Here is a 72,089-nt window from a genome sequence, read left to right as displayed (position 1 = left end):
GTCCTAGAGCAGGTAATGCTCATAAACATCACAAACAAATCCCCAGTGGAGGAAAATATCACCCACATAAGCCAGCATACCTATCAGCAACAAGGATGTCATTAATCAATATCAGATTGTATCTGAATATATCACAATAAAATGATTGGAAAACAAGCTTATTTTCCTCCTATCTTTATTATAAACACTGTAGCTTAGGGAACCATTATCTGTCCTGGTGAAGAATAATTTAATGTTTGCATCTTTCTGTAATCTTCTTAAAACAAGAAAATGAGTTTGCAATGTCAATGCTGAGCTGCTCTGTGCTCACCTGATGTGTTCAATGCTTAATCTTTTTCTTGGTATGGCTTCAGTGAACATGGTGATTGATACACAGCTGAGGTCAGACGTAAGTAGATCTCTCCTATCCATTCAGTGGAGAATTGGTTTAACACTTTGAAATTCTCCTTTGAGAAAAACATTGCCACTTAGTCTCACACACAAATGAACTCCACAAATCCCTCACTTCTGGATTGAATTGTCATCTGGCGTGACTTAAAGCAGTTTAAACAATAGCCATTAAAGTCTCTTATATGGTCAGTAACTTCATGTGATGGATTTTCCCAAGGATCTCCTATGGCTTTATATAAATAATCCCAAAAAGTTTTATCTTAGCTCATCTCTCTTTCTCTTTAGTTGTATAGTCTCTTCATAGACTCCTGGCTCACCTTCTGCATACTCTCTCTGTCTGACTTTGTCCTCTTATGATGGGACCATTAATTAGGAGATGTTAATGGAAAAAGCACGAAGTTAAAAAAGAAAATTGGATCATGACTCTATTTCTCTTTCTCCACAGTTACCAAGAATTCCCTTTTCCACTGAATCTGTGTACCGCATGTTTGACTGATGTGTCCTCAACTGTAGCTCCATGCTGCAAAACTACATAAATTGTGGAGCAAATCCAGAATATTAAGAACCAGTGTTACTTAATATGAGCATTTAGATGAGATGGGGGGAAAGAGAGCACATTTTAGGTGACAGCGGGCTTTATACTACAACACCTGCAACTTCCTTAAAACAGAACAATACTCTCAACTCTCATAGCTCAAAATGACCACATGGTGGAAATGGAGGGTGAAATCCTTAAAAATAAAATAGAATGAATTAGCAATAATAAAACAATGAACCTTAGTAGTACTGTTATTAAAATTCTTACAGGGATGATGATCTGTCCTATGTTTCAAGATAATCATGAACTGTGTAGGTTAGAATACCAGTTTTCAACTAGGTCTCAGGACCTATTTGAACACTTAAATATTTGTGAAGAACTCAAGAAACTTTTGTTTATATCTATGAGTACTATTGTTATTAACTGCATTAGAAGTTAAAACAGAGAAACTTTTAGATGACTTACGTTAACTTATTTAATAATAAACACAACAAATTCATTTAACTGCAAATACACAGCACATTCAATTAATATAATTGTATTTTTCAAATGTACGAGAAAAGCTGCCTTGTGCTTCAATTATCAAATTTCTTCAAGGTCTGCTTTAATAGAAGAGGGCTGTGAATTCTCCTACCTGCTTCTATAATGTGATATGACCTGTCACATAGCTGCTGGAAAACTCCATATACATTTGGAAAAGACATATATCCTCTCAGTATAAAAAAGAAAACAGTTTTAGCATCATAGATTCCTTGGAGGGGAGCCCAAGGACTGCTGGGGTTGTTTGGTCTGCTGGTGACCACTCACTGTAGGAAAGCGGTTGTTTTAAATGACAGTTTTTTATTTTCCTATATAACCATAAAACCGAATGAGCCATGGTTTATAGTCACCAGGTCTCCATGTGTGTATTAAAACAAAGCCCTTTCCCTGAAAAAAGTCAAAAAAACAACCAAAATACTTAACAATAATATTAAGGAAAAAGGAGATAGGCATTTTGAAGCAATTAAGTAAGTAATAACTTCCTTCAAAATAGTAGCCTATATTAGACACATTTTAATACTTTCTTAACGTATTTTCTAAAATTCTAGGTGAAGAAAATGTAGTTTTGTGTCTCAGCAAATTAAGTAGTGGTTCTGTAATTATATATTTGAAATATATATCCGTAGAAAGATTGTAAAAAGGATATAACAATCAGAAAGGATTCACTTAGTTTACTTCTTAAAAGGAATAAAATAATTGTAAATTGCCAATGTTACACATACCAATTATGTTTATTATTGTAATTAAGCAAAATTTATAGGGCCAACCTGATATATGTGTGCCAAATTCATACTATCATGTAGAATATTAATCAAAACAGGAATTTTCTTACATGTTGATTTTTATATATATAGCTCTAATTATTACATTTGTGTTTAATAATTAATTTAAATATATTTAAACAATTTAAATAAATGTCTATTTTTTTCTCACTGATTTATTTTACCATCTATAAATGGCATTTTACCAGTGGCTTTGTGTATGTGGTAAAAACACAACATAACTATTCTTTTAACCATTTTCGTGTATAATTCAGTGTTGTCAACTGCAGGCACAGTGTTACATAGCAGCTGTCCGGAGCATGTGTCCCTAAACTATACCTGATGAGCAGTAACCCACCATTCCCCCCCCAATCCCTGGCAATCACTGTTCAACTCTCTGTTTTGATGGGTTTGATTATATTAGATACCTCATGTAAGTGGAATCATGTAGTTGATTTTTTTTTAAATTATTACATGCTGACCCATAAATTCACAGAGACTGGGGAGAGGGTGGGGCTTGCTCAGTGTCTTCACACATCCTTCCTTACTGATGTGGTGACAGACAGAATGCAGTGAAAACTAGAGAAAATCTCAGACCCTTGAGCCAGACTCATGGAGAAAGGTAAAAATATTATATTTAAAACATCTAGGTTGACCCCAAATGTCAGAGAGATATGAGAGAAAAAACTAGTGCAAAACAGGCAGGGAAGGCTACTCAGTCTGCATCTGATAGATTCCATGATTCTTCTGGAATTTTTCTTCTCCATTCCAGGAGAGTCTTGAATCTCCCTCAGGAGGTTAATAGTCAAACTGCTGCCAAGTGCTTTCATAGCCCCAAGTGAGTGTGGTTTCTGGGCAGTGAGGAGCAGGGGGCGGAGAGGGAGACGGTGACCTAACCCCTCTCTGACATCCTGCGTGGATGGCTTCAGTCTCGCGGTCGAGGTCACACAAGGGGGCTGCTGCCTTGGGTGCCTCTCTCTGTGCCTGAAGTCATGCCGTCTGCACTTACTTGCTGAAGCAGGACTCACTTCAGCACAGGTCACTGGCTTTCCTTTTATAATTAAAATTATAATGGAAAGGGTTAAAAGACAATGACTTGGCCACAGGAGCAGAGACTACATGGCTGGTAAACACTCTTAAGGACCTTACATCTCTCTTGAAAACTGGCTGAACCTATCCAGCAGAGTTACAAGAAAACTTAAGGAGAATATATGAACAAAATGCAAGCAAAAGAATGTAGAGAGAGATGTCTCAGGGAACTGTAGACAAGATCCATGTATTTCCCACCAAGTAGTGTGATTTTATTTAATACCAGTAAATACACCTGGAAAGATCCATGCCACAGTCTGGCCTCCAAGGTTGCCCTAGAATATGGCAGCTGCAGAAATTAGAATCTTTTCCCCACAACTTCATAAGCCAAAATGAAACAAAATGGCATAAAGAACAGCAAGGAGAACAAAAAAAAACACACAGAACTTAAACCTTGAGCACAATCAAGCAACAGAATACCATGAACCCCAAATTTCTTGTAACTAGAAAACTAAACACCAATTTCATTATCTCTTTCCTATTTAAAAAGGGGAGTGGAGATCCTAAGGTCATCAGGGCCCAGAAAAGTCCTACACCAAAGGCAAAACCCCTGAAACCTGGCAGATCAAAGCACTGCTATTGGAAGGGACATAGGAGTATATGGGTGCATTAAGAAATCATCTGAGTCTTGGTATCAAGGCAAAAAGATGAATTTCAATACCATAGCTGATGATAATAACATGCTAGCTGATGGGTCCTTTGAGTTTCTGAAGATATGTAACTATTTTGTACTATTTGTTATTAATTAGAATCCACATAAGTATAACTGAAATTAGAGGCTCACTTTTAGAATGCTTTCCAGATGTAAGTGAATCTATGCAATAAAAAGGCAAATAATTTCTGTTAAGTAGAAAACAAGGGTTATGGAGTTATTGTCCTGGAGGACATATAGTTAGTACTTTTGTATCAGACTATTCATCTTAGTCCAGCACTTCTTTTGTTAGTATGTTTGCCTCTCTGAAAAAAAATTAAATATAAAATGCATAAATATATATATATCATTTCTTATCTCCTATTTGAAAAGTCATTGCCATTATTATTCTATTGTCTTATTAGTTTCCTCATTAATATAGTAGCCATTGACATGGGAGTCACTGTATATTTATACCCTAATTATGACTTTAATATTTTGAAAATTATGCTTTAACAGAACGCAGATTTAGTCTTGGGAAGGCATTGCTCCTAGCAGAAAGGGTAGTAAGTAGCAAAGTGGGCAATATTTGCGATTTGGTAGCTGAAGCCATCTATTTCAAGGACCCGGCTTTGTGATTATGCAGAAACCTGGAAGGTCAGCTGGCAGGCTGGGCACTCCTGGACTGGAGCTGGTGACGCAGCCTCCATGCAGGGTTTCCTCCTCAGGGAAACTGCCGTTTCACTCTCACGGCCTTACCAGCAAAGGGAAAGGATGACTCCCAGCATCAAGGGTGAATCTCCTTTACCTGAAGCGTTAGCCACCTCTACAGGACGCTTTCACAGCAACGCCGAGACCAGCACTTGGCTGAATAACCAGGTACTGGGGTCTAGCCAGGTTGACATATAAGATTAGATATCACAGTGGTAAAGGGAAACCAGAAAGTAAAAAGGAAAGTTAAGTGTCCTGAAAAAGCAAAGAAGAACCAAAAAATGTAAAAGATATGCCCATATTCCCCAAACCCCTGAACGCAATTCTATATAAGGGATTTGTGTTGCACTCTACAGACATAAGGAAATGCTCTTGAACTGGGAATCCTGTAAGTTACCCAAAATCCTCTCCTGTCCATACAGCTGTTTTTGAGAAGCCATAATGCCGACACAAGCATCTTTCTGCATTAACACAAGGTAAAGTATATCAAGGAAACAGCTGATGAAAATTCTTTGAAAACAAAACCCACAGAAAAATTAGAAAATACTTCAGCTTGTACCATATATTCTTAAATAAGAATATTTAAGTATTTAAAAACTTTGAACTCTTGTGATTATATAATTAAATGTGGCTTCTCTCAATAGAAAGGGGGAAATAAAACAGGAAAATATGCAGTAAGATTTATCCAAATACAGAAAAGAAATTGATAAAAAGAATTTTTAAGAGTCATTGGCATTATTGTCATGTTATATATGCTAGTTTCCTCATTAATATTGTAAAATAAATAGAGGTTGGTACTTCCAAGGAAGTATAATAAAGAGTCAAGGGTAATAAATTTTATTATATTTAATGAGAGACATTGAATAAAGATTGAGGAGAATAAAAATATAATAAACAAAATAGCAAAAATACTAAAGAGAAATGATATAAAAGATAGTGAAGGAATGTTTAACATGTATATTTGGAATCACTGAATGTGAAAACCTATTGCTTATGCAAATGTCTTGGATTTTAGTCCAATTTCTCATTATTGGGTAGAAAAATCTTATTAAAAGTTAATCTAGAAGCATATTTAAAATCTAAATGTTTTTGTGCATTAAATCTAAATATTTATATAATTCCACCTCAAAATACAATACGGAAAGGGAGTCCTGAAAGAAATTAACATTTCCCTAAACCATGTGTCTGAGAGAATTACCTGCTTTAAACCTAACAACATTATGTAATTTAAACCTAACAGCACATTGGTGGGTCTAGTATTTATAATCCAAATTTTTCCACTGGGGTAAACTGAAGTTTCATAACATGCCTGACTTCCCAACTTTCTTGCTTCAAGGCCTGTGAATTTTCTAGCAAGTAGCATTACAGCAGCTGTGTGATAGGGACCATCCCATGGAAAACTAGATAAGCAGCCATAAGGAAGGACCATGCCTTTTATTCCAGAAGCAATCCTGAACCACAGACTTAGAATGTTCGGATTCATTTAGCCCACTTGTATCCTGATCCAGGACACATGTTATCTGCTGTGTACCAGCAAGGAAGGACCATCTTTTGCAAGCAAATCAAGGGGCTTGCCATGGCTTTCAAACTATCCTTTATTTAATATGTCTTGCCAATTTACCATGCAGATTTTTTTTTCTGCTGGTTGAAAGCTCAAATATTTAAATTAATTTTCATGAAATAAAACTGTCTCCAAAATGCAGGTAGGTTGATTGTCTTAAAAAAATGATTTAAAGAAGTCTAAAGTATACGGATTTATGGCTACTGACAACAGATGGTCTGACTTTAGGTGTAAAGGAGATTCTGCCCGTTTGTAGTTCAAAAAACCTTCCCAAATGATTCTGATGAACCCTGGATTTATAACTCTTGGAAATGGAGATTGTAAGGAGGGATTTTTGTTTTGTTCTTATAATTAATAAAGCATACATTCCTGTTCATAAAGAATCACTTGCATTTTTATGATTAGATGAGTCTGATTCAAGAGAAGGATACTAAATTTCTGAAAGTGTAGTAATTTGAGAAACTAGCAGAAATAAATCAATAGCTGAGCAAGCAATTACCTTAACCTGGGTCTGATAGAATCCACCTTTGTGGTGGCAAAAATAAAAAACAATAAAATGCATACTGAAGCTTTCCCACACCATTTTAGTAGAATTAATTTGTTTAAGTATGAGACACACAACCTTAGGTCACCCCCAGGTGCTCTGAAGTGGCAGCTGTGTATGAGGTGACTTAGGAAGACTGGCCATGGTGCAGGCTCCTGCTGAGAAAAATGAACAGATAAGCGAATCATTGGTCATCCCATTATTTTCCACAAGGAAACCTAAGTAGATAAGGTTTCTCCTTCCTTCATGAGCTGCCAGGGGGCCCTTTTGTTACTTTTCAAAGTTAAAAAGCCAGTGGTATTTAACTTGATTTATCCTGTGTTAAAGCACTCAAATCAATGAGGCTGAATAAGACTCTGTAGGTTACACTGGACATGAGATTATTGTAGCGAAGGCATTGAAGTCTATTGTCATATAAAGCAAGGTGATAAAATTGTATTGTTAGGAATGATTCACAAAGAGAATACACCGAATGCAGAACACCAAGGTTAGGGAGTAATTAATCAAACAGTCTCCCTGCTAAAAAGCAACTCAGAGTTGAATTGATTTTGTGGTTAAGGGTACAGATTGTATTATGATTTGATTCAAGTAAAATAAGTAAAAACAAAAATGACTAGGAAATCATGTTTATTGAGAAATAGCCTTATATTCAGAAATTTAAGAGTCAAGTAGGCATGTAGTGTGTGCAGAATACAGCACTGGGAAGTTAGGCAACACAGAAGAAATTTAAGACATGGCTCATGATTGTATTGACATAATCTACTTGAAGATTGACTAGCAAATATAATTTTTAAAATTTATTGCTTAAAAAGCCAGAAAACTTCATATATGTTATTTGAGGTATTTGAAATAATCTCCTCGCTGTAACATAACCCTTCGTAGACATGCACTATTACCATGGGCAATCACCAGACCTTCTTTATTTTCCCATTGCTGCTAAATAGACTTCATACCAATTGCTCTGCCACTTATATTTGATTTAAAAAGGCTAAAACACAACCCAATATGCTATTATTATTAAATGGAAAGTTGAAGAGGGAAAACAAGATATTTTGATGTCAAAAGAAACAAAACAACCTATAGTTTTGCTTAAATGATCCAGACTCACTGCCAGTGTGGACCGGACTCACCAAGATGGAGCATCTGTACTTGAACCTCCCATTGGTGATGGATGTGCAGCCACACAGCAGGAATGTGGGGAGAGGAACACAGGTGTGAGAATACTCAGAACCTCCTGGGGTGTACAAGGCTGTGTGTGTGCATGTAAATGCTGACCTGGTCTGTTCCTCTGCAGAGTTGTTAGATTTAAGTAATACAGATCACAACAGTAAGTATTTGCTGTACACTAGAATTTAAACATAAATGCCTTTGGTTTTACTCACATTAAAGACTTATTTGGATATGAATCTCACAGCTTTGAATCTGGCAATTACACTTTTAGAATATCTAATAAGGATTTGGGGGTTCTTTTTTTTAATACCATTGAATAAGAAATTTCTGCTATTATATGTATCTAATATCCTCAGGCACCATACAAAAGATATAACTCATAATTGCCTGCATGTTTTTCTTAAGTCTTAGATACTTTCAACAAAATAAACTGTAGGCAGGATAATGGTGATTTTATATAAAACCTTATTAAACTACATCCATTCTGAAAGTGAATTGAATGATATAACACATAGTTTCATTTGATTAAAATTACCTCCTACAACTTCCTTTCATTGACTCCTTTATTTAGTCCAAGACTCCTCGGTAGGGAACATCAAAATCAATGATCAAACGTAGTATCAGCCATGAGAACTTAGAGCAGGGCGCCACCCATGGTGACATGCCCAGGCTCGGCATAGAAAGAGGAGGCAAAATGCCCATCTCCCAGTTTCTCCGCGGAGGAGGTCTGACTATGTACTTCCCTAGTGGCTGCCTGAGGACACAGCTTCTAACCGTCCTGCAGCTTGGCACTAGTGATGACCACCTTCCTTGCGACTCTGGCGGGTTTTAGCCCACCTTCAACAGGTAGGAGCCTCTAGGTAGAAAGACGGTGGCTTGGACAATTGCAAAGCTTTGAGAGACAGCCAAGAGCTTGGGCCGGGCTAGTTGATGAGCTTTACCTCTCAGATGAGACCAGGCTATCAAAACTGGGAGAGAAAGCAACACAAAGAGGCAAGGAAAGTAAAGAAACAAGGAAATATGTTCCAAACAGAATAATAAGGTAAGTCTTCACAAACAGATCCTTGGAAGAATGGAGATAAGTAAGTTACCTGAAGAAGAGTTTGAAGCAATGGTCATAAAGCTACACACTAAGATCAGGAGACCAACGCATGATGGAGTGAGAATTTCAATAAAGAAACAGAAAATTTAATCAAGTACCAAGTGGAAGTCATAGAGCTGGAGAATACAATAATTGAAATGAAAGATTCAGTAGAAAGATTCATCAGCCAACTAGATGAAGCAGAAGAAAGGATCCATGAACTTAAGACAGGGCAGTGGAACTCATCTAATCATAAAACCAGAAATAAAAAAGAATCAAGACACCGTAAGGAACTAACAGAACACCATCAAATAGATCAGTATACATTTTAAAGAAATCCCAGAAGGAGAAGACTGGAGGCTGAATAATTTCAGAAGAAGATGGAAATAAAGAGATCTATACCAAGACATAGTATAATCAAATTGTTAAAAGCTTAAAAAAGAGAGAGAGCAGCTTAAAAGCAGCACGAATAAAGTAACTTGTTACAAAAGAGGAAACCATACTGAAAATCGTTGGAATTTTCAGAAGAGACTTTGCCCTTTGACAGGCCTAAAGGGAGTTCATTTCATTCTTCTAAATGAAAAAAAAAATTGCCAAATAAGAATACTCCACTGGTAAAGTTGTCCTTCAGAATTGAAGGGGATATAGAGAGTTTCCCCAAGAAACAAGACTTAAAGAATTCATCCCACAAGACCTGCCTTACAAAAATGTTAAAGGGACTTGTTTAAGCTGGAATGAAAGGACACAATTAGTAACATGAAAATCTAAACTCATTGGTAAAGGTAAATATGTAACTAAATTCTAGATATTCTAATGTTGTAATGGTGGTAGTAAATAATGTAATTCTACCGTGAAGGTTGAAAGACAATATTATTATAAACAACTGCAATCATAATAATTTGGTAACGCATATGCAATAGAAGAAGTTGAAAATAATGACATCAAAAACACAAAATGTTGGGGGGAGTATAAATGCAGCAATTTAGGATACATTCAAAGTTAAGGTGTTATTAACTGAAAACAACTGTCATAACTCTAAGGTATTTTATGTAAGCCTTATAGTAGCCACAAAGCAAAAACCTACAGTAGATGCACATGTCTGTAATTAATTACTTTAAATGCAGTAGATATCCATACCTCTCATTAATTACTTTAAATGCAAATGGGCCAGATTCTAGAATCAAAAGATATAGAGTGAACAGATTAAAAATACAAAAGAGGACACAACTATATGCTGCCTATAGGAGAATCACTTACCTTTAAGAATGCACATAGACACATAGAAAATGAATGTATAGGGGAAAAAAATCCCATACAAATGAAAACCAAATAAAACCAGGAATAGCTGTGTTTATATCAGACAATATAAACTTTAAGCCAAAACCTGTAACAAGAGATGAAGAAGGTCAATATATAATGATAAAAGGGTCAATTTTTCAAGAGAATATAAAGTTTGTAAATATTTACACATCCAAAAATAGGGCATTGAAAATATATAAAGCAAATAGGAACAAACCTGAAGAATGAAATAGACAACATGATAATAATTGTAGGGGATTTCAGTGCCCCACTTTCAGCAATGGATGGAATATCCAGACAGAAATCAATAAGGAAATATTAGATTTAAAGTGCACATTAGACCAGATGAACCTTACAGGCATATACATCATATTCCACCCAGTAACAGCAGAGTACACATTCTTCTCAAGCGCACACAGAACACTCTCCAGGACAGATCGCTGTTAGACCACAAAACAAGTTTTAACAACTTTAAGATGACTTATATTTTATCAAGTACCTCTTCTGATCCAGATGTATGAAACTAGATATCAAGAACCATTAACAAAATGAAAAGGCAATATATGGAATGGGATAAAATATTTACAAACCTCATATCATATTAGGAGTTGATATCCACAATGTACAAGAACTCATACAACACATTAGCAAAAGAAAACAAAAAAAGAAAAAACAAAAAGTGAGGTGAGGGTTGCATTAACTAACTTGATAGGGGGAATCATTTCACAATGTATATGGATATCACCATCATGTTGTACACATTAAACATATCACAATTTTATTTGTCAACTGTATCTCAACAAAGCTGTAAAAACTAGGAGTGTTAGGCACCCCTTTATACTTTGTCAAATATTATTTCATCATAATTATCTCAAAGTTGCCTTTGCTACTTCATTACATGGAACTGAATCTGACAAGTTCACTTTGTTTTCACGATTAAGTCCATATTCTGAGAAAAATGAAGCAAATACAAGAGATGGAGAGAGCACATTGTAAGCACACCATTATGTGTTTTATGTTTTAAACCTCTCCCAGAATGCAATGGGAATGAATTACAGAACCAACTTTGCTCTTCATCTTAACTGTGACTGAAGCCAGGATGTCACAAGCAAATAACTGATGACCTCAAGCAGGTGAGTTTGAAGAACAGACAGCAAAGATGAGAAAGATAGCAAGCTGCCTGGGGTGTGACCGAGACCACAAGTATACTGGGTTTTCAAAGGCAGGTTGGCCGGTATAAAATTGTGGGAGATGTAGTTTTGACGTTTCTGATGATGGCCTCTGAATTGTCATGTACTAATTCCAACATACTTAATTAAATCAGCATAAGATGACTGTGTTTTGGAAGTACGTTAAACCTTAGGTTTGAGGAGGATGTGTGTACCCCAGCCCATAACCACTGGACATGATGAGTGAATAGGTTTTATCTGACAGCAAGAAGGTTGGATTGATCATGAATCATTGTTTCTTGTCTGCATCTTTTCCTATCCAACCAAACCTCAGACTGAACATTTATTTCTTAAGATGTCAGCTCTTGCCATTTGGGAATGAGGACATGTTAGTATGGATGTGATCTATATTTGCGTTGGTTCATCTCTGTTAAAATTTTGAAATTAACATTAACCAGTATAAATTTTAAGTACTGTTTTTTTGTATATGCAAATTCAGTTTTGATTCTAATACATATCTTACATGTAGAACTTTATTTTCTGATGTAATACTTATACAAGCTTCTTTAAATATTCTAGATTTTGGGGCCCATATAAGTCAAATGCAGCAAAACGTACTAGAAATAAGAATTGTGGTGACTCTAGTTCACATGTTCAGAACAACTGGCTGTTATTACATGTGAGTATCTTTGCCTACACATCCCTTCTGATAGTCAATTGATCTACAGATTTGATAACGCACTTTCTTACCTATGTTTGAAGGCTACAAAGAGAGCAAATTATTTGAGTTCCTGTAGTTGCCATTGTGAGGAAAATAAATTTTACATCACCGCAGTAATAGCCACTTTGACCTTGAACAGGAGGTCAATTTTGCATGTCAGATTATTTATTAGTAGCAGACTCACTGTTACATAACCCAATTCTCCTGCAGTTTTGCTGTAGGTAGTGCAGTGCTCCCAAATGCCCTTTCCTTCCTAAGGACAGCAGGGAAATGGGGTGCTGAGATGATACATTTTATTTCAGCAAGCAACAAAATCAATCAAGGATGTTCAATGGAAACCACAAAGAGGAGAGACTCAATGCATTATTTACAAAAAAGAAGGCTTCCTACTTCAAGTTCTGTGCCACAGGTGTGACTCTAATGAATGGCTGCCTGTGTTCTTTTGTTTGTACTCTTCTGTTCACTTAACCTATTTTTCATTACAGAGATGCCCCGAGGGTTTATTTTCGTCTCAAATGATTTTTCTAAAGCACCAGAAAGGCAGCTTCTAATTTACATTGACTTTAGGAGAAGGGTATCTGTTCATTCACAGAGTGGAAATTAAGTTTAAGAGCATAGGTTGCACGTGATATGAAGGTTTTCGGGAAGTTTTCTTCTTATTTTTAGGGTTTGAAAGTTTATTCCATGGTATGGCAACTTTAGGACTATGTGGACATTATTTTACCATTTTCAAATGCTTTAAATGAAAAAAATAAAACATGATCCTATGAGGTACATTGTTGTGTCCACAGAGCATTTGTGATGAAAGCTCACCTTATCACATCTCACATGAGAGGGTCACAAGCTGCACCTGCCTTGTTTGGCGAGCAGCTCCCTCCATCATTGTATTAAAGCTACATTTGTGGGTCATCTCATTCCACCTACACATCAATACTTTTCTTCACACTGTGTCTAGAAGCCCATTCCTTGTTTTGCTAAATTAATTTGATGAAAACCAGCAGAGCTACCACATTTGAATGACTTTTTCTCGTGTCCTGTTCAAGTACTCTGCATTACTTTAACGCATGCTAGTTTAGTAGTTAATTATTTACCTATGCGGGCTCTCTGCGATCATTTCATTCATTCATGGCATTTCTGTTTGTAACCTAACCTACATTATCCCCAGTATCAGGCAGTAATAAACACGTCACAGATCCTGTCCTCAAACAATAGAGTTTTATAACAGATTCAGAAATCTGAAATGTAAACCATTCCCATAGTATGGTGTTAAGAGTCTAAACAATGTAAAATTTGTAGTTATGGAAAATGAGGAAAAATGAACAATTCCTTGTGAGAAGGGAGTGAATAAGGGGATACTGGGGTGAGGTCTGTGAGAGTGAGTAGATCTTTAAGGACAAGCAGGCACACGGATTGAAGTAGATGGTTCATTTAAAGACTGGCAATAATTTCTCTCTGTGTATAAAAGAGGTCAATATGACCATGAAAAAGCAAGCAGGAGTCAGACTGAGTTTGGCTATATTTGTGTATCTTTTTTCATCCAGAAGAGCTTTTCTTTTAGGCATTCAAGTTTCTTGTGATTGCTTACGTCAGCTCTTTGCTGATTGTCCAAACAAATGCCATACCAAAAAAGCTTCTTAAATTATCTTTTCTCTTGGGAACTGGAGTCTAACAAGGAACACTTTATGAGTTTTTAAAGATCTAATTGTACTAAATATAACATGAAAACAATGGAGTTTTCAATTTTATGGGTGGTTTAATGGGAATAATAAAAGAGAGGTATTATAATACAATTTATATACTAAGCATGTTGTATAAGATAAAGATATAAGATATACACATGTAGAAGATGAGATATATTGATTAAGCATGTATTTATTGACTAAAATTTTATTGTGAAATTAAGTAGGATAATGTCTATAAAACAAATCCTTACCCAATAATGTATTTTATATGGGTTGTTTTGTTTCTCTGAATCATAAAATAACTAATATTGTTTATATCACTTCTTACTGCTGTATATCAAAATACCTCAAAATGTAAAAGCCTAAAACAAGAACAATTTATTATTTCTCATGATCGTGTGGGTTGACTGGATGGTCCCTCTGTATTCTGCTGGTGTCTGTGCTGGTGGTGGTGGTCAGCTTGCCTGCATTCCCTTCCACACACACCTTCGTGGCTTTAGCTCAGACTTCAAACCACAGTGGCTTAGGGCTCCAAGAATATGACAGCATGAGCACTGAGACTTCTTAAAGTCTTTGCTGGCCCTGGCACAGTGTCATCCTCCACATTCTGTTGATCAAACGAGTCCCCATGTTAACTCATTTGTGGGGAGGGAAAATAGTGACCATTACTTCACAGGAGAATCATCATGTTGTGCAAATAAGACCAGAGAACATTTTTGATGAGCAATCTACCACATTGCTAGGGTCTCTACCATTCTTGTATTGAAAATGTCATAGTTTGGAAATAATAATATACAAAATATAATTTTTAAAAAAGTGATCAGCCCAAACTTATTATTTTCAAGCCTATAATGGTGAAAGAAGTACTCTGATACCAAGGAAGGAGAAAATCTTCTTTTAAGGGATCCCATGAGTAAACTGAGTTCTTTTTGCAGATGTCATTGATTTCTAATGATCTGCCATTGTTGCTTTTTTATTCTGACATTGGGGTTGTTTCCTCCAGTTTTAGGCATGGAAGGGTAAAGCTGAAGCTCTCTTGTGGTGTTATACGCGCACTTACAGCTATGAAACAGCCCTTAAGTGCTGGGTTAGTGACAGCCCATCAGCTTCGCTATGTTGTGGTTTCATTTCTATTCCATTCACAATAATTTCTAGTATCTCTTGATTTAATTTTTAGTCTATGGTTTACTTAGAACTGTGTTATATAACTTACAGATATTTTGATTTTTGAAGACATGTTTCCTGTTTTCATTTCTAATTTAGCTCCATTGTTATAAGAGGAGACGATGTGGCTCATCAATGCATTTACATTCATTGAGACCTTTGCATTAATGTCTCACTTATGCTCCTTGGTGAATGTTCTGTGTGTACCTGAAAAGAATTCCTTTTTTGCTCTCAGTGGAGTTCCATAAATGTCACTTAGATCAAGTTGATTGACAGTGTTCTATATACTTTGTGGCTGTTTGTCCTGTCAGTTATTGAGAAAGAGGCCTTAAAATATTTGAACATTATTGTTAATTTATCTACATCTCTTACAGTTTTATCAGTTTTCACTTCATGTATTTTGAAGCCCTTGATGAAGCAATTAAACTTTTAAGGTTGGCCATGTATCATTGTGAATTGACCCATATTACCTCTGCTAACAGGTATTTTCACTGTGAAATCTACTTTTTCTAATGTTAATACAGCCTCTCCAGCTACCTTTCAATTAGTATTAATATATTATCTACTTTTCTGTTCTTTTATTATGAACATATTTTGTCTTTCTAAATAATGTGTGTTGCTTATAGGCTGCATGCAGCTGCATCTTGTTAAGTTTTATTAGATCTAATCTGGTAATCTCTGCCTTTGAGCTGTGGATCTACATTCACTGTGTTTATTTATATGGCTGGGATTAAGTCCAACAATTTTCAATTTGCTTACTTTTTTCTATTCTATCCTTTTCTTCCTCATCTTCTTCTGATGACTTCTTTTAGATTAAATAGATATTTTCATGATTTCATGTTGTCATTTTTGTTGAATCGTTAATAACTTTTGTTTTTTTAGTGGTTGCTTTAAGATTTGAAGTCTATATACCTTCAACCTGTTACAGTCTACCTACAGTGATATTTTGCCATTTTATGTATAAGACATTAAAACACTTCAGTTTATCCCCGACCATCCTTTGGTGCTACTCTTGTTGTATCTTTAACTTTATATATATATTTATATAATGTATTTTTATATAATTATATATTTTATAACACACATTTTTGTATTTTGTATACACGTAATGTATACATATGTGCATTGTTATTGAGCTTGCTTAATGAGTTCAAAAGTCTTAATTTAATTTTGCTTTTGAGAGGTATTTTCCCCAGAAAAAGAATTGTACTGGACATTTTATTTTTCTGCTAGTACTGTAAAGATGCTGTTCTAGCTTGCCTTGATTCTCCCAAGAAGTCTCTGGACCTCCTTATCTCTGTTACTCTGTATGCAGTGTGTCTTTGTTCTTTGTGTTTAAGATTTTCTTTTTATTATCGATTGAAAACAATTGGATCATGATGTTTTGTGGTATAGTTTTCCTCAAATTTCTTGTGTTCGGTTATCAAACTTCTTGGATTTGTAGAGTTCTGATTTTCATCAACTGTAATTTTTCAAAACAATTTTTTGCCTCTCCCACCTTTGAAGACTCCAGTTACTTAGGTATAAGGCTCCACATCTCACTCATGGCCTGATCTTTCCTTTCCAGTTTTTTCCTCTGTGTGTTTTATGTTGGTCTGTTTCTGTTGCTGTATCTTCAAGTTCATTAGCTTATTTTTTCTCTGATATCTAACTCATGTTTAATCCTATGTAGTACATTTTTCACCCCACATACTGTGGTATTTTTCTTTTGTAAAATTTCCTCTCTAATCATTGTACAATCCTACATGTTTCCTCAGACCGGTGAGATATTAGCTTTGTGCTCTGGATCTATTCTACACTGTCAATTGCAAATACACTGAAGGAAAAATACTGGCAGGTATGTGGAGTTCTGTGGAGCGCGTTCATCTCTCAGGGCTCACAGCTTCTAGAGCAGTGCCATGCTGGTTACTTTCCAATGCTGTCAAATGTCTGTGGTATGTATTTCATCCAACTTTTATACTTGTTTATAGAAGGAGGATTAGACTGATAGAAACCTCTCCAAAATGGCTGAATCAGATGTACAGATAGAGAATGTGGACAGAAAATATAACACTGCAAGTTAAGATATATAAGAAAATCATATAAATACTAAAATAGGATTTATAAATTAATATATTCAGGAAATGCAATCATTAAATGGTGAGACATAGACAAGCTTTGGGAAATAAAATACAAGAATTATCTCATGTCAGAATAAAAATAGACGATGTAGAAATTTTAAGCTTAGGAAGATATTTTTTACTAAATTCAGAATACCTAGCACGTGAGTATTAGGGGTTTCAAAGCGAGATAGAAGATAGGGTATAACGTTCGTGTAAATAATAAAGATCAGTAAGTTGCAGGCTTGATTGATAAGAAAGAAACACACCTTAATGTATCATTAGATAAAATTTATCTAAGGATAAAAAGAAATTATTTTAAACTTCTAAATAGACAAAAATAAAACAAGTTATCTTTTAAGTCAGCTTGGCAATGGACATTGTATCTTCACTAATGGAAGTTAAAAGTCAGAAATGTTATATAAACATTGAGACAAAAGAAATGAATGTCTTCACAATAAGTTATTCAGAAGTCATAAAGAGTATATGGGGAAATAGGCCAAACTGTGGAGTGCATCATCCTAGCATACAGGAAAATACCTGGAGTGGGGACAGTGGGCCCCCAAACCCTTAAATTTCTAGAATAATTCCCATAATACGGAATGATAAAGGGAGAAGCAGAAAATACAGGACAGGATTAAAAGCACAAAATAAATTTAAAAAAACACTAAACAGAAAAAAGTCACATCATAGCAATAGTGACGATAGTCTAAATTTCCTGAGTATGTTATGTTAGCAGAATTTAGGAGTTTCTGCAAGAGAAAAAAGAAAGGGAAAGACAGGTTCAGGGACTCCCATAAAATAATTACTGATATGAGGGAAGAAATGGGGGAATTTTAATATAAAACTTCCTTATTTATGTTTATTTTTGTGAGATATGGTGCAGAAAATAGGCACAGAGGAGGAGGGTAAGACAGCATCACCGTGGGACAGCCTCCCTCTGACTTTCTTCATGGGCAAATAGTCAGTTGAGAATTATTATTTTGCTAAGGAATCCTGCATTTCCTCTGACTGTCCTGTGTTCCCATTTTCATGGTATATTCTTTCACAATTATTTAAACTTTCCCAACATTGTGGCTAGAGCTCTGTCCTCTTTCCCATATTCTGCCTTTTCTTCACTCTTTTTAAAAATTACTCAGACTTTCAAGGTACTTATTACTTTGTGTTTACAAAGAAACATCTTCCAAGTGTATTAATGCTTTGTACTATTTTTTTCTATTCAATAATATAACAATGTTTATTTATATTAGTACCATCTCTTTGTTTCCTGTTTCATATCATCGTTTTCTTTCTTACTTCTTAATCTGAGTAATTTATTCTTTTAATTGTTTTTGTCTTTCTTTTTGGGATTAAAGATATTTGCAGCTATCTATATTTTGGAAAAAATGTTGTGGTGACAGGCATTTTGGTGTGTAGTGAATCCCACCCCACTGTTTTCTATCTATCTAGATGGTAGCAATATCTAGTATCATCTTAAAATTCTTTAATGATCTAAGGTTTGTCTAGTTGTGAATTTCTTAATATCTAAGCAATCAATATTTTTCTGTGATTTATTATTACATATCTCTCATTTCATTATGTTTTGATCTGATAATTTATGCTAAGTATCCACCTTTGAATTAATTAATGAAAAAATTTTGGCCAGTTATGCTACCTTTTTTGGAGAATGATCTATGTACATATGGAAAGTATTTGGTTCTACATAGATATATGAAACTGGTTTTATAAATATATAATTCAGTTTGATTAAATATAGAATTTAACTATTTTTTTCTTTCTTACCTTTTTTTATTATTATCTTTCCCATTCTAATGAGGTATACTGAAACCTCCCACTAAAACTTAAAATTTTCAAATCCTGTTCTCCTTATGATCTAATAGTTTATGCTTTATGCTCCTGACTTCAATGCTTCATATATGTAAATCTGTAATGGTTATTTCTGATTTCATTGTACCTCTTATTACCTAATATGTGCTTGCATTTTGTTCAACTTTAGCCTACGTCTATGTATAGTTGTCTATGTTAAGTACTGAGAAATTTCCACCTTTTTTTCCATTTCAGGAATTTTTGTTATACAGTCTTTTCAGGCTCTGAATTTTGATGGGAGTTTCTAATCCACTCACATTTAATATATGACAGTATGCTTTATATTTTGCAACTTAATGTAATTTCCTTCCTTTTCAAAAATTGTGATCTGACCAAGGTTTTCTTTGCACTATGTTTTACTTCTGAGTTGTTTATAAGACCTTCACTTGTTTTCTATTCTTTTTAAACTTAATTTCCCTCATCACACTTGTTCACAAGATTCAATTCAGTTTAGAATACTTTATAACAGAATATTTTGGGGAAAATTCACACACTGGGGACTCTACACATGCTTCCACTTAGATGGATGTCAGTCACAACTTTTAAAAGTAAATGTTAACAGTTTCTTCTCATCCACGGTGCACTTTCCAGAGTCCCATTTTTTTCCCATCAAGGGAAGAGATGAAAGATTAATTTTGGCTCTTGCGGTATTATCCTGACAAAAATGGTTGTCATATGTATCCACAATACAGATTTACAATCTATAACAGAGCAGATTTATTAAAAAATGTTCTTCTTCTGTAATTTAGTTGTCACCAACTTTATCCTTTCTTGTAGGTCAAACAGTGTGTTAGAGCCCCATAACTGGTTAAACACATTCAACTCTAAATGTAAAGTTGGCATAGCTGAGAATATTGATGAAATGACACGTCGTTGACCTATTTTTAAAGTTCTCATTTAAAACTACATCACTTTCAAAGGTATCAAAGGACCTGTCCTATATCTTTTCAGGTCAGAATAGCTGTACAAGGTTCTTCTGATGGATGAGCTAATTTTGCATTTGACTAAAGCACAGTTATAAATAGTTACAAGTGATTTTTTAGAAGCCTTGATGGCTTCTAGCACATTATACGTATTAATTATCTAATCATTCTAAACCCTTTGATTTTTCTCAGGAGGGAGATGTTACAAGAAGTCAAAGAATTTATAGTTTAAGCTTGGAGATGTATTAAATGGGCACAAAACATGGGTCACATGGCCACATGGGTCACACGTGGCAGGTAAAGCTGTCACAATGGTGTATAGCAATTATGTTAGCCACACTGCATCAAGCCAGGTTCCATGGAAGCTTGTACAAATACTCTATATTGTAGAACTCTATCTTCAGTCCAGAACTACGGAAGGGATGCCACAAGGTCTTGAGGCAGAGAGAGAAGAAAAGGTGAATGTTTTCACCAGGACAGATCAGGTTATGCTTTAGTAACAAGCAGTCCCCACATCTCAGGGCCATCACATGGCAAATATTCTATTTTCTGCACGTGACTTCCCAGTGCATGTTGCTCACGTGTCATTGTCACTGTGGTAATGTGGTGGCCAGGTTATGGAACAGCCACTATGCTAAATATTACCTGTTTCCCTATCAGAAGGAAAATCTCATTCCAGTCTTTAGATGCTCCACTGAGACCACACTGTATCCATTCACTCACTGGCCAGAAATGTCCTTGCGATTACCTGCAAATGGGTCATGAGTGCAGTTCCTTAGTGATAAGCACCGACTGCCTTGCAGGGCATGGGGACAAGCCACCCTGCCTTTATATTTGCCTCATGAATACTCAAGACTGTTTTCTGATATGTCTGGTCTGTACTAGGTCCTTCTTCATGGATACTGTGTAGCAGATGACCTGCCACATCTAAGGGGGTTAATCGTGACAGGTATGCAGTGAGGGCATGAAATGGCTCCTTCGACTTATCTGAGTTAAATTCTTTCTGTTTCCTTAATATGTGACAAGGATCTTTAGAACTTTATGAAAACAAAGCTTTTGGTAGAAAAGAAGAAACATTGGCTAAAATATAAATAAGTGTAATAAAACAAAAATAAGCATATTCCTTGTATCTTCTCTTTCATATGTTAATAAAATACTTAATGGCTGTATAATAGATGCATCATGATTTGCTACCATTTTCCTATTTTGAAACTTTCCTGTTTTGTATTTTCAGGGTCATAGAGAACTTTAAGATGGATATGTAAACCCAAAGTGCTTTTTCTGAATTTTTGCTTATTTACATAGGAAAAGTATATATGAAATTACTGAGATAAACAGTGTGCTCAAAACTCCTTGTCAAATTATTTAACTGTTAAATTTATTCAGAAATATTTATGGAAAACATGCTATATGCCAGTCATTTTTGTAGTTGACACACACACACACACACACACACACACACACACATGCATATGTGCATGCATGCACACACACACACACACACAAACACACACACAAAACATATACAGAACGATCTGGTGTTAAGGAATTTACATTCCAGTGTGACAAAACTAGTAATAAAAAAGTCAATTAACAAGATAATTTCAGCCTACCAAGAGTGCCATAAAGACAGCAGCTTAGAGTAATATGATAGAGACTTGGGACGCCTTTAGGAAATGAGAGCCGGGACTTCACTAAGGAAGGTTTATTTGAGCTGATGCTAAACTTTGTCAGGCGGGGGAAGGGTTTGCATAAGGTCTTTTGTCAACACACGAATGCCATTTTCACTGCACAGGGGCAGCTATGATTATTTTTGGCTGTTTAACTGTGATGATCTTACAGATGAACTTTTCTGTGTGACTTTGTTCACAGTTGAAATGTAAATAGTACTCAGAGAGAGAATAAGTTGACTTCAGGCATTAACGTCTGGTCTAAACTGATTCATCAAGTCCTGAAATGAAGGAGGGCAGACTGGGATCTTGACACAGCAGGTCTGGAGCACTTGCTGAGCCTGCAAAGCCCAGGTGGGGGTCACAGGCTCATGGAAGGAGGCTGGAGCCATGGGAGAAACTGGAAAAACAGATGAGCGAGCAGCAGTCCTTCACTCGAATTTACATTTCAGCCAAAGAAAAGCCTTGTCACGTAACCTGTTTCTTTTATATGTCAAGTTCTCTTTTCTGCACTTTTCTCAAACTCTTTTTCCCTCATTGTTTGGAATTACATTTTCTTCTTTGGGAAGAATGCACTAACACACATTATTACCACTCTGCTTGGTTATTACACTGTTTTCCCACCAATCCTTACACATCCACTAAGGCAGTTGTCCCCTGGTGATAAGCAAGGATATTCTGAGACTAGGATGTGCTACAGAATTAAAGTGTCTGAGCAACTTCTGGGCATCCATATTTACCCATTACCTTAACTTGTCTGGATTCCTAATTTAACCTCAAATTGTGTTTACTCTCATGTACACAATTTAATGAATTAAAATGTGGTAAAACTAAGCCAATATTTCCTCTTTGGAAAATTCTTTCTTCATTTTCCCAAAGAAGGCATATTTTTCACACTTCCAGAACTTATAAACAGAGGTATTGCCTATAGTGTCCCCATGAATCCACATAGAGGCCTTTGATTATTAGAGAAGAAGAAATGGGCTAAGACAGGCTTCCTGTCTGTAACACAGAAACAATGCCACCATGGTCAAAACTGGTGTGTATGAAATGACTCTTAAAGAGATTAAGATACGCATTCATATTACAGTAAAATAACTTATTTTTTTAAATAGTTTTCATCTCAAAAGGTCTATGTCTGTAGATTAAGCAAATTTGTATCTTTCTGTTCACTATCTAAAATATTTAAAAACAAGGAGAATATTTGGCAGAAGTGAGTGTGTGAACTCACCAACCATCTTTGGCTTCTTCCGACGGTGTCTTCTGTGCAAGGCAGCTGCCATTCCTGCAGACAGCTCAGGTTCAATATCTAACGTGCATTCAAGTTCTCCTACACAGAATAAACCTTGTTTCTCATCCTGTGCACTCCAGCCTCCCAAATGCGTGGGATACTCTTAGTGATCATTAAGTTCTTTCTCCTAAAATAGTACATCTAGTCGGACACTGTTTTCTGTAAATCTTACCTCCTTAGCGTTTCTAAAGTAAGTATATTCGGTGTAGCAAAAATCCACTGATTCTGTATAAAATTCATTTGGTTTTCTTTATCTTTTCTGTTTCTTTGCTGACACCCATCTTTCCATTCACTTCAAGAGTAAGAAGGAATGCATTCAGTGTCATCGACTTTTCCTCTCCTCATGACTCTTTAAGTGTACTGTTGACAGTTGAAACTAAAAAATTAACATTGTCTGAAGGTGTTTGCAACATATGCGTATGTAATTAATAGGGCTGCCACAGCAAAAGGGGACCGGGTAAGGAGCCTGTAGAGGGGCAAATTTTCTACATTCTACTTAAAGCAGGAACACATTCCTTCCGAACAGACCATGTAAAGTTCAGTACAGAACCTGCAGTCTGCAGAGCAGCTACTAAATAGCGAGTCTGCAACAGCACCAAGATAGAAACACAAGATGGTGAAGAAACACAACAGATAAATGGAAGCTGAAAACTAAAACATGTTCAAATGACCCAAATGAAGTCAGGATGGTGGAAGCTGTTGAACAAAAGCAGAGGAAACAAAGACGAAAACAAGTAATAAAATGCTAGTCTTCCATCCAAATATACCAGTAATTCCACAGAATGTCACTGGTTTGAGCCATCAATGAAAAAGAGAAGGATTTTCAGGGTGAATTTGAAAATGAACCAAGTCTATTTTGTCCACAAGAAATTCAATGCAAATCTATACTACAGGCAAGTTAAAAGGAAAACAATGAAAAATATACATACCATATGAATGAGGGTTCTCTAGTGATACAGAACCGACAGGATATAGATAGATGATATAGACAGATGGTAGACTTATTATACTTATCAATCAGTCAATCGATAGATGAATAGGTAAAATATTTTAAGGCATTGGCTCATGTAGTTATGGAAGCTGAGAAGTCCCAGGATCTCCAGTCAGCGAGCCGGAGGCCCAGGAGGGCCAGTGGGATGGTTCCGGTCTCGGTTCAAAGGCCTGAGAACCAGCCAGCCAGTTGGTTTGTGTGCATTCTAATCCAAGCCCGGAGGCCAAAGACCCGTGCCTCACGTCAGACACAGGCAGAGGGAGACTTCTCCCCTATTCAGCATTGTTCTAATCATGCCTTACAGACTGAACAAGGCCCCCTCAGGAGGGACGGAGACCGCTTCACCTCGTCTATCAAGCAGAGTTTAATGTAGTTCCAGAAACACCCTCACAGATGCAGCCCAGTACCTGGGTCCAGTTATTCTGGCCTAATCAAGTTGACACATAAAATTAACCATTACACTCTGCAAATTCTAATGAAAAGTAAGCTGTGGTCGTATATAATACCAGACAACGTAGACTTCAGAGCAAAGATGATCATCAGGAACACAGAGGAACACTGCCGTGTAAAGTGCTGCATAGGCCATGTGGTCAATCAACAGCTTTGTGTGGTGATGGAGATGGTAGCTAGACTTACTGTGGTGGAGAGAACTGTGAAATCACTATGGTGTATACCTGAAACTAATACAACAGTGTGTGTCAATTATACTTCCATAAAAAAGAGGAACATTGCATTACAAAATGATAAAAATTTCCTTCCATGTTCAATTTCTGTTTTTCAGCCACTGAAGGATTCCTTACCCTTTGGTGTGATGAAGCCCCTGTAATCAACACTCACCACTAAGCCTCCACTGTAGGCTGGAGAGAGATCAGATGAATCGAGATTATCAAAGATCTATTTTAATTAATGACATACTCAATAACATACACATTCTTCTCCATACAGCTATGGAATCTAATGAGACAAAAATAACAGCATTATCCTCTATAAATAATCGAGGAAAAAGCAAAACTCTTCCTTTCCTTCTTTGAAACAGAGTAATTTCCTACATAGTAGAAGCGACATGAGATTCGTAAGTAGATAGACAAGTGTTTATATCTGAGTCTTGCCTTCCACTGGCTGTATGGTTTTAGAAAGCCATTAAACTCATAGAATCTCAGTTGTCTAATAACACTGCCATGATAATTGCCAAATTATAGGGTTTAAATGGGGTGAAGGAAGGTAACTTTACTGGAGAGCCTGGAGTGCTTTGAGCACTAGAGAAGGTGCAAACTATTGTAATTATCATTTTTCTATGGCATTTGTGAAGTATTTTTAAAACAGGAATGTGGTTAGATTGGTATGTCCTCTATATTCCATTTTGTCTAAAAAAAACATCTTGACTCAATTAATTGATATGAAAGTACATTGGACTTACCTGCTTATAGTCCTGAGTATTACTTAGGACACTATAGAAAGTCCAGCCCCCCTCCCAATTTATTCCCTTTATAAAAATAAACTAATAAAAACTTTCAGGCATCCTACACTAATTATTTTGCACAACTACGCATGCAGTCTACAATTTCTCTCATGGTATGTTTCATAGTGTTAAACGTAGCACTCTTGTTTGCTTTCCATGTGATGGATCAGATTAGTACCTCAACTTTATTTTAGAGCTAAATGATGAGTTATGATTTAACAGTATTTAGTATAGAAAAGAGGAACATTTCACAGTGGAAAAGAACATTTACAGAGAAAAGAATGTACATTTAAGGAGTATGGAACTTAGGATATTGGAGTCATTGAAGAGTTCAAATTTTGATCTAGTTTCTGTCATATTGCTGAATTGAGCTGCTCACAGCATTGGTGACCTGGTAATCTGGTAAGACATCAGGTATTTACCTGTTTTTTTTTTCAGTCTACAGCAGAGACATTTGCAAATCATAGACTTATAAAATTCACAAGAGGCCAATCTATTGAGAGGAACACGTTAGATATAGAGGGGGAGATGGGGCTTTCTGTGCCCTGGCCCTATAACTGATACTAATTAGCATTTGCTGCCTATTCAGCTCTGTGCAAAAAGTTTTATGTATGCTTTAAAATTTAATTTTAATAATAATCTAGTGAGGCAGTTCTAATTATTATTTATCTTTTCCAATCTTTTCCAGGGATTTGCAGATCATAATGACAAAGCTGGTGTCTGAGACCAGCCCTAGCTAGTGTCACATGTGGACATGAACGTGATCAGCCACACACTAACTTCTTCTTATCTTTTTCTGAATCCCAGAAAAGTACTTGCTTACCTTCAAAGCTGAAAAGTATGTGTAAACATGATCTATAACTGTAAATCCCCATTACTTATATAAAATTTCCTGTTCATTTGGACATTTGTGAATGTATGTGTTTTGCTCTTTCTAAAATTATTTGGCAGAACTGTTCTTCAGCAAAATGAAGGTTATCAAAGTGGTCTAAAGTATTTTGGAGGAAAAATCTGTCCCAGTGTATCTGTGTACCATTTAGTGAGAAACCATTTTATTTCCTTAATACTCCTATAATCAGAAAACCTGTACGTTAGCTGTAGTTACAAAGATAAATTACCCAGGTATAAGCTTCCTACCACAAAAAATAGCAGGAGTCCTATTTGAACCTGTAGGAATGGGTTCTCTTTCATCTTTTCTTGTGGTCTTCCCTCTTGTGTCCTAAAGCCCTGTAACTATAATTCCCCTGGAACTTCAGGACGCCTACAATTCCATTGGGACGGAGAAGTCCATATGGCACAAATTGGGACAGTTCTATCATATCGACTTGGGCACTGCATAGCTTTTAATCCCAGTTTATAGAAATGATCCTAATTCTTTGCTTTCTGTGTAAGGCATAGCTGAAATATTTGATTTTCTGAATAACGGTTTAAGGAGAGGTTTTAAATTTTGTTGTTGACAGTAACTGTCTATTTTTAACCAAAAGTACCAGGTGACGCTGAATTATAGTGGCAGAGATTTATACTTGAGATGATTTTGTCACGTAGCACCTTTTACATTGGAAAGGTGAACTAAGGTTGGAATAACGAGAGGTGTAAAAATATGACCCCAGCCTGCAAGAAGCTCACCCATTAGTTTGAGAAATTGCATGAAAAGAAAATGAATCTGGTAGAGTAACAATTGTTCTGGGGAGAGCAGGCATAGAAACAGTACAGGCCATAGATGAGAGAAAGAAATTGCTACACATCTCACTGGGAACTTTGCTTGTGAAAGGTGGCATGTAATTAGGTCTTTGAATAGTCTGGAAAGCAGCTAGTAAAAAGGTTTGGGTTTTAAAAATTTTCTTGGATAATTAGGCAGAAAAAATCTACTAGGTCAACTTTTTTTTTTAAGCATAACATAATCCTGTGTCCTTTTTTCCTAAATCATCTATAATACTTTACAAAGAAGAGCTAATGTGTCCTTCTTGGTAGATTGAAGCAAATAGATCATCTTTCTACTATCATTTTCGCCATGCAGCATAGCAGACCCTGAGCAGTTTTAAATCTTTAACTGAACATTTTCAGTTATTTAACTCTGACCTACTAAATCTTGGAATACAAAGAAGGGTAAGTTTCTTACAGTCAAATAGGGGAATCAAGTAGACATAATAAATAAAGTCTCAAGCAGACACTGAAAGGAATTTTACCAGGGACAACAGTAAGAGTGTGGCATTTGCAAATGGAATGCATAAAGAATACACAAATATCTTTTTAATATGGAGACAATTATTTATTATAATATTTTTTCTTTCCCTTCTCTCCACTTATGTACTTAGTAATAATAACAATAATATGAAAATTGAAATGAAACATTTTCTTGACTTTTTCTGTCACTATTTAGAAAATTTTCATGGAATGGAAGGGAAGATTCCCTAGAGATTTGTGTTCAAGTAAAAGTACATAATTTCCTAACAAAACATAGGGTCAGTGACACCCAGGGCTCTGGTCAGTGGCATGGGTATACTTGGGCTGAGAGAAATGGATCCATCTCAACTGCAGAGATTTTTAGAAGGAATGTCTTTTGGGGAGAAAGTTTGAAGAGGAGAGAAAAGCAAATCTTTCAGTAAGAGACATCTATAGATGCGTTTTCAAACGGAAAAGGTGGTATATTTTCTGGGGACATCACCCTCCAGCCAATCTTAAAGAAATTTCAGTAATGTTCCTTTCACACTCCTCAGGTACACATTTGTTTGGGGGACAAGAATTCAGAGCTGAGTCCTGCTTGGGAAAGGTACAGGGGCTGCCTGCAGTAGGCCCTTAACACAGGTGCTGTGAAGCTCACAAGGTGTGGTCCAGGTCAAAGGACCCCATTCCACTTGCTGGGCTTAGAGAAATAAGGGGAAAAAATGAGTTTGATTAAGTTATACCTTAACTTAAAACTTGATGGGTTTCCTTAAGTTCTCTTTTCATAAGAGAACTTAATGATCGTAGACTATTTTGAAGAAAATTTAAGTTTTATTTGAACAACTGGATTGAAATGCAATAAATTAATTAAACATATCAGTTAAAGCACAAAACATACAGCCCATATAAAAATGGTTCTTTACATAAGGAATAGAAGAGCCAAGAAATTGACTTCCTGCACTTAAAGTAAGAATTTAACAGTTATAGAAAAAGACATGCAATCCTCAAGGTGTTCTTAAAAAGAGGTTTCTTCAGGCTAAATAATGATAATTATGAATTTATAGACACTCCTGTAGTCCTACTTTTTCAGTTAGTCACTACCTATCTCCTTATTAGGGGCTTTGCATTAGGCACACTCTTTCCACAAACCATATTTTAAGAAAGTATTATAAATTAATATGTATTTATTATATATCTAAAGGCAACAATAAAACTTCGATAAGCAGTTTCCTGATTTAGTTCTAAAAGAAGTCATGTACCAAATATAAAGTTATTTATTTTCTTCTGAGTCAATTCTATGTCATGACTTAAAAATAGCATTAAATAGGCATATGCCTCTCTGGTCATCATTTTTAACTGGACTATAAACTTCCACTAATCCTCCAAATGTCAGAAACTTATGAAATTAACATTAAACTATTAAAATTTAAATAATTTGTCGCACTTAGTAAGTCAGCTGTTTGGAGCTACAGTTGATATATTTGATTTACTATTTGCAACATATATATCAGTTTATAGCTTTTATATCCCAATGCAGGGTTCATTTGCTCTATAGAAAAAGAACCTTTAACTTTTTCAATTAAATTGCAACAGTGTTTATGAGTACCACAAAGAGTTGAAATCAGTTAACACTAATAACCGTAATTCAGAATGAGAAGGATATTTTAAAGTTATAAAGCCCAAAGTATTTTGATTCAAAAGCTTTGAGAGGCCAACTATCCTATAAGGAAAGTTTCAGAAACAGTCTTTGGTGTTTTGGTGGCAAACAGAGATTCATTGTTAAATAAAAATGAATAGTAAAATTTATAGTAAAGAGAATTAAACTTTAGTCTTAGCTCAGATCATGGGCAATATACTCTGGAAGGATTTTGGGGGCCACAGTAAAGTGTTGATTTCCATAAAATTATTAGCGATTTATGAACTCCAGAAAGTTTTAGGATCTCTCATGAGAATGATTCTTTGCAGTTATCTGAACAGCACCCATTTGTAAATACCAAAAATGTCTCAGGGTAAACCATAAAGTGTATATCCTATCGTAACTTTCCCTGCACGGCCCCCTTGGTATGCACAGCGGCTTAGATTGTAAAGGAGATTGCTTTTCTTGATGTTTCTCCTTGGGGCGGCGTGCGGGTGTTTGAATGGTGAGGATGGAACAGTTGATGCTCTTCCCTTTCCTCTAGAAGATGAAAAGCCACCATGTAGTTATGAGTGCCTCTAAAGAGTGAATGGACTCTTTCAATAAAAGCTATTTTTGCCAAAGCCTAACTGCTGCCCATAAATGGGTTCTTTAGGTTTGTTTTTATTTGTCTTAAAAGAGAGTCAAGTAACACCAGGCCCACAGTGACCCAAGTAACTCAAGCCCCAGGAAATCCAACCCAGTTTGTTCTAAGCAGGGCAGCCCTGCCTGTCTCCAGGAGGCCCAGTGATTTCCTATTGCCTCCTTAAGCACATGAGTACAGCCTGCAAGAACAGACTGCCTTTTATTCTAGTTAGAGTTGGGTCATATTTTATCTGTCCCCTGACTAGTACGTGCTCTTTCTCACCGTGCCTTCTCCCCACGCACCTGGGGGTTTCAAATCTCAGCTTTGATGTTTCTTCCTTGTCTTGCAGCATTCTGGGCTCTGAGGGTGGGGTGCACGCCCACTTTTTTTTCCCACTACACCTGCAATTATTATACTGGCTGACACTCTCCTGTTTCTGCCAGCAGCTTGCTTCCACTGAACTATAAACTCACGTTTACTGCTGGTTACTTAGCATCAAGCACTCTGCCTGGTGTCATAGGAACCAATATTTGTTGAAGCAATCTTCACTTGAGGGGATTTATAATGATTTATGGTCATTTAAGAGATGGAATAATCGAATTATCTTGATTGCTAAAGCTCACGTCTTCCTCACTATATCATACTAGCTTATTTAATTGTCCATCTTACCCACAATATGTGACATTCCCAGAAACTAACACGTGGTTGCTGCATATTATCTTTCTGAAGAGTTATTGTATGTGTACATAAGGAACACATGAAGGAATGACTCTGGCCAGGCAAATTTTTAAAAAATATTTGATATTCTTTTCCTATTCTTTATTGCTTATTTGCCATGGAAACATGTGTAGCGCTGGTAGAAAACTCAGAAGACAATATTTCTGGCTCAGAAAAGAGGCACTATTCTTTAAAAAAAAATACAGCTAGTTTTTTGGATGGGATCTCATTGGTTCAGAATTTTTTTTTTTGCCTCCATGTGTTTTTTTTCTCAATATTTTATGAAGACAACCAAAACATTTTTTGAAAATTATTTAATTTGCTATATTACATGAGCACCCCATACAGATCATGTTTGCTTAAAAATAAGCTAAAATATATATGGATTCTACAGTTATTTCCCAGTTTCTCTTGAGTACCCCTTTTAGTGAATCAATTGGCACAGTACTTGGGAGAAAATCTGTGCTCCTTTGCTTGTCAGTTTCTGGTTCTGTGTGGTCAGTTCGGGAGAGTCCCTTTCTTTTCTCAGGTATATACCATAATCCTGGGTTTCAGATGCTGAAGAGGATGTGTTTCTGCTGAGTTAAATCAAGGTAGTGCACATGCATACAGAATAGGAATCAGGCCTATGAACAAAGCAGTGAGGGAATCAAGCTTCGGCATAGTGGCTGCTGTAAGGCCAGGGTCCAGGAGAAGCAAAGCCAAGTGACAGGTCAAAACCAGCAGCTTCAGTGAGTCCTCTGCATTCTTCTTGTTTCATTCATAAATAATTCCTGCATCTGGAGTTACATAGATCCCTTTATGCTTTAGTGTCAGAATTACAGGCCACCTTTCATCATATACAGCTGTGTTCAGGTGTCTCCCCCAGCCACCTGAAATTCCCGAAGGGCAGAAACAGCTTAGAGAAGGGACGCAGGGGTTCCCTATTGTCCTTCTCCAGTCTTTTCACCCTTCTGAGTGGCTGATACATTACTAGACTGAAACTCAGTCTTCCTCTTCAACAGGGACCAACATCTTTTACCAAATCTGTGTCATGCCCTCTGTTTAGCCCCCTTGCTAATTTCAACACCGCTGTTCCTTCAGAAGAGGAGTCACCAAATCAAGGGCTTGGTCCAGATCTGGATGGTCACATGTTTATAAATAGAGCCTCCTTGGAATAGGACCACACTCACTGTGCTGTCTACCTTCCATGGCCCTTTCACCAAAGCCAGAATTGAGCAGCTGAAATATAGGCGATATGGTGCCCAACACTTAAATTTATATCAACCCTTTCCGGAAAAGGATTCAGCTACAGTCTTGAAATCAAGTGGAGCTCTGATTATAAGTAATTCTCCATTGAATGCAGCTTCTTTATTTTCCTTTGTCCTTCTTAATCTGTTAATCTGCAGAGAGGAATAAAATCAGGATAAGAATTGAGCAGGTGAAGTTGATATTAATGCATCTATGCATGAGTAATGCACCCATGATTAGTAGTGGATTATTGACAATTTTCCATTTATACTATTTTCATTATGTGAGATCAAAATATGTCTTATGAGGCATGCAGAACTGTGAGGGGGACACCGACAGCATCACTGAAAGCTTTCTACAGAGAAATGGCTTTCCATTCCTTCAATAAATTTATAGTCTGTAATTTTATTTCCTTACATATGGGCCATTAACAGTTGACAGCTGTCAGACAAGGTCATATAAAACGACTCATTAAAGTCATGTTTAAAAAAGTCTAACCAACTGTTTTGTTTCCTATAGTTGGTTACTGACTAACCACTTTGGCAAAAATCCTCTCTTTTCACTTCCTGGGTTCACAGAACAGGCAAATATCCATATGGTAATGAATTTAGTCATATTTGAGAAATTTTTAGCATCCAGGGTAAAAATAAATATAAACTAGATTGATTCAGTAATTGTGTGTGTGTATGTGGTGTAAGAGGGTCTAGGCACAGGGTTTTGTCAAGTTTGAACTACAAAACTTTGCAACGTCTACTTGATTTCCACTGAGTTTAGTTAACTTAAGAATGACTTATGTATAATTGAGGTTATTAATGAATTTTTAATGGGAAAATTTTAGGTAAGAATGTCTACCCTGATAGTTTGACATGAGATCAGTTGTCATTCCATGGTGTGTTGTGTTACTGGGCTTTTGTCCTTCTTCACTGAAGATTAATGGTAATTACTTGTATTATTGGGAAAATTGGCTCTAAATTGTATCTATCTTGCAAGATTTTGTTGTTCCAGAATATTCTTGATCTGTTTAGTAAACTTTTTTCTGAATTACATGACTTTAACATTAATAGCTGAGTTTATAGTGTTTGCATGATACACTCATTCAAAGTAGCCTTTAGTATTCACCACATTTTAAAAATTGATGCAGTCCCTCTACTAGTCAATTCAGGCTGTCATATAAAATACCTTAGACTGGGTGGCTTACCCAACAGAAATTCATCTTCTCACAGTTCTGGAGGATGGCAGTCCAAGTTCAAGGGGCTGGCTGATTCGATTTCTGCTGAGGGCTCTCTTCCTAGCTTGTATACAGCTGGCCACCTTCTAGGTCTGACCTCATGAGGTCTTTCCTCAGGGAGAGAGGGAGACAGAGAGAGAAGGAAGAGGAGGGGGAGAGAGAGGGAGAACTTTAAATACAAGACTTCATTTCTTTGAAGAAATTCTCATATTTGATAATTGTCTAATGAATCATTTCCTCTATTGTCATTGAGAATATAAATTCAGAATTCTGGGTCCTTTTTGCTTTCTCACCTAAAGTAAAACAATATCACTCTAGAGAGATCCTATCCCACACATTTTTCCAGAATAATAAGAAACTAAGAACAAAACACTTTGCCTTCCCTTTACAAAATCTTCACTGGTAAATATGAAGCAGATTTGTGAAAACTGAATCCAAAGTCTAGAATTAATTGTTTCACCTTCTCTTTCAAAAGATAAAATATGCTTTACCTGAGGGATAAAATTTCTGTTGAAGGTTTATTCTTAAATTTGTGAATAAAAAGAGAAGCCCAAATTTGTATAATAATAATAATTGCAGAATTGGTTCACTTTCGTACTTTTAAAATATGCTATCAAAAGGAAAGAAAATTCTATTCTGATTAAGACTGGAAATCATTTCTAATTTACTGGTGTATTATTTTGACTGATTTTCACCTTATAAAATCAACAAAGGAATTAGAGCATTTATAAAATTCAAAATAAAAACTGTATGTCATGGAAGAGAAATAAGAAAATGCTTGAATAAATTCCAAATATTTAAAAAATCAATAAGTAGAAAAATTTTCATGATGCCTTTTATTGCATGATGCAATAAGTTTTATAAGTAATAATAAAAGTATTATTAAAGAAATGCCCATTACTGTGTGTATAGGATCTATAGGGAAATAAAAAGAGAGGCTTTTTCTTAGGGGGAACATACCCAGAAAACCATATTAATCATTAAAAATACACTCAGAGCCACTGACTTTATATAACAGTCAATATGTGTATCAAAACAGTGAAACACTAACTTGTAATTTTAGATATTTCAAGTGTTCAAATACTGTTTAAAGAAGACATTTCACGTTTAATTTAGCTCTTTTGTGAAATAAAAATAGGTCAATATTAGAAACTAAATTAAAATATGACTTTAGAAAACTTTCCCTGAAAGATAATTCATATATTTGATACAAAAAATATTATACTTGCTTTCACTCACCTTTCCTCACTATGTTCTGTGCAGTTGATGTGACTCAGTCCATAGTGAAGGAGTCTGTCTTACTTTTGTACATCAAATTTATGCATGTGGAATGCTATGGATAAATCTAAAAACAGGAACAGATCACGACAGTTATAACTAGAAGTTTCATGTTATCTAAGTTAATAAAAATAAGAGGCTTAATATTAAATCACTTCAAAAACATTGGATTCTTTTTCTAATGTAAAAGCAATAAAATTTTAATTTACATCCAATCATCTCATTTTCTCAAAAATGTTAATGTTTATAATAACAATACTTAAAAAATTTTTTTTTCAATGAGGAAGGGAAGCTTTTCTGTCCCTAACATAAATTTAACATATGATTTCCTTGGAATATTAAACTCCCAATGTCAAAAAGTGAATGGTAATAGTATCATTTAAAAATTTTTAATTGTGGTAAAATATATATAAAATGAAATGTACCAGATTGCCCATTATTAAGTGTTCAGTTAAGTGGCTAAGCACATTCATATTGTTTTCCTACCATCCTACTGTCCATTCACAGAACCCTTCATCTGGCAAAACTGAAACTGTATCTGTTGCATATATCTCCTCATTAGCCTCCTGTACCCTCTTAACAACCATTTCACTTCTTGTCTCCGAACACTAAGTATTTCATAAAGGTGGAGTCACACAGTATTTGTCCTTTTGTGATTGGTTCATTTGCTATATCATTGTGACCTCAAGGTTTATTAGTGTTGTGCCTGTGTCAAAATTTCCTCTTTTTTTTCAGTGCTGAAGACTATTCTATTGATGTAGAAGCCAAATTTTGTTTATCTATGTACTTATCGATGGACTCAAGTTGCTTCCACCTGTTGGCTGTTGCAAATGATGATACTGTGAACATGGGTGCATACAGCTCTTTGCACCTCCACTTTCAGTCCTTTTGGATGTGTACCCAGAAGTGACATTGCTGGATCACATGATAGTTCTATTGTGAATTTTTTGAGAAATCTCTATAACTTTTCCCATAGTGGCTGCATCCTTGTACATTCCTACTAACAGAGCACAAGGGCTCTGATTTCTCCACATGCTTGCCAACACTTAATTTCTTTGGTTTGTTTGTCTTAATAGTGGCCATCCTGACAAATATGAGCTGGTACCTCAGTGTGGTTTTGATTTACGTTTCCCTAATAATTAACAAAGCTAAACATCTTTGCATATGCTTTTTGGCCATTCTTCTTTGGAGAAATGTTTATTCAAGTCCTTTGCCCATTTTTAAATTAGGTCTTTTGCTTGTCTGGGGTGAGTTGTAGGGGTTCTTTATGGAGTCCGGGTATTAACCTTTATCAGATGTAGGATATGAAAATATTTTTCTCCCATTCCAGGTATTGTGTTCAGACTCTATCGATGTGTCTTGTGATGCACAGAAGTTTTCATTTAGACATAGGCCAATTTACTGAGGCCTTTTTCCATTTGTTACCTGTACTGATGTCAACCCTAAGAAATCATTGCCAAACCCAGGGTCCTGTAACTTTTACTTTATGCTTTCTTCTAAGAGTTTCATAGTTTCAGTGCTTATATGTATGTCTTTGATCCATTTTGATTTAAAGTTTGTATATAGTACAAGTAAGTGTCCAATGCTGCTCTTTTGCAGGGAAATATTCAGTTTTCCAGGCACCATTTATTGGAAAGACTGTCCTTTCCTCATTAAGTGGTCTTGACATTCTTATCGCAAACCATTTAACCATACATGTGAGGGTATACTTTGGGAGCTTCTACCCTATTCAAATGATCTACATGGTTTTCTTTCTACTGTTACCAGCCAGTTTTGATTTTGTAGCTTTGTAAAATACCTTTTGGAACTTTGTGATAGCTCCAAATTTGTTATTATTTTTAATTTTTTTAAATTTTGATATCATTGATATACAATTACATGAGCAACATTGTGATTACTAGATTCCCCCCATTATCAAGTCCCCACCACATATCCCATTACAGCCACTGTCCATCAGCATAGTAAGATGCTATAGAATCACTACTTGTCTTCTCTGTGCTATACTGCCTTCCCCCAGGTTATGTGTGCTAATCTTAAGGCCCCTTTTTCCCCTTATCCCTCCCTTCTCACCCATCTCACCCCCAGTCCCTTTCCCTTTGGCAACTGTTAGTCCATTCTTGGGACCTGTAAGTATGCTGCTGTTTTGTTCCTTCAGGTTTGTTTTGTTCTTATGCTCCACAAATGAGTAAAATCATTTGGTACTTCTCTTTCTCCACCTGGCTTATTTTACTGAGCATAATACTCTCTAGCTCCATCCATGTTGTTGCAAATGGTAGGATTTGTTTTCTTCTTATGGCTGAATAATAGTCCATTGTGTATATGTACCACCTCTTCTTCTTTATCCATTCATCTGCTGATGGACACTTAGGTTGCTTCCATTTCTTGGCTATTGTAAATAGTGCTGCGATAAACATAGGGGTGCATCTGTCTTTCTCAAACTTGATTGCTGCGTTCTTAGGGTAAATTCCTAGGAGTGGAATTCCTGGATCAAATGGTAGGTGTGTTTTGAGCATTATGATTAACCTCCATACTGCTTTCCACAATGGTTGAACTAATTTACATTCCCACCAGCAGTGTAGGAGGGTTCCTCTTTCTCCACAGCCTCACCAACATTTGCTGTTGTTTGTCTTTTAGATGGCAGCCATCCTTTCTGGTGTGAGGTGATATCTCATAGTAGTTTTAATTTGCATTTCTCTGATAATTAGCGATATGGAGCATCTTTTCATGTGTCTGTTGGCCATCTGTATTTCTTTTTTGGAGAACTGTCTGTTCAGTTCCTCTGCCCATTTTTTAATTGGATTATTTGGTTTTTGTTTGTTGAGGCATGTGAGCTCTTTATATATTCTGGACGTCAAGCCTTTATCGGATGTGTCATTTACAAATATATTCTCCCATACTGTAGGGTTCCTTCTTGTTCTATTGATGGTGTCTTTTGCTGTACAGAAGCTTTACAGCTTAATATAGTCCCACTTGTTCATTTTTGCTGTTGTTTTCCTTGCCCAGGGAGATATGTTCAAGAAGAGGTCACTCATGTTTATGTCTAAAAGGTTTTTGCCTATGTTTTTTTCTAAGAGTTTTATGGTTTCATGACTTACATTCAGGTCTTTCATCCATTTTGAATTTACTTTTGTGTATGGGGTAAGCCAATGGTCCAGTTTCATTCTCCTATATGTAGCTGTCCAGTTTTGCCAGCACCATGTGTTGAAGAGACTGTCATTTCACCATTGTATGTCCATGGCTCCTTTATCAAATATTAATTGACCATATATGTTTGGGTTAATGTCTGGAGTCTCTAATCTGTACCACTGGTCTGTGGCTCTGTTCTTGTGCCAGTACCAAATTGTCTTCATTACTATGGCTTTGTAGTAGAGCTTGAAGTTGGAGAGTGAGATCCCCCCTACTTTATTCTTCTTTTTCAGGATTGCTTTGGCTATTTGGGGTCTTTGGTGTTTCCATATGAATTTTTGAATTATTTGTTCCAGTTCATTGAGCAATGTTGCTGGTAATTTGATAGGGATTGCATCAAATGTGTATATTACTTTGGGCAGGATGGCCATTTTGCTGATATTAATTCTTCCTAGCCATGAGCATGGGATGAGTTTCCATTTGTTAGTGTCCCCTTTAATTTCTTTTAAGAGTGACTTGTAGTTTCCAGGGTATAGGTCTTTCACTTCTTTGGTTAGGTTTATTCCTAGGTACTTTATTCTTTTTGATGCAATTGTGAATGGAATTGTTTTCCTGATTTCTCTTTCTATTGGTTCATTGTTAGTGTATAGGAAAGCAACAGATTTCTGTGTGATAATTTTGTATCCTGCAACTTTGCTGTATTCCGATATCAGTTCTAGTAGTTTTGGAGTGGAGTCTTTAGAGTTTTTTATGTACAATATCATATCATCTGCAAATAGTGACAGTTTAACTTCTTCTTTACCAATCTGTATTCCTTGTATTTCTTTGTTTTGTCTGATTGCCGTGGCTAGGACCTCCAGTACTATGTTAAATAACAGTGGGGAGAGTGGGCATCCCTGTCTGGTTGCCGATCTCAGAGGAAAATCTTTCAGCTTCTCGCTGTTCAGTATACTATTGGCTGTGGGTTTATGATATATGGCCTTTATTATGTTGAGGTACTTGCCCGCTATTCCAATTTTGCTGAGTTTTTATCATGAATGGATGTTGAATTTTGTCAAATGCTTTTCCAGCATCTACGGAGATGATCAGGTGATTTTTGTCTTTCTTTTTGTTGATGTGGTGGATGATGTTGATGGATTTTCGAATGTTGTACCATCCTTGCATCCCTGGGATGAATCCCAGTTGGTCATGGTGTATGATCCTTTTGATATGCTGTTGAATTCTGTTTGCTAATATTTTATTGAGTATTTTTGCATCTACATTCATCAGGGATATTGGTCTGTAATTTTTTTTTTGGTGGGGTCTTTGCCTTGTTTTGGTATTGGGGTGATGTTGGCTTCATAGAATGAGTTTGGGAGTATTCACTCCTCTTCTATTTTTTGGAACACTTTAAGGAGAATGGGTATTATGTCTTCTCTGTGTGTCTGATAAAATTCCGAGGTAAATCCGTCCAGCCCCGGGGTTTTGTTCCTGGGTAGTTTTTTGATTACCGTTTCAATTTCTTTGCTCATAATTGATTTGTTTAACTTCTGTGTTTCTTCCTTGGTCAGTCGTGGGAGGTTGTATTTTTCTAGGAAGTTGTCCATTTCTTCTGTGTTTTCCAGCTTGTTGGCATATAGGTTTTCATAGTAGTCTTTCATAATTCTTTCAAATTTCAAATTCCAAAATTCAGATTCTTGTGTATTTCTGTGGAGTCTGTCATGATTTTTCCATTCTCCTTTCTGATTCTGTTGATTTGTGTTGATTCTCTTTTTCTCCTAATAAGTTTGGCTAGAGGCTTATCTATTTTGTTTATTTTCTCAAAGAACCAGCTCTTGGTTTTGTTGATTTTTGCTATTGTTTTATTCTTCTCAATTTTGTTTATTTCTTCTCTGATCTTTATTATGTCCCTCCTTCTGCTGACTTTAGGCCTCATTTGTTCTTCTTTTTCCAGTTTCGATAATTGTGATGTTAGACTATTCATTTGGGATTGTTCTTCCTTCTTCAAGTGTGCCTGGATCGCTATATACTTTCCTCTTAAGACTGCTTTCTCTGCGTCCCACAGAAGTTGGGGCTTTGTGTTGTTGTTGTCATTTGTTTCTATATATTCCTTGATCTCTGTTTTGATTTGTTCGTTGATCCATTGATTATTTAGAAGCATGTTGTTAAGCCTCCATGTGTTTGTGAGCCTTTTTGTTTTCTTTGTAGAATTTATTTCTAGTTTTATACCTTTGTGGTCTGAAAAACTGGTTGGTAGAATTTCAATATGTTGGAATTTACTGAGGCTCTTTTTGTGGGCTAGTATGTGGTCTATTCTGGAGAATGTTCCATGTGCACTTGAGAAGAATGTATATCCTGTTGCTTTTGGATGTAGAGTTCTATAGATGTCTATTAGGTCCATCTGTTCTAGTGTGTTGTTCAGTGCCTGTGTGTCCTTACTTATTTTCTGCCCGGTGGATCTATCCTTTGGGGTGAGTGGTGTGTTGAAGTCTCGTAATATGAATGCATTGCAGTCTATTTCCCCCTTTAGTTCTGTTAGTATTTGTTTCACATATGCTGGTGCTCCTGTGTTGGGTGCATATATATTTATAATGGTTATATCCTCTTGTTGGACTGAGCCCTTTATCATTATGTAGTGTCCTTCTTTATCTCTTGTTACTTTCTTTGTTTTGAAGTCTATTTCGTCTGATATTAGTACTGCAACCCCTGCTTTCTTCTCACTGTTGTTTGCCTGAAATATGTTTTTCCATCCCTTGACTTTTAGTCTGTGCATGTCTTTGGGTTTGAGGTGAGTTTCTTCTAAGCAGCATATAGATGGGTCTTGCTTTTTTATCCATTCTATTACTCTGTGCCTTTTGATTGGTGCATTCAGTCCATTTACATTTAGGGTGACTATTGAGAGATATATACTTATTGCCATTGCAGGCTTTAGATGCATGGTTACCAAAGGTTCAAGGTTAGCTTCTTTAGCATCTTACTGCCTAACTTAGCTCGCTTATTGAGCTGTTATATACACTGTCTGGAGATTCTTTTCTTCTCTCCCTTCTTATTCGTCCTCCTCCATTCTTCATATGTTGTGTGTTTTGTTCTGTGCTCTTCTTAGGAGTGCTCCCATCTAGAGCAGTCCCTGTAGGATGCCCTGTAGAGGTGGTTTGCGGGAAGCAAATTCCCTCAGCTTTTGCTTGTCTGGGAATTGTTTAATCCCGCCATCATATTTAAATGATAGTCGTGCTGGATACAGTATCATTGGTTCAAGGCCCTTCTGTTTCATTGTAATTAAATATATTATGCCATTCTCTTCTGGCCTGTAGGGTTTTTGTTGAGAAGTCTGATGATAATAGCCTGATGGGTTTTCCTTTATAGGTGACCTTTTTCTCTCTAGCTGCCTTTAAAACTCTTTCCTTGTCCTTGATCCTTGCCATTTTAATTATTATGTGTCTTGGTGTTGTCCTCCTTGGATCCTTTCTTTTGGGGGTTCTGTGTATTTCCGTGGTCTGTTCGATTATTTCCTCCCCCAGTTTGGGAAAGTTTTCAGCAATTATTTCCTTAAAGACACTTTCTATCCCTTTTCCTCTCTCTTCTTCTTCTGGTACCCCTATAATACAGATATTGTTCCTTTTGGATTGGTCACATAGTTCTCTTAGTATTGTTTCGTTCCTGGAGATCCTTTTATCTCTCTCTATGTCAGCTTCTATACGTTCCTGTTCTCTGTTTTCTATTCCTTCAATGACCTCTTGCATCTTATCCATTCTGCTTATACATCCTTTCAGGGTTTGTTTCACTTCTGTGATCTCCTTCCTGACATGTGTGATCTCCCTCCGGACTTCATCCCATTGCTCTTGCATTTTTCTCTGCATCTCCATCAACATGTTCATGATTTTTATTTTGAATTCTTTTTCAGGAAGACTCATTAGGTCTGTCTCCTTCTCAGGGGTTGACTCTGTGATCTTTGTCTGCCTGTAGTTTTGCCTTTTCATGGTGATAGAGATAGTTTGCAGAGCTGGTACGAGTGACGGCTGGAAGAGCTTTCCTCCTTGTTGGTTTGTGGCCTTCCTCTCCTGGGAGAACTCCGACCTCTAGCGGTTTGTGCTGGGCAGCTGCGTGCTGACAGGGGCACATAGACAGGGCTTCTGCTTCCTGCCTGGCTGCTGCTCCAAAAAGGGTGGAGCCCCGTTGGAGGGGGAGTGGCCGGGAGGCTATTTATCTCCGTAAGGGACCTCCATGCTCCCTGCTGCCCAGGGGGTTAGAGTGCCCAGAGATCCCCAGATTCCCTGCCTCTGGACTAAGTGTCCTGTCCTGCCCCTTTAAGACTTCCAAAAAGCAGTCTCCAAACCAAAACAACAGCAACAACAACAACAAAATTAAATAAATAATTAAAAAAAGAAAAAAAGAAAAAAAAGAAAAATGCACGATTTTCTTTGTCCTCAGTCGCTGGTCTCAGGCACCCACTCACTGGTCTTCCTGCCCTGTTTCCCTAGTATTGGGGTCCCTGTCCCTTTAAGACTTCCAAAAAGCACTCGCCAAAAAAAAAAAAAGAGGAGAAAAAAAAATGGCCACTCTCGTTTCTTTTTTCTCCCGCATCGGCCTCAGGCACCCTGTCACCTCACCAGTCCTGCCACCCTGTTTCCCTAGTATCCAGGACCCCACGTATGCACTGTGTCTGCACTCTGGTGCGGATGGCTGGGGCTGGGTGTTCAGCAGTCCTGGGCTCCTTCTCCCTCCTGCTCAGACCTCTCTTCTCCCCCCCCCCCCCCGGAGCTGGGGGGAGGGGCGTTCGGGTCCCACCAGGCCAGGGCTTGTATCTTACCCCCTTTGCGATGTGCTGGGTTCTCGCAGGTGTGGATGTGGTCTGGATGTTGTCCTGTGTCCTCTGGTCTCTATTTTAGGAAGAGTTGTCTTTGCTATATTTTCTTAGATATATGTGGTTTTGGGAGGAGATTTCTGCTGCTCTACTCACGCCACCATCTTGGCTCCGCCTCCCTATTTTGAGTTTTTTTAAGAACCTCCATACTGCTTTCCACAATGGTTGAACTAGTTTACATTCCCACCAGCAGAGTATCAGGGCTCCCCTTTCTCCGCATCCTCACCAGCACTTGTTGTTCTTATTCTTTTCTATGTTGGCCATCCTAACTGGCGTGAGATGGTATCTCATTGTGGTTTTAATTTGCATTTCCCTGATAATTAGTGATGTAAAGCTTCTTTTCATGTGCCTGTTGGCCATCTGAATTTCTTCCTTGGAGAATTGTCTGTTCATATCATCCACCCATTTTTTAATAGGGTTATTTGTTTTTTGGGTGCTGAGGCATATGAGTTCTTTATATATTTTGGATGTTAACCCCTTGTCAGATATGTCATTTACAAATATATTCTCCCATACTGTAGGATGTCTTTTTGTTCTGCTGATCGTGTCATTTGCTGTACAGAAGCTTTTTTGCATGATGTAGTCCCATTTGTTCAGTCCCATTGAGATGCATTCAGGAAAAAGTTGCTCATGTTCATATTCAAGAGATTTTTGCCTTTTTTATCCTCTAAGAGTTTTATCATTCAAATCTGTTATTTTTCAAGACCATTTTGTCTAAACAGAGTCCCTTGAGATTCCATATGAATTTCAGGAAAATATTTTTCTGTTTCTGCAGTCTGGATTTTGACAGGAACTACATCAAATCTGTGGTATTAATATTGGTACTTATTATATTAATTATAATATTAATAAGTATCGATATTTTAACAGTATTAAATCTCCCAATCCATGAACTCAGGGTCTCCTCTAGTGTATTGGTCCTTCTTTAATTTCTCCCAGCAGTGTTTATTCCTAGGTATTCTGTTCTTTCTTATGCTATTGTAAATGGTATTGTTTTTTTAATTTCCTTGTCAGATTTTTCATTGTTAGTACATAGAAATGTAACTGCTTTTTATGTGTTGAATTTGTGTTCTATAACTGCTGAATTCATTTCTTAGGTCTGCCAGATTTGTTGGTAAAATCTTTAGTCTTCAACATATAAGATCATGTTATCTGTGAAAAGAGACAACTTTACCTCTTCCTCCATATTTGAATGCCTTTCTAGGTATATTTTAAATTACAATATCACTATTTAAAACAATATGTCTCTTGACTATCATTAAAACTTATAATATTCAGTCTAAGATTATCACAGGCAACTAGAATTTTTTATCCAGATTTAACATATATTTTGAAAAAGAAAAGTTGTAATATCGAGTTATTTTGGCAACCAGTCTGATTGGCCTCATGAACCTATTTCCTGAAATTATTTTAAGTAGTCATTTAAACAAAAAATCTCCACATGTTACTAATTTAAATAAATGTTCATAGCTTTTTCAGGCCTTCCTGAACCATATGTGGATATTTAAATTGAAGCAACTCTCAATAACCATATCCCATATGGGGAAACAAGCTTAGACTACATTACTTTACTTAAAAAAAAAATTCCTTGAAACAACACTAAGAGAAATATGTGACCAATACAAAAGGAAAAACATTCGTATTATAGGGATACCAGAAGAGGAAGAAAGAGGAAAAGGGATAGAAAGTGTCTTTGAAGAAATAATTGCTGAAAACTTCCCCAAACTGGGGGAGGAAATAATCGAACAGACCATGGAATTATACAGAACCCCCAACAGAAAGGATCCAAGGAGGACAACACCAAGACACATAATAATTAAAATGGCAAGGATCAAGGACAAGGAAAGAGTTTTAAAGGCAGCTAGAGAGAAAAAGGTCACCTATAAAGGAAAACCAATCAGGCTAACATCAGACTTCTCAACAGAAACCCTACAGGCCAGAAGAGAATGGCATGATATACTTAATGCAATGAAACAGAAGGGCCTTGAACCAAGGATACTGTATCCAGCACGACTATCATTTAAATATGATGGTGGGATCAAACAATTCCCAGACAAGCAAAAGCTGAGGGAATTTGCTTCCCACAAACCACCTCTACAGGGCATCCTACAGGGACTGCTCTAGATGGGAACACCCCTAAAAAGAGCACAGAACAAAACACACAACATATGAAGAATGGAGGAGGAGGAATAAGAAGGGAGAGAAGAAAAGAATCTCCAGACAGTGTATATAACAGCTCAATAAGCAAGCTAAGTTAGGCAGTAAGATACTAAAGAAGCTAACCTTGAACCTTTGGTAACCACGAATCTAAAGCCTGCAATGGCAATAAGTACATATCTTTCAATAGTCACCCTAAATGTAAATGGACTTAATGCACCAATCAAAAGACATAGAGTAATAGAATGGATAAAAAAGCAAGACCCATCTATATGCTGCTTACAAGAAACTCACCTTAAACTCAAAGATAAGCATAGACTAAAAGTCAAGGGATGGAAAAACATATTTCAGGCAAACAACAGTGAGAAGAAAGCAGGGGTTGCAGTACTAATATCAGACAAAATAGACTTCAAAACAAAGAAAGTAACAAGAGATAAAGAAGGCCACTACATAATGATAAAGGGCTCAGTCCAACAAGAGGATATAACCATTCTAAATATATATGCACCCAATACAGGAGCACCAGCATATGTGAAGCAAATACTAACAGAACTAAAGAGGGAAATAGACTGCAATGCATTCATTGTAGGAGACTTCAACACACCACTCACCCCAAAGGATAGATCCACCGGGCAGAAAATAAGTAAAGACACACAGGCACTGAACAACACACTAGAACAGATGGACCTAATAGACATCTATAGAACTTTACATCCAAAAGCAACAGGATATACATTCTTCTCAAGTGCACACGGAACATTCTCCAGAATAGACCACATACTAGCTCACAAAAAGAGCCTCAGTAAATTCCACAATATTGAAATTCTACCAACCAATTTTTCAGACCACAAAGGTATGAAAGTAGAAATAAATTCTACAAAGAAAACAAAAAGGCTCACAAACACATGGAGGCTTAACAACATGCTACTAAATAATCAATGGATCAATGAACAAATCAAAATAGAGATCAAGGAATATATAGAAACAAATGACAACAATAACACTAAGCCCCAACTTCTGTGGGATGCAGCAAAAGCAGTCTTAAGAGGAAAGTATATAGCAATCCAGGCACACTTGAAGAAGGAAGAACAATCCCAAATGAATAGTCTAACATCACAATTATTAAAACTGGAAAAAGAAGAACAAATGAGGCCTAAAGTCAGCAGAAGGAGGGACATAATAAAGATCAGAGAAGAAATAAACAAAATTGAGAAGAATAAAACAATAGCAAAAATCAACGAAACCAAGAGCTGGTTCTTTGAGAAAATAAACAAAATAGATAAGCCTCTAGCCCAACTTATTAAGAGAAAAAGAGAGTCAACACAAATCAACATAATCAGAAATGAGAATGGAAAAATCACGACAGACTCCACAGAAATACAAAGAATTATTAAAGACTACTATGAAAACCTGTATGCCAACAAGCTGGAAAACCTAGAAGAAATGGACAACTTCCTAGAAAAATACAACCTCCCAAGACTGACCAAGGAAGAAACACAAAAGTTAAACAAACCAATTACAAGCAAAGAAATTGAAACAGTAATCAAAAAACTACCCAAGAACAAAACCCCGGGGCCGGACGGATTTACCTCGGAATTTTATCAGACACACAGAGAAGACATAATACCCATTCTCCTTAAAGTGTTCCACAAAATAGAAGAAGAGGGAATACTCCCAAACTCATTCTATGAAGCCAACATCACCCTAATACCAAAACCAGGCAAAGACCCCACCAAAAAAGAAAATTACAGACCAATATCCCTGATGAATGTAGATGCAAAAATACTCAATAAAATATTAGCAAACAGAATTCAACAGTATATGAAAAGGATCATACACCATGACCAAGTGGGGTTCATCCCAGGGATGCAAGGATGGTACAACATTCGAAAATCCATCAACATCATCCACCACATCAACAAAAAGAAAGACAAAAACCACATGATCATCTCCATAGATGCTGAAAAAGCATTTGACAAAATTCAACATCCATTCATGATAAAAACTCTCAGCAAAATGGGAATAGAGGGCAAGTACCTCAACATAATAAAGGCCATATATGATAAACCCACAGCCAGCATTATACTGAACAGCGAGAAGCTGAAAGCATTTCCACTGAGATCGGGAACCAGACAGGGATGTCCACTCTCCCCACTGTTATTTAACATAGTACTGGAGGTCCTAGCCACGGCAATCAGACAAAACAAAGAAATACAAGGAATCCAGATTGGTAAAGAAGAAGTTAAACTGTCACTATTTGCAGATGATATGATACTGTACATAAAAAACCCTAAAGACTCCACTCCAAAACTACTAGAACTGATATCGGAATACAGCAAAGTTGCAGGATACAAAATCAACACACAGAAATCTGTAGCTTTCCTATACACTAACAACGAATCAATAGAAAGAGAAATCAGGAAAACAATTCCATTCACCATTGCATCAAAAAGAATAAAATACCTAGGAATAAACCTAATCAAGGAAGTGAAAGACTTATACTCTGAAAACTACAAGTCGCTCTTAAGAGAAATTAAAGGGGACACTAATAAATGGAAACTCATCCCATGCTCATGGCTAGGAAGAATTAATATCGTCAAAATGGCCATCCTGCCGAAAGCAATATACAAATTTGATGCAATCCCTCTCAAATTACCAGCAACATTCTTCAATGAATTGGAACAAATAATTCAAAAATTCATATGGAAACACCAAAGACCCCGAATAGCCAAAGCAATCCTGAAAAAGAAGAATAAAGTAGGGGGGATCTCACTCCCCAACTTCAAGCTCTACTACAAAGCCATAGTAATCAAGACAATTTGGTACTGGCACAAGAACAGAGCCACAGACCAGTGGAACAGATTAGAGACCCCAGAAATTAACCCAAACATATATGGTCAATTAATATTTGATAAAGGAGCCATGGACATACAATGGCAAAATGACAGTCTCTTCAACAGATGGTGCTGGCAAAACTGGACAGCTACATGTAGGAGAATGAAACTGGACCATTGTCTAACCCCATATACAAAGGTAAACTCAAAATGGATCAAAGACCTGAATTTAAGTCACAAAACCATTAAACTCTTGGAAAAAAACATAGGCAAAAACCTCTTAGACATAAACATGAGTGATCTCTTCTTGAACATATCTCCCCGGGCAAGGAAAACAACAGCAAAAATGAGCAAGTGGGACTACATTAAGCTGAAAAGCTTCTGTACAGCGAAAGACACCATCAATAGAACAAAAAGGAACCCTACAGTATGGGAGAATATATTTGAAAATGACAGATCTGATAAAGGCTTGACGTCCAGAATATATAAAGAGCTCACACGCCTCAACAAACAAAAAACAAATAACCCAATTAAAAAATGGGCAGAGGAACTGAACAGACAGTTCTCCAAAAAAGAAATACAGATGGCCAAGAGACACATGAAAAGATGCTCCACATCGCTAATTATCAGAGAAATGCAAATTAAAACTACAATGAGGTATCACCTCACACCAGTAAGGATAGCTGCCATCCAAAAGACAAACAACAACAAATGTTGGCGAGGCTGTGGAGAAAGGGGAACCCTCCTACACTGCTGGTGGGAATGTAAATTAGTTCAACCATTGTGGAAAGCAGTATGGAGGTGCATCAAAATGCTCAAAACAGACCTACCATTTGACCCAGGAATTCCACTCCTAGGAATTTACCCTAAGAACGCAGCAATCAAGTTTGAGAAAGACAGATGCACTCCTATGTTTATCGCTGCACTATTTACAATAGCCAAGAATTGGAAGCAACCTAAATGTCCATCTGTAGATGAATGGATAAAGAAGATGTGGTACATATACACAAAGGAATACTACTCAGCCATAAGAAGTGGAAAAATCCAACCATTTGCAGCAACATGGATGGAGCTGGAGAGTATTATGCTCAGTGAAATAAGCCAAGCGGAGAAAGAGAAATACCAAATGATTTCACTCATCTGAGGAGTATAGAAACAAAGGAAAAACTGAAGGAACAAAACAGCAGCAGAATTACAGAACCCAAAAATGGACTAACAGGTACCAAAGGGAAAGGAACTGGGGAGGATGGGTGGGCAGGGAGGGATAAGGGGGGGGAAGAAGAAGGGGGGTATTAAGATTAGCATGCATGGGGGGGAGGGAGAAAGGGGAGGGTGGGCTGCACAACACAGAGAGGACAAGTAGTGACTCTACCACATTTTGCTAAGCTGATGGACAGTAACCGTAATGTGGTTGTTAGGGGGGACCTGATATAGGGGAGAGCATAGTAAACATAGTATTCTTCAGGTAAGTGTAGATTAAAAATTTAAAAAAAAAAAAAAAAAGAAAGAAAGAAAGAAAAGGGGGATTACTCCTTAACAGGATAAAACTATTGGTAAATCAAAGATCAACGCATGCTTTAAATATCCTTAATGTTGATCACTTAAAGGGTGTCAGATGATCAGTTATGGAGGTACTCTTTTCTGATAATATTCCTTTCTCTTAATTAAAAAAAAAAAAAAAAAAAGCAGTTACTGTGTGCTGACCTCCAATGAGTTCTGCACAGTGGTATAGAGGGCATGTCAAAGTGTGGGCAAAGGGTCTGTTTGTTTCTACGCAGAAGATCAAGGCCTAGCTTGGATACCCAGAAAATGAACTAAGATACGATATGAGGAGGAGCTTCCGGCATCAGCACTCTCTGGAGGACTCGTGCCGGGGGATGATCATCAAAAAGCCTCCACAGGGATCCGGACGATGCTGCGGTTGTGGCTGCATCCAGCCCACCGTCTCCTGGACTTGCCATAAGAAGGAGGAGGGAGATGTCTAGGCTGGCATGTGCATACAGTGAGACAACGAATTTGACTGGATCTGTACTGTTGGAACTCAACCAGGAGTTGGGAGGGGTGCAAGTTGTAGCACCCCAAAATCTCATGACTATAGACTATCTATGGTTAAAAGAACATATGGGATGTGAACAGATCCCAGAAATGGGCTGCTTTAATTTGTCTGATGGTTCAAGTACAGTTGGAAAATATCCATCATATCATAGATAAATTTTCACAAATGCCTAGGGTGCCTAAATGGTTTTCTTGGCTTCACTGGAGATGGCTGGTAATTATAGATTTGCTTTGTTTATGTCACCGTATTCCTATTATATTAATATGTGTGTGCAAATTAGTTAGTAGTTTAAAACCTATACATACTTAAGGTACTATACAAGAAGATATGTCAAAGAAATAATCAATCCTCCCAAGTTTCCTTCATATGCTACATCTATAGCTTTTCTTCTTCCTTCCTAATTACAAACCTTAAATAGAATTCGTGCCTCATATCGAATTTACCGAGTATCATAATTCCTCCAGGTGGTAAAGATACCTCGAGACAAGTGCTGGGCATAGAAGCCACAGGGCATAAATCTGCAAAGAAGTAAAAAGCTAACCTTTGCAAACAATATGGCTTCTCTCTCACTTACCAACTTTACATTTCCCTGTATGGCCCCGGAAGATGACTGGTTAGCCAGAGACGGGTAAGATTCCTCAAGGGAGGAACAACCTAAGACAGGCACAGTCGCAGGGGGGCCATCAGGTGAGAATTTGGGGATCAACAGAGGTGAGGCTCAGAACCTCACCCCCCCTGCTTTGAGAGAAATCTTCTGCATCCGTGGATGTCTTGCTGCCCTTGTCTAGCCTGGATTAATACTTAGTCCATAGGCACACACCTGATCATCTGATCATCTACATTTGCCTTCTTACAGCACTAAACTATGTTTTCTACCTTTATCTTGCATCTACCTACCACTTCAGCATTTTATTAAAAATAAAAATAATAATAATAATAGGAGAAATGTGGGATCAACATATAAATCAAGTACAAAAATCAAATGAATATTCATATTTGACCTGATGGTTTATAGGTCATATTGCATGATCAAAACCGAAAGTTTCTGTGATGAATGCCCTTGTACTGTTCACCATGTAAGAATTTATTCACTCTGTAAGAATTCGTTCACCATGTAAGAACTTGTTCGTCATGCTTCAGAAGATTGGAGACTGACGAGAATTAGGCTTGAGATGGATTAATGATTGTACATTGAGCATTGACCCCCCTATACTGAATTTTATTGTTGTTAACAACCATTTGATCAATAAATATGAGAGATGCCCTCTCAAAAAAAAAAAAAAAGAAAAAAAAAAATTCCTAAAAGAACTGGGTATAGTGTTTTGGGAATTGGGTAATTCTCTTCCTGGTCCAATTTTCTCCAATTAAAGGCCAAATTTTCTCCAATTAAAACTGATAATATTCAGAACCTTAGGTAGTGCACTTGCATAGTTGCAACACAAGAATGCACCTTTATTTTCTACATAAGCTTCATCAGAGAATAAAATTGTGGTTTTCTATTATTCTTAAAAATATATATGGTTTTTATCATTATATTTTATGACTATTTTGCCAAATAATGTGATTTATTTAGCATATGATATTTATGTCCTTGAGACACGAGATGTTAAACAGTAAATTTGCACTTGCAAAAGGTTTTCCCATCAAGCCTTTTAAATGTGTGTGAAAGCTGATATGTAGAATAGAAAGCTAATTACATAAATTAATTCAGTATGGATTTATTTAAATTTTACAGTAATTTGACTTTTAAGAATTTTTCCTATACTTACAGTAACACAAGCATGCAAATATATATACATATATACATAAATATACACTCATTTTATATATATAAAGGATTTCTCTGCAAATGTTTATAATACTGTAAGTCTGAAACTGTTCAATAAACATTAAATGACCATCAATAAGTTACATATCTATATCTATAAAATGTATGAAAAAGAAGTGCAATATTGTTTATTTTAAACCATTTCAGAAAATACTCATTTTCTAAAAATAATGTGTATTAGTTTATTTAAATTTTTCTTGTGTGTTTGTTAATACCTAGTATGCTACCTTAAGAAAAAAAACATTAGGTACATAATAAGTCTTAATGTGATTATACCTCAGGAAGAGTTTTGGTGTGGAAATATTCAGAGCAAAATTGTAATAAAAATGTAAAATGTTAATAACTTAAAATGCAGTTTTTAATATATTTTCTTTCTGCTGTTGACTGTCAATGCCATATACGAGGACAAGACCTATATCTATATAGGTATAAATATAAACGAATTTCAAAGCAGTTTTTAAAAACTTATTATTCAATACTGGTGAAGTCTATGAATAAGCTTTACTTAAGAAATATATCCTAGGGCAGATAGTGTGGCATTTTTTTTAAGTATTACATCGCAAAAGCAATTTGCACCATGAATAACTTTACATCAGGTCTCCCCTCTACCTTGGATTTAAAAGGATCATTAACTTTATTGCAAATGTAAGCAGGTGGTATGAATCGAGGATGAACATTTTAAAAACATGAGCCCTTGACATTCCTCGTGGAAACACTGTGACCGAGCAGCTGGAAGAGTGAGTGCCACCATTTACTTGGAGCTTGCAGCCAGCCAGGTAGTGGGGCTGACCCTCCGCCCTGGGAAACCGTGGGTCTGGCCTCACCTCATCTGGGACGCCTGAAAGCTGCACGGAAGCCTGTGGTTTCTGCCTGGTGACCATCTCTGACACTCTTCAGATTCCTTCCCTCTCAGGGATGGAGGAGAAGTTCTAGCCCGGCACTCATTCCTGAGGATCACTAAGCAGTTCCTTAATTTTGCTACATGTTAAGCAACAGTGTCCTGGGGCAGCAGTAAGGGCCGCAGAGGATCCTGATGTGTAATGTTGGCTTATATGTAAATGGTTGATTTCAAGCTACTAATGTGTAGTTCCTGAATGGGCATGGGGTAGGAAAGAGACAAGATTAATTGGCTCAGGTAAGCATTGCTATCCACTCCCGCACATCCCTGATTCTTGACTGGACTCTCCTTGCTTCATTATAGACCCTGAAACCGTTATTTTGTTAGATTTTACAATGACTTCTTTATCATATACACTACAAACTCGTGTGTAAACACTTGTTCAGGGTAATTATATATATACACAAGTATAGTTACAGAAAACATATATTATGTATTACACCATACAATATTAATAGAGATGAATATAACATAGAATAATACACACACATGTAGTTTTCTCTCCTGATTTGAAGGCAGCAGCTGAGGCAGGATACAGTCTAGCCTTTGCTCTAAATGAGGGCCCTTGAAGCAGCGCAGCCCAGTGAGTGGTCACTGAGACCTGGCAAGCCATCTTGGGAAGAGCAAACAGCCTGACCCTGACCCTGATGTGGGTTAATATTTCCTACTGGGAGGAAAATAATCTTCCCAAAATTGTCTAATAAAATTGTACCTCTCAACTTGTCAGATAACAGAATTAGAAATAGCAGTGACCGCTTACAATATCTTTTTAAGTGGATAAGAAGTTATTCTCACAAAGGGCTTTAAATGCAATCCCAGCTCCAGGAAAATTTTATTAACAAATCAGATAATCTTGATTTTCTTTCTAAAGCATCTCTGAATGAGGTTAGATATATGATCTTTATTTAAGTTATCATAATCCCATTACAAGAGCCCAAAGCATAAAATAGACTAACTGCACTGCTAGGCTCTCAACAAGACTGTCTGGGCACAGCTCCTGGACTGCTTTCTCTGATGAGAGACTGGGGTGTCTTCCACCGCCGGCCATTCCTGGTGCTAACTTAGCCCTTTGGGACTTTAGGATGATTGGCAGTAGGGAGGGTATAAAAAAAAATTCTGTTCGGACAATGACTCTGGTTTTTACATTTTTTCAGATTTTTCATTTACAATCAATAGTGTCTGCCACTAACTGGGCCTCTTTTAAAAACAGTTCATTTCAATCATAACTGTAGTCATGAAGTACATTTGTAGAAACCAAAAATGTTAGTTTCTACATGAAAAAAGTCAGGTACCAAAAGGGTTGTAAAATTACATAATCTTTATTACTTCACAGAGCATATTTATAAAAAATAATTAACTTTTTAAAGTAGTCGTTTTTATGCATTTCTTTCCTTGCAGCTTTAGTTTTATAGAAATGTTTGTAAACAGACATTGCTTCTATCATAAAAAAACACTAATCATTCTAATAAATGTTCTGTATCAATTTAGCCCCTATTGCAAGACTCTGTTGCCAATTAAGTAAACTGCATGACCCCAAGGTTATATGACAAATGCTATAGAAAATACTAGAAAAATAACCAAGGGACCTTAAAGAGTAAGCACATTTTTTCAAAATTCCAATGGGTTGAAGGAAGTACTTAAACACCAAGATAAGCCAAGTCAACACAAATTATCTTTTTTTTTAATAGAATTAACTGTAGAATGCAGTATTTTTAGGCAAAATGTTGCTAAAACATCACTTCTGAAGAGCTTAAAACTATCCTTAATTACTATTAAAATAAATCAAGTGATTAATGATTAAGTTTGGATGAAATTGGCAGAGATTAAATTTAGTCAAATGTGTATGACCCAAGATACTTTGGTTTTCACATCGATTTACTTGAAAATAATTTTATTAAATAACAAATGCATCCTCTTGGTCATCCAGAAAGTCCATCTTGTGACATAATTAAATCCAATGAAAAAATAAAACAAACAAAACCAAAAATATAATAAGAGCCATTTTGAAGAATATTCAGTTTAATTCTAAAATATGGTTATTTCAAATAAATTACATGAAGCCTCACATCCCTGGAAAGAAATGGCTATTTTCTTTTGTGATGGAAAGCATACAGATAGAATGAATACTGTGGAAAGATATCATTTACAGAGAATAATAATTTTAGGAAATACATAAGCCCTTCATGCAGTGATTTTTCCATTAGACATTAGACAAATAAATGTTTAATTATTTGATTTGAAAAACAAAGACATATCACTGCCCTAAACAAATTTTTGGAACAAGGATATAAGTAAATTAAAAACATCAAATGATTAAAATTAAAACAAATCCATGAGAATTCAAGTGTAAGTAGTTATATAGAGGTTGAACCAGAGGGAAAACCAACTAAAGGCATTTCCACCAAGATCAGGCACAAGGCAGGATGCTCAGTCCTATTATTCAACATTTTATTATTATTACTATTACACTTTTTTACTGAGGCATTAACCAATACAATTAGAAAGTGAAATTACTTAGAAATCAATATTTAAAGAGAGAGTAAAACAATCTATTTCCAGATGGCATGACAGTATATCTGGAAAGCTGAGCTCAGAGATCAGTGATAGCACAAAGTCAAAAAGCAAATAATACAGTGAAACAGGATAAATGTTAAAATACAGACTTCAATTGAATTCATAAGCAGAAAAAATAAACACCTGGGGAACATAATCATCGAGAAAACCATATTTATAATAGCACCAAAGAAGGTTTACTACTGAGGAATAGACTTAACAAAAAATGTGCACATTTTCTTGTATTTCATATTCCAGTACAAGGAAAATTTTAAAAACATCCCTAATGGACACCAAAGCGAACTCAAACAGGTGGAAATAGAAACCTTGCTCTTGGGTAGATAGACTCAACATTTAAAACGGTGTGATTCTTCCTAACTAATTTATAAATTCAATCCAAGCTTTGTAAAATACCAACATGGCATTTAATGTTTGATTAAAACTTTTAATATTTTGATAAAGAAAAATGGAAAAGAACAACTATAAGGTGAGACTAGCCCTGGTGGATAAAAAAAACACACTGGATTCACTCTGTTATGGAGACAGTGTGGACCGGTACATGGACAGATACAGAGACCTTGAAGAGGCAGAGAAATCAGGCCTAAATACGTGCCAGAAGAGGGCAAATAACTAAGATGGAGCTTCCCATCCTTGACGGACTGATGGACTCTTAAATGAATGGTTTTGGGACAACTGGGTAATTATTTAGGAAAAGTTAACATAAACACATATCTCATCATACACAAGAATGAATTCCATTCCAAATGAACATAGTATCTAAATGGTAAACATGAAATCTTACCATTGCTAGAAGAGGTTAAGAATAAATATCCCTTTCATCAGGTTTTAGGGAAAGGCTTTCAAACTATGACTCAAAACTAGAGGCAGTAAAAATGGTTTATAAATTTGACTACATAAACATTTTTCTAAGTTCTATGAAAATCACCATTACAGAAGTTGAACGATAACTAACAAGTTGGACAAAATTTGCAACAGAGACCACAGAGCTAATATCATAATACACAGCAGCCCCTGCAGCTGCCCCACAGTTGCCTCCTGCCTTCCAGTCTCAAGTTCAGCTGCAGGGAGAAGCAGATGCTCCTCCCCCACCTCTCACTCCATCCATCATGTCAATGCTTTCTCATCTGGTGCTTTCTCATCTCACTTTATCTGAGGATGAAGAGGGGTGAGTGCAGCACAGAGAGATATTTTGAGAGAGAGAGAGAGACCACACTCACATCACTTATGTTGCAGCGTGTTGCTACAGTTGTTTTATTTTGCTATCAGTTACTGTTGTCAATCTCCTTTGCCTGATTTATACACCAAACTATCATAGGCACATATCTATAGGAAGAAGCATACTACATTTTGGGTTACGACTATCTGTAGTTTCAGGCCTCTACTGGGGATCTTGTGACAACTCCCCATGGATATGGGCAACATTGCATAAGGTTATCTCTAAAATTGAGGGTTAAAGTACCAAATCCCAATAGAAAAAAAACGGCAAAATACATTCAAAAGCAAATCATGAGAGGTGAAAAATGGCTGTCAGATAGATAAAAGTAATTTCACATTTGCACTCATAGTCAGAAAAATGCAAAGGGAAACCAACATACCATTTTTAATCAGACTGGCAACAATTACAAATAAGATTGGGGGGAAACAGGCATCTCATATAATGGTGGGAATCCAGGCTGATTGCTGGGAATTCCTTCTGGAGAAAAATCTGGTAATGTGGACAAAGCTACAGATGCACAGCACTTATGATTCGGTCAGTAATTTTACTTCTAGGAATCTACCTCAAAGGTAGACCTACAATTTTGAAAATGCATATGTATAAGTTCTGCAGCACTGTTTTCATTGTACACCATTGGAAACAACTCAAATGCCCATACACAGGAGAATGCTTGGACTTTGTGGAGACCCACACACCACAGGGCTATAGCTCTAAGAAATGAGACTATCTCTGTAGCTGTTACTGAAGCATTTCCAGGACATACCACAAAGTAAAAAAGCAAAGAACAAAAGAAAATCTACAGTACACTTCCCTCCACTTAAGAAAAAAGGGACATAAGAAAACACACAAATTTCTGGTCATTAGTACATTAGAATTGCAGGAGGAGTAAGTCAGAAACCTGCAGGGAATAGAGGGAAAGGGATGGAGGAAAGGATGAAATAAATGGTGTCCGGGCCGCAGAAATGAGGGGTTGCCTCTCTGAGTCTATCTTTCATGCTGCACTGATTCTTGAAAACCATACTAATGTTTCACATACCCCTAAGTAAGCAGATATTAAACCAATTACAATATGGAGAAGAAATAAAATGGAATAAAATACCAACAAATGAACCAGACTTTTTTTTAGTACGTAACTTAATCACACTGCAGGTGGTGGGAATGTAAGAAAATGAACCTAAGTAACCGGACAACAGTATCTAGATACGATGCTGTCAGCCTGGAGACAAAGGTAATTGCGCATCAACACTGCAGTTGAGTTAGTAAGTGTGTTTTTCATAGGGGAATGGGTTAGCAGTTGTAGAATTACATTACATACTTAATAGAAGTGAACAGGTATTACACTGTTGATAATGAAAGCTGAATTTCCCACTGTTGGAGAAAAATTGCAAGTAAGGAAAGGGGAGAGGCAAAAATTGAATGGTGTTATGTTGGATTGGAGGTAGAGGTATCAGTATGAACCCATGATAGGGCACATACATGCACGCACACACACACACATGCAGAAATATAGACACGTATAAAGGCATATCTGGTACTAAATTCTTAGATATCTATTCCCCAGCTTTGTCTTCTTAGATGGGCCAGAAACAATGACTACCAGTAGCAAGGTAAACATTAACCCTCAGGTCTTGGTTTTTACATATAATTCACTAATAAGAAGAACAAAGGCTCTTTGAAGAGGGCTGGGCCAGAGAAAATAATCGATGACCATGAGCATCCTATGGTGCCAGAAATGCCCAGCATGTGGGCACATGATGCAGGACTGACCTAAGATGTTCCCAGTGGACAAACCTGAGATGAGCTGAGTGAAAAAGCAAATAATGATAGTAATTTATGATTACCCCCTACAAGAAAACAGACATCCATGGATTTGTGCTGATGCAAATAATTGCATAAATATATAAAAGGAAAAGAGCAGCTCTCCTTTACTATAGAGTCCCAGCTCATAAGTATAGAAGGAAAGAGGGTCATATAAAATTGCCACTAGGCAAACACCACCACGGTAATTGTTGCAGATACGATCCATCAGTGGATGCTAAAATTGTTAGTGAAACTTGGAGGAAGAACAGTATTTGCCTCGTTTGAAATGTATTAACCACAAAGGGAAATTCAGGAACTTTACAGAGGAGAAACCTAACAGATACCAACCTTAATCATGTGACCAAGGTCAGTGTATGCCAGCGTCATGAAACCCTGAGGACAACGTCCTGACAAACCCCCAACGTACAAGCATCATTTCTGTGGCATTCTTGACAAAAATACATAATCTCACCATCATGAGAATACATCAGACAAACCTATATTGAAGGCATTCTACACAATAACTAATCAGTACTCTTTAAAAATGTCAGAATGATTTAAAAAATGAGAAAATGAAGGAATTCTCACAGATTAGAGGAAACTGAGAAAAAGAATAAGAAAATGCAGTGTGAGATTCAGGAAAACATTCTGGAAAAAAAAGACAATATCTGTATCTTAATATTAAACACTTTGTAAGTATATAATGTTAATTTTATTTCAGGCAGGGAAAATCATTTTGTCCCACTTCTTTGTTTTCTCATCCCAAAACCATTAACTGAGCACCTGTTATCTCCTAGGCAGTCTACTAAGTGCTGGAGGTACATAGTTGATCAAAAATAAGAATTCTTTTTTCAGACCTTACTTTTAGTGAAGAATAGAAACATGATTTTATAAAGGTGCATGATATTTCACCTTTTGAAACAATTCAATGAACTCGTCCCCAGATGAAGTGTAACAGCTTAATAAAAATAAAGAATTCTCTAAAAATACAAAACAAATAAAAGTATATTGAATGTAAAGAGATCTTCAATTATCTGTTTTATCGGAAAAATACCTGAAGTATTTTTCTGCTACTATAAATACTGATACAATTTTTCCTGATTGGTCAGGAAATAAATGACAATGAAACTTTTTATCCTATTTTTAAAAAGTAGCAAAAATTTAAGCACACATTGTATGCTGATAGCTTTCCTTTGGTCCAATCCTTTTCCTGCATGATTTTTCTGTTAAAAAGTAAAGCACATTGATTTTTGAATGTTAGATCACCCAAGTGTTTCCGAGGTGAACCCCACTCGGGTGTCACTTATTCCTGTTAGGCGTCACCGTAGTAGAATTGATGATGATTTCTTCAGGATTTTTGTGTATGATTATAAAACAATTTGTCCATAATTTCCTGTGACATACTGTCTTTTTCAGGTTCTAGTAACCATACCGTACTGGCCTCTTAAAAAAGATTTAGGAAGTGCTCCCTCTATTTTTATTCTTTAGAAGATTTTACTTAAAACTGAAGGGATCTCTTCTTATCTGATAAGAAGAATTACTAATTGATCTGGGGTTTTCTTCTTGGGCAAGCTTTTATAATGTGTGTTTTTTATTTCTTTGACAGACATAAAACTACTCAAATGCTTTACTTCTTTTTCTGTCTGCCTCATCCATAGTATGTTATAAATGGTATTTTGAAATGTCAATGGCATTGTTGAAGAATTTGTCTATTTCATCCAAGTTGTCATATTTGTTGGCATCAACTTATTTAAAGCATCTGCTCCTGTTCCCTCATCTATACCGTCAGGAGCTGAATTTTCCTTCTCTCATCAGTTGGAAACCAGATAATCCCTATGAATCAACATTTCCTAGACATCACGTTAACAAGCAGAGCAGAACTGTGGTCCCTGAGAGGCAGGGAATAAAGGAGGCGAGCCCTACTCCTACCAGTTTGCTACAAGGAGGCATTTCCAGAACACAGCACAGCAGGGAGAGACACCACAGCTGGTGACTGTGCAGGTTTGAGCAAAAGGCGTCTGGCATTTGGGCTGATGGGGAGGCAGGAACCTTCAGCGCAGAGAAGCCCCAGGAGGTAGGGAGCTCTCGGGAGCTGGAGAGCAGGCCCCGTGCAGCTGTCTTACCACGTGTGTGAGTGCAAGCACACGACCTAGCTCAGGCAAGAGCCATCCAACTGGTAAGAGTAATGTGTAATTACTGCAAAAATGTCAGCAATATATTGAAATAAAGACAAAAAAAACATCAAAAGGAAAAACTAGCTGTTCACAACAGGTATTTAAAAAAAAATTGTCCTTGCTGTGAAGAAAAAGCATGAAGTTACTTGTTTTCTTCAAGGTACTAGCTACTATGTGCCAGGCATTATGCATTTGCTTTTCTTATGCCCCTGTCAAGGGAGGGAGAGGCTGACATTCAGGGAACTGTCCTTTGATTAGAGTACCTTTTTTGTTCTGTCCTATGGGAGGAAAACATCATACAGAGTGCCTTAGACACTACATGGAGGAGCATTATTTGTGAATTTATATATAAAAACTGTACTGTACATCTAAATATGTTAGTTAAAACCTGGAAAAGTAATTATGTCTAATATTTAAATTGAATTTCTTCCATGTTCTTTGAATTTAATCGTTGTTTTCTTTCTCTCCAATAAACCAGAACTTACTTTGTTACTTGAAGGAAGTCTTGAAGAATATGCTCTCTGGGCAAATTTGTGGTGATATTGTTATTTTAAGGTGTTGACATCTGTCAACAGTGACGCAGACCCAATGTTTGGAACACAACGATTATCTGATTCTTGATTGATGTCCTCAGACTTTGCCAGAATATCTGTTCTTGAAACAAGAAGGAAAAAAATGGCTTCGCTGACTAATATCTTCTTATACAGTTTCAAATTGCATTTATTCTTCCAACCTATTATATCTCAATATGAGCATGTGATGTAAAGAAACACCAATTTGAAGAAAATATAAATGCCAACCCACTCACTATAAGCCATGCGTAACTCCTAATAATGCAGTGCAGCTTTTCCACTTTATAGCATTCGATGTGCAGGACATCTTGGCATAATTAGAAACAAACCAAAAATGTTACTCTTTTAAGTTTATGTTCAGAGTAGAAGCAAACTGTCTCCAAACGACTATATAGGAATCACAGCTACACCCTGTACCATATGGTAACATTCCTGAAATGCCCAGCACAAAAGCACGTTTCTGACGATTGCCTAGTTATAAGATGTACCAGGAAAGCATGTTTGTTATGCTCAACGTGTATGCAGAGTCATTTGTGTGATGATAAATATTTATACTACAGGCTTTTGAAATTCTCTTACTGAAAAATGATTACTTCTTTGAAGTTGCACAAGGTTGGATGATGTGTTTTCAAAAATGCTTTCTGACAGGAGATAAATGACACTGTTCTTTGTTGTGTTTTTCATGCTGAAGTGCAATTTTTGTCTTGTTGCATTTATTTTTCAAGAATGTGTGAAGCTAAGCAATGATATCCCTTTAAAAAATGGAGAAGAAAGATAAAATACAGATTTTTCTAAGTACCATCATGTTTTTAATATCTAGCCAAACAATGACAGCCTATTAGCAAAGTTGGAGTGTATCTTCATTGCGCTATAAAAGCAAATTGTGTGTGTGTGTGTGCACGTGTGTTCCTTAGAGCACTAATGAAGAAGGTGTATTTGAAAAAAGGGTAAGAAAAACTTACTTGTGGAATACTGACTTGGTTTATGATTATCTAAGTTTGTTTTACTATCATCCATACACGTACATATCTAAGACAAGTATACATAGATAGCATACATACATAAATTCCCTCCATCCTATGCGCATTTATAGAAAAGAGCTGTTTTGTTTCAAAAATTAGATATTCATTAAAAGTATAGTTCATTGAGTCCAACTTCTATCAGTGAAAATAAAGCCCTTTAGAATCAAACATGACTGTGGCTTTAACAATCCCGTTAAGATGCAGGGCTATCAAGTATCTGGAGGCTCTGGTGAAGCGTGTAATTCGAGGGCAACGTGGACCAAACGGACTCAGTTGATGGTTCAAGTTACGGCAGAACAGCAGAAAGGTTTTCAGTCTCTCCCCTTCTCCTACCAAATGCCAGATAAAACAACTAGGGTCATAAAATTAAAACAAACAAGCAAGCTTGGGTGACCCCTCCAACAGCGCGCTGTGACAGGATCTCCCCACTGAACGCTTTTCTCTGGACACCAAAGCACTTGCTGACCTACAGGTTGCTTGGGCATCTCATGTAGTGAACTTTCCAGACATACATGTCCTCCCTATTCCTAGACTGTGAAGTCTCCTGGGACAGGAAACTGGCCTCTCTCCCTTTATTTTCAAAGCACCTATTTAAATGTTAAGACATGACTGTTTAAAATATTGGTTATCTTTTCTTGTTTATTTTGATCCTGCATTGGATAGTTAGTGAGATACATTAGTTAATGTTTGGATAGCATAGAAAAAAACCTAGTACAGGTCATTTTTCAAAGAGCAAGACTAATTATATTAGATTCTCAAAGCAAAAGTTAACAAGAAGTTACTGTCTTTGAAAAAAAAATTTAGCTTTGCATTTTGAAATAATTCCAGAATAATGAAAAGTTGCAAAACTCAGATAAAGAGTTCCCTTGTATAGCTTGTCAACTGTTAGTATCTTATATAACCAAAATGAAAGCATCAAAATCAGGAAATTAACACTTACACAGTACTATTCACTAATCCACAGACATCACTGAACACACCACTTTCTGTTGTCTTGTTTGGGAGAAAGACCCACAGTGCATTTAATTTAATGTCTCATTTATCATCTCCAATCGGAAAGAGATTTTTCCTTCAAGATATTGGCATGTCTGTATATCACAGGCCAATTATTTTGCCGATGTCGCTGGATCTGTGTTTGTTTGATGTGTTTTCATGAATAAATTTTAGCTAAGAGACCACAGATATGACATGGCATCGTTCTCAGGGCACAGCATCAACCAGTCGATTGTATTGATACTTTTTATTATCAATGAGATCAACGTTGATCACTTGGTGAAACTGGTCCGGACAGGTTTCTCCATATGACTTTCCATTTATAATTAATAAGTATTTTGGGGGAGAGTTTGAGCCTATACAATTAATCTGTTTTTTATCATACTTTCATATATTAATTTTAACATCCTTTGATAATTTTTTCCTGCAGCAAATATTACTGTGGTAGTGAGCAGTTGTTGATATTGCATTTCTATTATTTAATCTCCATTTATGAATTGGAATTCTACTTTAATGAGAAACTATGCCTCTACCCTGATTTGCATACTTAATTATTTCTTTAAATCAGCATAGACACATGGATACTGACTTAATTTTTCGTGGGGCTCTAGTCCATTGCAATCGTCATCAGTGCTCTCTTTGTTCAAATTTGGCCATTTGGACAATTTCGAACTGTCTCCCACATAGTTGTGACATACTCTCATCATGTACTGAGCATTTTATTCATTACTGACAAGTTGGAACATTTTTATTTGTATTCTTCACAGTTTCATTCTTTTTTTATAAATTGTACACTCATTATTAATAATACCTGCTTCAAAAGAAGAAAATTCTTGGAAAATTGCATATGTTTTGGGGAGATACCTAACGAATTAGTTATTGGGCCATTTTGGATCTATATTTCCAAAATATCATGGAGTCTATAATTTCAAATGGTAACTTCTTTATTATTCTAATCTCTTTCTCCTCTTCTGACCATTGTCTTTACACACTTGGTGAATGAAAATAGGAAACTAAATGACAATTTTTGTGATATCCAATTTGTAATTGGAAAAAATTAGCAGTTCAACATACTGTATGTTATTTTGGCTCCAGTGTCTTTATACTTTAAACTAAAGCTGCTGTAGTGATTTCTTTTCTACTCCAGAAAATTTTTCTCTAGTGCATAATAGTAATTTTTTAAAGAGAGACTTGTTATTTAAGGCTATTAAATTTTTCTCCATGGGACCAAGTTGATTAAATTTCATTTGGAAAAGTAATATTTTATAAAATACTTACATAATAACCCTCATAGGTTAAAAACATTGTAAAGCATAAGAGATCAATATAATGATGGAGAAAATTACTATGAGTAAACACATGAAGACAGCAAATGTCTGTGCAGCTTAATGTCAACCAATTTTACCATTTTGAAGGATACATTTATAGACCTCACCTTCTCATATAACATCGCATTATTTATTCTGCTTTCTCTTTTCGTCCCACTATTTTCTTTAAGCAGTCTATTTTAGGCATTTGTGTCATCCTCTTCATGTCCTTTTTTGAAGAATATGGTGGGAGGCCGGGATCAACAAATATCAATGTTAGGTGGACAGTAAACGGTTGTTATTCTTTGACAAAACCGTTTTCTTTATACAGGAATATTTTGTTTCTGCAAAAATTTTCCACATTCATGATTTAACATGGCCCTAAAAATAGATTAATTCAAATTTTATAGTTGCCACAAATCTTGACCTATAATAAAATATAAACCATTTTAAATGAATAATAATAATTAGAATGACAATAGGTATAATCTACCCTGTTTTTAAGCAAAAGGTAATTAGTGGTTATCAATTCACAGTCAACATTCCCCATTCTGTGTGGTCTTATTTCTCTGGGTTATCGGTCGACAGTTGGAAAGGCTGGTGTTCATGGGCCGTCCCCCAGCTGTCCCAGTTGTCAGGTCCTCATCTTCCTCGCTGTGGACACATTCTTCCTTTTGCTCATCCACATTTAGCAAACGTCCCTCCATCCGGTTCCCCACTCAAATTTTTTTCACGTATCTTTATACCTGTATAATAGACCCAATTTATTTTTTAAATTCATGATTAGTAACAATTTAGATTAAGGAGGCATAATTACATTTAAAGCAAGAACGATACTTAGAAATGTCTTCATTTAGTCTAAGTTCTTGTTTTATTGCAAAACAATTGAGTTAATCCCTCTAAGGTAGCTCAAGATGTAAGAAACAGAATTAAAATTTGTCTTCAACTTGAATGCCATTTCCAATACCGGAGGGCTCTTTCCATGCTCTCTGAATTTTTAAAAACATAATACAAAAGAATTCAGAGTAAGACATGATTGTGGAATAAAACTGGAAAATGAGAAGCTCCACCTAAAATCTGGAAGACCCATCCAGACAGCTATAATATTGAACTGCTGTAATTCAGAAACTACTTAAAGCATGAAATAATTTGATGAAAGTAACATAATATACACGTAATTGTATGTTCTGAACTCAAAAGTGTTAGCTATTCCTCAACAGCTTCAAAGTTTTTCATTCACCTTTCCAAGTATTATTGGGAGACAATAAATAAGGAAACATTTATAACAAAAATTAAAAGAAATTGTTATATCATTAGTACCTTAGCACATTTATTATAATATAGGAATCACTGGTCAAATGCTCATACTCTGCAGGGAAAGAGACTGGCCCAAACGCATTTCTTCCATTTACCAGATATGAGGTATTGAGTATGCTGTTACCCTTTTCTAAACTCTCTTACCACAACTAAAAAACTAGAATAACAACAGTAGCAAATTTATAGTTTTTTTGGGGGGAATTAAAGGAAATAATACATGTCATTGTTGTAATTATTTGTCATTATTTTTATAATCAAGCATGTTAAAATACAGTTATTCACTTCCTAACAGACCTCTGTCCCTTTAAAAATGGGTTAAGATAAAACTTCTTCAACCTTTTCTTTAGCTCCAAAATAGACATGGATAGAATAATAATCATCAGTTTGACTGGAGCCAAAAAACCCAGTGAAAAGCATTTGTTTAAAAAAATTTCAAACCAAGGCGAACGTACCACCTGAGCCATACACATTTCCTGGCATGCAAAATTACTGTAAGCACTCTGATCTAGTGTCCCACTGAGCACCACACCTATGTCAGCACTTAATAAATGTTTGATTAAAGGCCAAACTAGTTTTGCATTTCAAACATTTATTTCTAGAGCTTTGTGTTCTTTCGGTTTACCTATAGGCACTTATTGCTATGCTCTGCATACATATTAAGGTTCAAAAATGCAAGAGTTGGCAGTAGGTAGTCGTGAATGGTATTATCAAAACTTTTTAAAGGAAGTCCAAATATAAAGAGGGAATTGCAGCACATGAAAAAACCTGGCAAGCCATATGGATGAAATTAAAGTATGGGGAATATTCACAGCCACTGTTATAAATTGTGAAAGAAGATTTTAGAAGAAATGGAAATGTACATTCACTAACCAGGTTAATATTTATAATTTGTAGGTTATACAGATTATATGGTTCTAAAGTCCCATTCTCTTCAAGCTCTTTGTGTTTTAAGTAAAATATAATTCTCTATAAGCTGTTTCCAGTAAATCTGATACTTAAGGGAACTTCTAAGACCAAAAGTATTAGCTAGTCTAAATTATGCCCAAATAATTTGTTTGCAGTTAATGACTTCAAAATGAGGGCCTTCTCTAATTTTTTCACTAAAGGACAGTCATTGTTTTACTGGTTATTTTGTATTGGGATATGGGACCTAGCTTGGTAGATGTTTATGAAGCTGACTTTCCAAGGCTCCGTAAGTCCTGTTATGTCCTGTAACTCAAGGCTGAAATCCCTCTACAACGTGATTGACATTCTATTTCTTTCTGAACATTTTGATAAATAAACCACCGCTGATTTCTACTCAGAACTGAATTACTTAAATGGAAGTCTTTTGAAGTATTTAAAAGAGTCTGTTGCATTAGAAACCTGATTTTACCCAAGCAAGACAATTTTATTACTTAAAACCTTTGTAATAATTAGACGTAATGTACTTTTTCTCCTTTGTATTTTAACAAACCAGGATCTCAGCCACATCCAGACTGAGCAACTTTACAAAATTGAAAGCGTGGCAATTATTTTTAATTGCCAGGTTGAGGGTAAAGCAATTTAAAATTGCTAGAGCTTCCATTTTTTTCCAGCACTTTAATTTGGAACTGAGTCAAGTAATTCTCTATTATGGCAATTTAAATTATATTAAGCCAATTTACAAATGGAACATTTTAAGAATTGTAGATGAGGAAAAGGCTATTAAAATAAATAAACATAGATAGAGGAGACTATTAGGGTATGACTATTCTGGACTGGGAGCGAGGTTGTAATCATACTTTTAAACATGTGGCATAGAAGGAGAGAAATCTTCCATTAACTCTATACTCGTAAAACCATACTCTGAGAATTATTGTTCATGTATAGGTTTGATAATTTCAGAGTCTGTCAATCTAAAGCAGTAAATAGGAGAGCAGGTTGGGTCATTAAACAGATTCAAATGCTTTACATGTGAAATAACGGATATGACTGGAGCTACTGAGATAAGAAGAGAGAAGACCAAAATAGAATATGAAAACTGCTTTGAAAGTTCTTGAGTAACTGTGATATACAATGCAGGTGGCATCTATTTCTTAGGAAAAAGTGGATTCAGCTAGAACCAAAGAATGAATGTGACCATAGTCTGTATTTGTGATTAATTTGGGAAAAAATTTCCTATCATTTAAATATGGAAAAACATGGTTAAAAGTAGAGGTGTCCATCACCAAAATCACTCCTGTAAAGCTAGAAGATTAAATTTGAGGAATGTTAGATTAAATTCATTACAGTTGTAACATGCCCTGTGTCAGAGACGTAAATGGAGACTCAGAAGCCAGAAATTCAGTTTCCTTCCTCCTGGCATAGTAGTGTGGTATCTAGTCTTATCTTTTCATAGGAAGTCACAAATTAATACATGTGAATCTTTTCTCTAAATTAAACTACTAGAAAATTTACCCCCTGCTTCTGGTTATTGATTCATATTCCTACATAAAAAACATAGAATTCAACCGAACAAGATGCCTGAGAAAAGACCGAAACAACTTCCTTATAGTAAACAGACTTTCTCAAATATTTTCACTTAAAACAAGCTCTGGATCAGAGGCAAGTCAATTGTACCCAAAATCTTGGTGTATTGGTTTGAAATGCCCAATGAAATAAGAAATTTCTTGATGATCTGACTGTGCTGTGCGAATGCATCTTGAAAATGCATGTGAATATTTGATTATAATAGAGCAAAATTGTTAGACGTGTTATATAATATTTTCCCAGAACTTTTGAGTAAAATCGATGCTTTAGAAGAAGGTGCCGTCTTTATATGGTACCTTAACATACTTGCCCTTACATGAAAACCAGGTCTGTAGGTGGAGAAAGACAATATGGTGATGTCAAACACATGCCATGGGACATCTAGGCTTGTATTTAAAATTACAATACAAGTATTGATATTCAAATGTAGTATTCCCATATTTAAAATAACCATAATCAAAATAACCTTTATCCAAGCTAATAAAGACACATGAAAAAAAGACATAATCATAGAAAGCTCTGAATATGAAAGAATATTTACTGGCTTTTTTGCAAAAGCAACAGCTAAAACTCTTTTATAAAGTGGTCTAGCCATTTATTTTCATTTAGAAAATGTAAAGCACTTCAATTTCAATTATTTTAAGTTAGTCATAAAAGCTTTCCAAAATTGCATCATTATAGTTTAGACCTCAAGAGCTGCTTGAAGATTTGAAATGAAAAGTAAGGCTGTGACAAATAAGTTTCATTACTCTCAACCTCCTGAGCAACCAAGCAGAAGATGTGCTTCCAGGAAAATGTGATTAAATAATGTGGCAGCTCTCTGCCTGGGAGACTGAGCCCTAAAAGTTACTTCATGTTCAGTCATAAGACTGATATATTAAGAGCGTAGTCACAGCATTAAGAAATGGAAAACTATCAAGAGGCCATCTCTTGTTTCCCAAATGTTTCATATGCACATATGCATCTCTTGTTTCATATGCACATACGAAGTAAAGGCAGGCTGAATCTTAGCAGCTTCATGCAGCTGTTTTAAACCAATTTTTCTTAATCCCCTAAAAATAATTTAAAGATGGGATGGACATGATCAATTTTTTATTTTAGAAAGATCGACTAGAAGTTCTAAATAACAATATAAGGACAGGACTGGAGACAGACAACATGGAAGTTTTTAGGTAAAAAAGGAAAGAAAGGAACTAGAACAGAAGCATGTAAAGAGTAGGAATAGAATTGAAGGTATTACGTGGATACAGTGAAACCATCTAGCAGTCTGTTTGATGTGGGGACAAAGAGATGAAGGAACCCAGAGAAACCCCTAGGTGGTGCACTGCATGAAACGGGGTGCCATTTTTTGAGACGATACTGCAAGGAAGAGGGCAGAGAGGGGGAGATTGAACCAGCAATGCATATGGACATGGGCATCCTGCATCTGAGATGTGTGTCAGACACCGGGAGAAGTTGCTCAGGAGAACAAATGTAAATATTGACCTGAAGCTCAGCAGAGAGATTTGAGGTGGAGATGAAGATTTGTGTATCATCAATTTTAGGTGGAATATGAGTCAAATGTCCCAGATGATATGTCCAAGATGAGTTTAAAAGGCATAGAAATCCAAGGATGAAAATTCTAAAAACACACCATCACCAAAGAGTGTCTTGCAAAAAGGCTAAAAAAAGAGTTGTCTGTTAGGAAAGAGTGTCAAGTGACAGTGCTGTCATTGAAACACGTGAGAAAATGTCAAAAATGTTCACGTACTGAACACTTCCAAAAGTTATATAAATTAAGAACTAAGTTTTTTGATGGACTTGGAAGTTGGAAATATTTTGGGTAATGATTCCACTTTGGGGAAAGAAGATTAAAGTGCGTAAAGCAAAAAGTCCATGTTGACTCTTTTTTCAAAAATCTTAGTGATGAAAAGAAAGATAAGGTAGGATCTGAGCAACTCCAGAGAAATACGGTTTGCAAAGAGGGCTTTATTACACGAGACTAAGATGTGTGCAGCCATAGGAGAAGGGATTGCTATGGAAGTGTGAATTAAATCACAGGGAAGGAAAGAAAAAGTTGATAGATTGGATCTTTATAGATTTGGAAGGAGATAACGTGAATAAGCAGAGAAACTAAGAGAAAAATCTTTCCCTTTACAGCATCAAAATGCAGAGTTGTGTGTGGTTTGGCTCTGATTCGTGCTTGTCAGGCAGCTCTTTGCTTCCCATTGGACTTCTGCAGTCCTCCATGTTTCTGATTTCTCTGTGAGTGCCTCCTGTTACGTGTCTGTCTGGAAGGAGATGCCACAGCTCAGATCCTACCCCTCGTCTAATGTGAGGTAAGAAGGAAAACAGAGGTAGGCCAGGAAGCCCTGGGCATTAAAAGATGACTTGATCCTGGCCTCTTCCAAACCCGCATGGAGGAGGGAACACTCCGTGAACTTTCTGATCACCTGAAGCTGGCCTAGTGCCCATCGCCCACCTGATACTGTCAGGATGCCCGTGGGATTGCGCTGCTTGGCCCTGGGGACGCAGCAGGTAATGCTTTTTCCAAGGCAGTGTAGAGACAGCAAGTGTGCTTTGCTAAAATCTCCTATTCCAAAATATTTTAAAGTTGTAAAATGTTCCCGTCCTTTTCTTTGTACCAAAACTTTCCCTCTTCCTTGTGACCCAATCACCTTTTGACAATCCACTAATTCTTAGAGATTTTATGCTGGATTTTTTAGATGTCAACTTCTTTTTTGATTGTATGGTACCTGTGGAGAGCAAACCACATTTTCACACAAACATATGATTCAAACTCTCAAAATCAAATACTGGGGGTAGCAAGTATCCATTCATTCACTTAGTTTGCCTTCTCATCAGAAGCCAGTAGACAATGTCCTTCTTTTCCTTTTGTTCTCTAATAAATGTTATTAAAAGGGGGGCACTATTTCCTGTATAAAAGTGCTATAAGTGCTATACAGATGTTTTCTTCACAGCTCCCAAATTTATTACTCTATCCTTTAGGGAACATTCTGCTGTTCACACCTTGTTCTCCCAATCTGACCCCAGAGCACAGATAAGTGAAACATCCTGTCAGCCGAATTTAAGAATATCTGCTCAATGTCTTATGTTCACAAATAAAAATAAGTGTCTCAAAATATGGCATCATGTTCTTGTAGAGGCATAAATTAATCAGCATGGGAGAGTAAATAAATTCATAAATTCATTATCTTGATTCTTTAGGCTGATTTGATACAGATTTTAGCTCCATATCATTTAAGGTTGAAGGGACTTTATTTCTTCCTGATAGTGGACATATTTTCAGGAATAATTTTGTGTACTAACATATCTGTGCATTAAGTGTAAATTCTCAGACATATGAACTCTAAATCCTTGAATCAGAATCTTTATCTTAGCAAGGATAATTTTGAAGAAGAATTTCTCCAGGTCTGTAATTAAATCGCAACAAATAATGGGCATTAAAAAGACCATGTCCTAAGACCAGCTTATAATTAAGTTAGAAATACAATGTAAAATACAGCTTAAAATATCCTATATGTTTGTAAACTTAAAATCAGTTCAAAATACTTGATGGAGCAAAAAGGAAATTGAAGTGGAAATTTAAAATGCATATGAGTGAACAGTTTAAATACTATAGGTGACACTTTAAGAATCAGCCCAAAATATTTACACAAAAATATATAGCCTTTAATATTACATTAGAAAAGGAAAATGTGGAAAATTGAGTATAATTGTCAACATGACAGAAGAAGATAAGCAGAATAAACTCAGGGAAGTTAGATGGAAAGTAGTAACAATGGTAGACATGGATATAAATGGAAAAAAGGGAAATACATGATAAAGAAGATTAAGAAAGCAGATAATTCATTTAATACTGATAAAATGATAAACATCTGGCCAGACTAATTACATACACACAAAATGAGAACTGAATAGCATTATGAAATAAAAAGGAACAAATTTTCAAAAGCGGAAGGTTTACAGTTTGTATTCCTGCCTTGCAAATGGGAAAATTCAGATACACACTACCCTGGGGAATACAGGTTATGAGTAGGTCTAAATGTGAGCACAGCTCAGTGTGACGCCAGAGTCAGCACAGTTGAATTTCAATTCAAAAGCAATAGCACCATCCCCGTTATCTGGCAGACAAACAAAAAGGGCGGCTCACCGGTTCCCAGAGCGCATGTGCACAGCTCACCCTTCCATCCCTGGCCTCTTCTCTAATAACGCTTCGCCAACTCTCCATCAAATGTTGATGTTGTGGAACACAGCCGATAAGAACGCAGCAACGTAAACAGTGCGGTTATTGAATTGTTACCCTGTACAGTTTGCATCAAATCAGCACACTTCCCGAAAGCAATACCTAAGGTGAATATGCTAATTAGACATGAATATATGATAAACATCTTTATAACCTTTGCTGCCCCCCCCTCATAATAGCTGAACAGAATGATTTTAGGGGGGACGGTCTTCTAAATTTAAAATTAGGTGAACTATTTCTAAATTAGGAATTTTTTTCTGTTATTAAAGATATCTTCCAATATAGTTCTAATGGGAGATATCATATTTGTCAGAGTTTATATTTAATTACTTAACATTTACTAAGGTTTTAACATCTAAATTATATAAATAAGAAGAAACACAAAATATGGGAGAAAATGGCAAATGCTTCA

At 36.3% G+C, this 72,089-nt stretch overlaps 1 long non-coding RNA gene across 1 annotated transcript; it reads right to left on the bottom strand.

Annotated features, from left to right (window-relative positions):
* Positions 1-60,164: 60,164 nt before the first annotated feature.
* Positions 60,165-71,865, bottom strand: LOC118973587 (uncharacterized). Its single transcript, XR_012123835.1, has 3 exons — positions 71,585-71,865; positions 63,753-64,370; positions 60,165-60,379 (listed from the first exon to the last, which is right to left on the bottom strand). It is a non-coding gene; the product is annotated as an uncharacterized lncRNA (long non-coding RNA).
* Between the last annotated feature and the right edge of the window lie 224 nt (positions 71,866-72,089).

Source organism: Manis javanica, chromosome 12, assembly GCF_040802235.1.
Source record: "Manis javanica isolate MJ-LG chromosome 12, MJ_LKY, whole genome shotgun sequence".
In the NCBI taxonomy this organism is placed as follows: Eukaryota; Metazoa; Chordata; class Mammalia; order Pholidota; family Manidae; genus Manis; species Manis javanica.
The sequence above is the reverse complement of the archived record's forward strand: the minus strand, read 5'-3'. Positions and strand labels throughout refer to the sequence as shown.